At 51.5% G+C, this 60,948-nt stretch overlaps 1 protein-coding gene across 6 annotated transcripts; it reads right to left on the bottom strand.

The window, feature by feature from the left end:
- Positions 1 to 1,445: 1,445 nt before the first annotated feature.
- TTC39A (tetratricopeptide repeat domain 39A) lies at positions 1,446 to 60,261 on the bottom strand. 6 transcript variants are annotated; one of them, XM_003891872.3, is made up of 18 exons: positions 60,150 to 60,261; positions 36,353 to 36,457; positions 27,661 to 27,792; positions 26,969 to 27,045; positions 26,090 to 26,157; positions 23,786 to 23,850; positions 20,212 to 20,311; positions 19,407 to 19,472; positions 17,396 to 17,504; positions 16,809 to 16,876; positions 16,659 to 16,718; positions 15,882 to 16,043; positions 10,441 to 10,532; positions 8,767 to 8,887; positions 4,610 to 4,721; positions 4,101 to 4,215; positions 2,966 to 3,082; positions 1,446 to 2,408 (listed from the first exon to the last, which is right to left on the bottom strand). In XM_003891872.3, exons 1-18 carry the CDS (start codon positions 60,200 to 60,202, stop codon positions 2,285 to 2,287), a joined length of 1,746 nt encoding a protein of 581 aa, XP_003891921.1. In that variant the 5' UTR covers positions 60,203 to 60,261; the 3' UTR covers positions 1,446 to 2,284. The 6 variants fall into 6 exon arrangements, with proteins under 6 accessions (XP_003891921.1, XP_017816946.2, XP_031524385.1 ...); XM_017961457.3 differs by lacking the exon at positions 60,150 to 60,261 and adding an exon at positions 45,699 to 45,941; XM_031668525.1 differs by lacking the exon at positions 60,150 to 60,261 and adding an exon at positions 44,988 to 45,107.
- Between the last annotated feature and the right edge of the window lie 687 nt (positions 60,262 to 60,948).

Here is a 60,948-nt window from a genome sequence, read left to right on the forward strand (position 1 = left end):
GCAGAGGTTGCAGTGAGCTGAGGTCGTGCCACTGCACTCCAGCCTGGTGACATAGTGAGACTCTGTCTCTAAAAAAAAAAAAAAAAAACGCACCTGAAATTAACGTTGAGATAAAGTTTTTTTTGTAAACTGCAATTTTCCAAAGTATATGTTTGGTGTCCTGTGAGTAGTGCTGCTTTGATACAGCACCAGGCAGCATTCCAACATGTGGGGAAGCCATGGAGGCCTGTCCTCCTGCAGCCTGTCTCTACCACCCTACCCTGTCCTGTCCAGGAGCCTAGAAACAGGTTGGTGTCCCAGCATCCAGGCTTTGGAGAAGAGATAGCTTGCAAAGGGATTACTCTCCATGGAGGATATTATTTTGTTTCATTCTAACAAAACTATATATATATATATATATATATGTGTGTGTGTGTGTGTATGTATATATATGATGGATTCTCCCTCTGTTGCCAGGCTGGAGTGCAGTGACGTGATCTTGGCTCACTGCAACCTCTGCCTACCGGGTTCAAGCGATTCTCCTGCCTCAGCCTCCCAAGTAGCTGTGACTACAGGCATGTGCCACCACGCCCAGCTGATTTTTTTTGTAATTTTTAGTAGAGACAGGGTTTCACCATATTGGCCAGGATGGTTTCGATCTCCTGACATCGTGATCTACCCACCTCGGCCTCCCAAAGTGCTGGGATTACAGGAGTGAGCCATCGTGACCAACCAACTGAATCTTCATATATTAACCCAGCCCCTTGGCAGATACTGTGTTTGCTAAATACAGCAATGCTGGAAGATTGGAAAGTTTAACTGGTTTTTCTCTTATAGAAATTGCATTCATGCATTTGGGGAGTAACGTTTTCACAGATGAATATTTTTACTGGGTACATGATTTTCCCTAAAGGGAAATGGTTAGGTTGAAGTGTGCTGACATTAGAAAGTGAAGGGTAAAACCTGGTGTTGGTCATTGAACCTGAGTTCTCACTTTAACAATCCCAGAGGTTGCAAATTCAGATGCTTTTAGGGGCCAGAAAGGTAACAGAAGTGTTTAAAGTAGCCGCGACTTAGCTCTAGCTGATTGTTGCCTCATGGGAATGCGGCTCAATGTTGCCAGATCTTTTTTTTTTTTTTTTTTAAATTACAGGCCAGGAACCAGATTCATTTGTGAAATCTCCCCATTTGTGAATGCTGGTAACTTATTCAAAAAGTTTAAAACATTGTGTAGTCTAAATAAAACATACATAGGCCGTGTGGCTTCTGATTAAGACTTTCTGCCCGGCCTAAGGATGCATGCAACACATATTTTATTGAAATATATGATGCACGATCCCTTAAGGGCATAAATTTTATCACTTAAATGTCTCTTGTCGCTTAACTGAAGAATCTAACACATACACAACAGGTCAAGAATAACAGTTCTAAGAAAAATGCTATCAGTAAGTAAATGTACCTTGGAGTGAAGTACAGAAGATTTTTATCTTTCATAAATTATTCCCAGTGGTTTCAGTTTGGCATACAGCAAAGATACAGACTTGATTCTGAGAACCTCCTCCTGCCCCCCAAAATTCCTGGCTTTCGCATAGAAAGGGCCACACGGCTCTTCCATCAAGCCGTGGCATTTCCTACTGGTGGAGATGGATTTTTCTACACAAGAGCTCAGATTTTCTCTCACTAAAAAGACGTGCTTGATTTTTAAATTGGAAATTTACAAAAGGAGTGAAATGAAGTGTGAGTAGTAAGGTAGTGGATGTCTGTGTGCATCCTCGTGCCCAACCCCAGAAGCATTGAAGCCTGAGGCTCAGCCTCTCCCAGGCACTCCTCAGGTCCTCTGAAGGCCCTTCAGTCACACAAGCTGAGAACTTGCTGAATTTGAAAAGCAATTTGCCCTTTGGCATCATCATATAAAGAGATTTACCTCCAGATGATAATAGGTGAAGACAAAGACTTACAGGTGGTTGGTGGTTGTTGGTTTTTAAAGCCAACTGTGATCCCATCAATGTATTTCTAAGGAAAATGTAAACTGTTCATACATTCTCTTAAACATCACAGTGAAAAGCAAGTACCCGTATGTGTGATAGGCAGGCAGAGGGCTCCACCTGCTCTGCCCTTGGCAAAGGCCCTTGGCCACACTGGTGAAAAGCTTGGCTTCTGCACAGATACCCATGTCGTGCCATCCAACTGGAGCGCCGGTGGACCCCAAAGGCAGGGCAGGGCAGGGGGAGGGGATATTTGAAATGTTTCCAGGAGCTCTGTCCAGCTGTCTGTTTGTCTTCCAGCCCAGAACTGCTGCACAAAGCTACAAGGACACTGATGAGACCATGGATCTGCTGCTGTTCTCTAGGGAAGACTTGGCTTGGAGTGTGGCTGCCTGGATTCGAAAGTGTGTCCTTGACTCCATGGAGTAATTCTTGTAGTTTTGCCTGGAATTGAGCAGAGAATCAGACACAAGAGCCTGCTTGCTCCCAGAGATGCTTTTCCTCCTGTTGGAGCTGTGTGAGCCCCACCAGCCAAGGAAGGACTGTAGAGAAATTCCTGGGTCCTGAGAGCGTTGAGCCCTGCCCAGTGGGAGAGTTAACCAGGAGGGTTGTGGCCCCTCACCCCTGGTATCATGCCCACTGGAACCACTCCTGGTCCTCCTGGGTTCCTAAGCTTGAAGGGGTGGTTGTAGGGAATAGACCTCTAGCCTGGAAGGCAGGAGTCATGGGTCCTCACACAGCCGTGCAGCTGGCTTCTGATGTGACCTTGGGAACTTACTTCCTGCCTCTGGGGGTCTAACTGCCCATTCATACATTAAGAAAGAAGTCTTCCTATGACAGGTGACAGCTGGATTCCGAGGGACACAGGTCCGCCCTCTAGACTGCCAGACTGGCCTTGCTAGCAACTCCACTCACTGCTGTCTGGGCAACTCTGTCCCCAGCCAGCTCCTGAGCTGAGTTCAGAGGGAGCAAAGGACAGATTGAGGTTACGCAAGGCTTACTTGGCAGATTCCAAGAGTTTGATGGCCTCTTCATTTCTGCCTTGCTCCATAAACAGCAGGGCCAGTTCCAGCAGGGCATTCGGGATCAAGTAGTGGTCATATTTAATCTTCTTTTCACTGCAGAACAGAAGACATGGCTCAGGTTCCTCCTCCTGAGCCTTTCCCAAACTGCACGTGAGGATTTCCTAACCTGAACTGCAATTTTGGGAGGTTCCCACTACCAAGCCATAGAAAGGCTGGGATCCACAGCAAAGCCTTCCCATCCTGTGTGTAATCTTGGGCTCCAGCTCCCTGACAACTTATGGCTCCTGTCATGTCCTTAATCTACCGCCACCTAAGTCCCAACCTCCCTTTCTCCAGGTTGAATGATTTATTGAACTGTAAAGTCTCCTGTCTCTGACCTGTCCCCTCTGACCCGACCTCCATGCTGCCCTGGAGATATCTTCCTTGCCCGGTACCCTTTCTGGCTCTCTTCTTTGGAATACAAAACATCCAGGCCCTTCTCATTCTATCCCTCCTTATTTAATCTTCAATCTTTTCTCTCTATGACTTCACCCAGGCAGGCAAAGACCCCATCGCCGTCACCCCGCCTCAGGTGTCTTTCCTGTGTCCATGCACTGGTGCATGCTGTCCCTACTCCACCTCAAACCTGTCCTCCCTTGCTTTCTCCGCCTGATGAACTTCCCACTTTCAACGTCAGCCTTGGAAAGCCTTTCCTAGTACCTCCCATGAAGTTCAGGTCCCTCCTCGGGCACCTGCTGTCCTCTCTGCTTTCCTCTAGCATGGTCCTGATGAGCCTTGGTTGGGCTGCCTACAGTTTGCCATCTGTCACATTGCCCTCCCCGAGGGCAAGGACAGAGTTGCTGAATTACAAACTCCAGGGCACACTGTTCACTCGAAAAAACATGGATGTGCTCCTGTAGTCATGCAATTTGGTGGCACTGGGAGGCTAGGTCTGAATTATCTGTACAGGTCCCGGCACAAGTCCTGGCAAGAGTGGACACTAGTTTAGTACCTGTGTGGTGAGCGGGGGTTGGCTAGGGTCAGCCACTGCAGTGGGCATGAGGATGGAGAAGCCCTGAATATTCTACCCAGGAGACTCAGACGCAGCAGGAGCAGCTGCAGAGGCACTTACTTGGCAGAGATGCTCCTAAAATTCTCCTCAGCCTCCCGGGCACGGCCCAGGTATTTCAGACACAGGCCTTTCAACAATTTCACCAAGCACTCGTCATCCACTGAGTACTCGTTCTCTGAAAATAGGGATGTGAAGGAAAAAGACAGACTTGTTCATTTCTGCAGCAGTTACTTATAGAGCCCCCTACTCTGTGCTAGGTCAAAGGGACACAGGTAAATCAGACATGGTCGCTGTCCTCAGGGGGGGTCACATCTAAGAAGGAAAGGCAAATACTGAGACAATGACAATACAGTGAGGTCAGGACTGAAGGAAGCCCCATGGCTGTGGGAGCCCAGAGGCTTTGACCCTACCAAGGGGACAAGGAACAGCTGCTTGGAGGAGCTCAGTCTAGAGAGGGAAAGGAGAATTGCCAGGGTAGGGAACGGGGGAAGGACATTTTTGGCAAAGGGAACCTTCAGCTGTAAAGACCTGACCTAGCCTGGCAGGCTCAAGGGCCTGAGGGAAGTCACCTGGGCCTTTCTCCAGCATCTCTTCCGCCTTGGTGATGATCTCAAGCATCCCATCTGTGAGTGTCGGCTGCTTCCCAATCACAGCGTAGCCATTCCAGATGTACATCATTTCCTGAAGGCAGGAGGGCAAGTCAGTCCCAGGCTTCTTTCCTAATGGGGCCTCAGTTTTCCCATCTACAAAATGGGCAGTTCAGATCAGAGGTTCCCTAAAGGCCCTTCTAGCTCTAATCATCCATAACAGGTCTCAGTCAGCCTGTGAAGCTGTGGGCCTGAGGGGATTATGGGAGCCTTATCATTGATTTGGTACTGAGCTCTCACCTTACCCCAGTGCAGATGTAAGATGGACCAATGTCCGTACTGTGCTGCTCATAGCTGCCGAAGTTTTCCAGCTATTTTTCTGCTCATGCCCTCCCTGAGTGCTATTACGTCCTTTCTCCCAACCTCTCTGGGGCCACTTTCTGTCCTTTGAGGACCAGGCCATGCTCCATACACACATTTCAGGACAACAGAATTTAAGGCTATGTCACCTTCTTTCCTACTCCTATTCTCCCAAAGCAACGGGCTAAATAATGACACTCACATTCCATTTCCTTTAGAATGAAGTTACCATCATTGAGACTCTTAAAACACATCTGATTCCTTTTTTTCTTTTTCTTAGATTTTTTTTTTTTAATTAAAAAAATTTTGGGGGGCCGGGCACAGTGGCTCACGCCTGTAATCCCAGCACTTTGGGAGGCCAAGGTGAGTGGATCACCTGAGGTCAGGAGTTCGAGACCAGCCTGGCCAACATGGTGAAACCCCATCTCTACTAAAAATACAAAAACTAGCCAGGTGTGGTGGCACGTGCCTGTAATCCCAGCTACTCAGGAGGCTGAGACAGGAGAACTGCTTGAATCCAGGGGGCGGAGGTTGCAGTGAGCCAAGATGGCACCATTGCACTCCAGCCTGGGTGACAGAGACACCGTCAATAAAAAAAAAATCTTGGGGCCAGATATGGTGGCTCACACCTGTAATCCCAGCACTTTGGGAGGCTTAGGCAGGTGGATCACGATCACTTGAGCTCAGGAGTTCAAGACCAGCCTGGACAACACGGCAAAATCCCACAAAAAAAAAAAAAATTAGCCAGGCATGGTGGTGCAAGCCTGGGGTCCCAGCTACTTGGGAGGCTTAGGTGGGAGGATTGCTGGAGCCCAAGAAATCTAAGCTGAAGTGAGCTATGATCACCCCACTGCATTCTAGCCTGGGTGACAGAGTGAGACTCTGTCTCAAAAAAAAAAAAAAAAAAAAAAATTTATTTCCACCTTGTCTTTGTTAGGTTACTGGTTCCTTTTCTTTGTTTGTTTTTGCCTTGACTGCCAGGAAGCTCAGAATACTAAATTAGGCTGAACATGGTTGCTCATGCCTGTAATCCCAGCACTTTGGGAGGCTGAGGTGAGAGGATCTCTTGAGCCCTGGAGTTCACCACCACCTTGGGCAACACAGTAAGATATTGTCTCTACAAAAAAATAAAAATAGTAGCTAAGCATGGGTGCTCGCCTGTAGTTAGGAGGCTGACATGAGAAGATCCTTTGAGCCCAGGAGTTTGAGGCTGCAGTGAGCTATGATATCACCACTACACTCCAGCCTGTATGACACAGTGAGACCCCCACCTCTAAAATAAATATTTAAAAATAAATAAAATAAAATAATAATACTAAATTAAACTTTCATTCATAGTAACTGTGTTTGCTTAAATGTGCATTTCCTAAACTGTCAAACCAGGTAATGGATGTGAAAACACTTTGTAGCCATAAAGTTCTAGAAAGACATTATTGTTGTGGTTCTTGTTATTATGTTCTAGGAAGGGAATTTCAGTTTAGACCAGTATTTCTCAAATTGTTCTCTGGTTCCAAGTTAGCAAATGTTTAATTTTATTTTATTTTAGAGACAGGGTCTCACTCTGTCACCCAGGCTGGAGTGCAGTGGCACTATCAGAGCTCACAGCAGCCTTGACTTCCTGGGCTCAAGCTATCCTCCCACCTCAGCCTCCTGAGAAACAGGGACTACAGATGCATGACACCATGCCCCACTAATTTTTGAATTTTTTGTAAAGATGGGACTTCACCATGTTGGCCAGGCTGGTCTTGAACTCCTGCTCTCAAATGATCCACGTACCTTGGCCTCCCAAAGTTCTGGGATTACAGGCATGAACCACCACACCCGGCCAGCAAATGTTTCATTTTTTAAAAAAGGATTCTTCCCTTCCCCACAAATAAAAATTAAAATTAAAAATGATTCTGTGGCCAAATAAGTTAGAGAAAAAACATATCTTTAAGCTTCTTCTTAGATTAATATATAAGACTCCAAGAAAGTCTATAGTATATAAACTGTGTTTAGGCCAGTCTTTCCCAAATGAAATCATTTAATGCATAAATAGTATTTTGCAGATTACAGTTTGGGAAATTCTCCCCTAAGTTTTTGGTATAGTTGCTTCCCTTGCCCTTCCTACAATATCCTCCTGTTCCACTTGATAACAATAGCTTTACTGGATTTTGGTGTTTTTTTTTTTTTTTTTGAGACGGAGTTTCACTCTTGTTGCCCAGGCTGGAGTGCAATGGCACAATCTCGGCAACCTCCACCTCTTGGGTTCAAGAGATTCTCCTGCCTCAGCCTCCCGAGTAGCTGGGATTACAGGCATGCACCACCACACCCGGCTAATTTTGTACTTGTAGTAGAGACGGGGTTTCTCCATGTTGGTCAGGTTGGTCTCAAACTCCCGATCTCAGGTGATCCGCCCGCCTCTGCCTCCCAAAGTGCTGGGATTACAGGCGTGAGCCACCATGACTGGCCTATTGTATATTTTAAACCATAAAATATTTTAAAACTTTAGAAATACTCAAGTTGTAAATGCTGAATCAAACTATAGAAATATTGACCTTTTTTTTGAGACAGAGTCTTACTCTGTCGCCCAGGCTGGAGTGCAGTGGCGTGATCTCGGCTCACTGCAAGCTCCGCATCCTGGGTTCACACCATTCTCCTGCCTCAGCCTCCCAAGAAGCTGGGACTACAGGCGCCTGCCATCACACCTGGCTAATTTTTTGTGTTTTTAGTAGAGACAGGGTTTCACCAAGTTAGCCAGGATGATCTCGATCTCCTGACCTCAGGATCCGCCCGCCTCGGCCTCCCAAAGTGCTTGGATTACAGGCATGAGCCACCGCGCCCTGCCAAATATTGACCTTTTCAACTGATAAAGTATTTAACACATTTTTCTCGTTCATGCTCATAACTGCTCTGTGAAATGGGAAAGGAATCTATTATTATAGCCATTTTACATAAGGGGAAGAGGGAACCGACCTAAGGCTATTCAGTTAATGAACAGTACAGCCAGGACCAAAAAAAGGTCTCTCAAGCAGGCTGCCTTCTACTTTTCCGGCTCCCTTACTACTTGAATAACAAGGACTCTTAGCAAGCTGGAACTTTATCAGATGCCTACTCAAATCGTGCATAGAATTAGCATCACAACCATGGCTCAGAATATGGGCTGTGGGCTGAGACTGCTGAGTTCAAATTCTGACTCCAACTCACCAGCTGTGTGACCTGGGCAAGTTATTTGATCTTTCTACTGATCTGTTAGGTCTTGTTACCCCCATCTGTAAAATGGAGATACCAGCAGCGCCTACTCACAGGGTTGATGTGAGGCTCAAATGAGGCCACAGGCAATGGGCGTGGGCAGCCTTGAACAGAGCAAGTGCTCAATAACAATGTTGGCTATTATGTGAGTTCAGAGTTGAATATAACGTGAAGACGCTGGTCCAGTGAGGGGGACCGTGAAAACAATGAAAATCATTGTGACAAGACTGGAGCAGTCAGGCTGGGATCACAGGCAGCCGGGTGATGCCTCTGCCTGGGCACAGCGACATGGGGCTATCTGTCCAGGAGGGCGACCCTCTCTGCCTCTTATCTGCAGCCTGCCTGTCTCTCCACTCCCAGCCCCAGTGGACCATCTCTTTCTAAGGGGTAGAGGCTGGGTCAGACTCGCAGGTGAATTGCGAAACCCTCCCCAGGTCCCTGAGGCATGAAGGTCTTTCTCCTCATCCACTTCCCCCTGGCTGTGGCTCTCAGTGAATCCTCACAATCCTAAACCCGGAGGGCAGTGCCAGTCCAGACCTCCTACCCACCAGAGCAGGCACTGGCAGCGAGATAGGGTTGGAGGAGAGGTAGCGTCGGGACTTCCGGATGGCAAACTTCTCTGTGGGTAGAGATTTCCCAGCAATCTTGAGCTTCAGGCCTGGCACAGCTCTGCAAAAGAGATGGGGAGGGTGGGAGAGGATGAAAAAGAGTAGGAGAGGGCGGAGGGTCCCCAGCCTACCTAGCCATGCTTGGCCCCTCTCTGGGCCTCAGTTTCCCCATCCGTACAATGACAGTGTTGGACTCTAAAGAGCCTTCTAGGTCTGAAATAGCCTGCGGCTATGGTCTTATTTTAGAGACCCTGCCCCAAGACCTGGCCACTTCCTATGGCTGGGCAAGGGGTTCCTCCCCGCCAGCTGGCAGAGGTGCCAGTGTGCCAAACACCCCTGGGCCAGTCCTGCCTCCTAGTTATCGCCTCCACTCCCAGGCCCCATTTCCGGGGAGGACTCAAGAGAAGTTTAATCCCAATTTCACAGGAGAGACCAACACTCAGAGAAAGGGTGCGACCTACCCAACACCAAACAGCTCAAACCCTTAATTAACTCTTGACTCGAGAGTTCTCACCTTCTCAGCTCTTTCCAGGGACAGAGCAAAATGCAGTATGCCACCAGGCACGCCTCCACATCTGGGGCCTCACCCACCCAGCTTCATCCCACCCTCCTCCTATTTCTGCCACAGTCACTGGGTGTGGCTGTGACCTCAGGCCTGAGCCATTTAGGCACAGGAAACAGCTGGATGTGGGTGTGAGGTCCCCCCAAACTCTTCGTTTGCTTATTCACTGTAGAACCTCTCTTGGCCTTAATTTCCTCATCTCTAAAATGGAGGTAATGACACCTGGCCTCCTAGGCTTTCTGGAAGAGTCATCTGAGAGGGGACATGGAACCTGCTGTAGCAGCAGACACTCTGGAAGTGATGAACGCCCTATTATTGTGACAGCAGTAGCCTAGGAGGCCCATATTATACCCACTTCCAGGTCTGCAAATTGGGGTCAACCTCACCAAGACTGGAGGAAGGCTCCAAGCTCCATCCTCCACCTGCCACAGCTGAGCTCTGCTCTAAAGATGCTTCACAGAAAGCAAATACGGTGGTACAGGAAGAATGAAAACAGCCACCACTTAGCGGGCAGCTTCTAGGCTCCTAGTTCTATGCCAGGCTCTTTACATTTATTATCTAGTTGATTTGCAAAACAGTGCTGCGAGGTGGAGGTTGTTATTCCCATTTTACAGATGCCGAAGTTGTCCCAGGTGACACAGCTAAGAACAAGCAGGGGCTCGGTTTACTCCTGTTTGTTCGATTTCGACTCTCAGTTCTCCACTGTGCTTCTCTGAGTGTCTCAGGTTAACTCAGCAGAGTGAAAGACCTTCCCTCCCCGGACCTTGGTGGCCATATCTGTCCTACTGCCCACATGAAAGAGACTTGGAGGGAGATGATATTGACAAAACCATTTCTGTGAAAGAAAGCCTCTGAAGAAATTCAAAGGGCTCCAACCACCAGTAGCAGCAGCATGGGGTGGCAATGGGAGGGGAGGACACGCAGGTGGGTCAGTCCTGGGGTGGGGGCAGGGAGTCACCCCACTCCTCCCTCCGCAGTGCCCACAGCTCAGGATAGCCTGGTTGGTCTGTCCATAGCGGCCTACACAGTGGGAGCACGATGGTGAGACCCACCTAAATAATTCCACTTCGTCGTCCCCGAATGGCTTGTACTCCTCCTTACCAAACATGCTGAGGTAGGCGGCCTTCATGTAAATGTAGGTGGCCTGTGTGAGACAGAGCAACAGCCAGGTGTGAGCAGCCCTCCTCCAGCCCCAGCCCGGCTGGAATCTGCAGACGGACCTCACGTGGCCCAGCATAGGAGCTCGCGTTGTCTCCAAGCCCCAGGGGAAAAACGAAGGTAAGAAGTTGAAGCAACTTGAAGACCGGAATCCAGGACAACCCATGTCAAAGCAGCCACCTTCTTCTCCACTTGAAGCAGTGGCAAGAAGAACCCATGCAACTAGTAATGGGTAGGACAGGCTGAGGCTGCGGCAGACACACAAGGACAGCGGCTCAATCGGGGTTTCCGGGAAGCAACACCTTCAGAGTGGGCCCCTGAAGGGCAATGGGGAAATTCCCTGAGGCCCCAGACAGGGCCTTCCAGCCAAGGGGAAGGGGCTGAGCAACGCCAGGAGGCGACAGGATATGTGTGGATTATCAATAGACGATGAAGCACGGGCTGTAAAAAAAAGAGGCTTGAGCCAGAAACGTGAGCAGGGCCTGGGTCGGCTCAGCTCGGGCCACTCTGGTAGAACTATCTGCCTTGCTGTGTGCCAGGCACATCAAATCCGGCACCTCGCTTGATCCCAAAGCCAATGCCAGAAAGGAGTCCGTACCCTACCTCTGCTTCCTGGGACCCCAGAGCTACTGGGGCAGAGCCGGGAGTCAACCCCACGTTCTTGCCCACTAGATGCACAGCCAGCCCTGACAGTGAAACCGTGGCCCTGCGGGAGAACCCCCTACCCCATCCAGTTCTCCCTGCACGCCACGCCCCTTCCTCAGAAGTCCCGAGACAGGAGCCTGGCTCTGTGCTGCCCTCAGGTGGCCAAGTTCCGAACCATAGCTCTTGCCTCTTGGCTAAGAAAGGGTGGAGAGGAAAGGGCGCCGGACATCCGGGAGTCCTGCCTAGAGCAGGCGGAAAGCGGCCTCCACCTGACAGCCCCACCCATGCCCGGGCCTCAGCCCGCCCTTTACAGCATGAGGAAAAGCTGGTCTTTGTGGGAAGAGTCTCCCTCCCTGAAACCTGTTCCCGGTGCCACCTTTTTTTTTTTTTTTGAGATGGTCTTGCTCTGTCGCCCAGACTGAGGCTGGAGTGCAATGGCGCGATCTCGGCTCACTGCAACCTCCGCCTCCCGGCTTGTAGCTGGGACTACAAGCATGCACCACCATGCCTGGCAGTTTTTGTATTTTTTAGTAGAGACGGGGTTTCAGCATGTTGGCCAGGCTGGTTTCAAACTCCTGACCTCAAGCTATCCGCCCGCCTCAGCCTCCCAAAGTGCTGGGATTACAGGCATGAGCCACTGCGCCTGGCCCCGGTCCCATCTTTAACCTCCCGGGTTGCCCTTGTCCTCTCCCTTTCCCCTGCCCCTGACGTGGAGGCACCAAGTCCCAGTGACTTTACCTCCTGTCTCACTCTAGGATCCTGCTGGCCTTGCCCTACGGCTCTCATTATCGCACTGCCACCATCTCCACACCATCTCCCTGTTCCAGGCTACCCGGGATGTCTTTTTGCTGTCCTGGTACACATTGTCTCCTGTCTCCCTGCGCCCACTCCTGTCCCCTGCAAGCCATTTCGCACGCTGACCTTTTTAAGTCAGCTCACGTCAGTCCCTTCTGGAAATCTGGTTGTATCCCATCACACTCAGGAGACATCTACTGTTTCCCCGACACCTGCCACACTCTAGCCATACGACGGCCTCCGGGCTGCTCCCAGGACACATCAAACACACTCCTGCCCTGCCCTACACAGCTCCCTCTGCCCAAATGGCCTGCTTTGTGACTGCCATGCGCTGCTCCTGCGCTCCATTCTGGTGTCCTCTGAGACGGGCCTCCCCTGACCTCCCCTTACAAAGGCGCCCCTCCCGTCACTCCCTGGGCCCGGCCTCGCTTGTTCTTCACTTCTCTTACGGGAACCAGACATCATGTTATATTGCACATCTGTTTCTTGTCTCTCTCCCCACTAGGATGTGAGCCTTCAGAGGGGGTCTTTTCCTGCTCACTCTTGTATTTCCTGGCCTAGAACAGGACCTGGCAAGTGGGGATGGCCCAGCAACTGCTGGTGGGCTTCCTAAAGCACCTATCTAAGCCACAAGCCTGCCACGGCTCCCCTACTGCTAGATAAAGCTCAAACAGCCACTCACGTCCTCCACGGCCTGCCCTAACCTTTCTTTTTCTGGCTCATCTTCTGCCATTTCCTCCCCTACACTCCTTAAACTCTCCTCGGGCCTCTGCCTGTGCTGTTCCTTGGCCTGGAATGCCATTATCCCTTCTCCACCAGGCTCACCTCCAAGAGCCTTCCCTCCTGCCCACAGACAGCTCACCCTCACAGCACCAGCAGGGTTAGGATGGAGGCTGTGACTGAGAGTTGTGGATGCCCCAGCTCTCCAGAGAAGTACGGCGGCCACACTGGGGGAAAAGAGCAGCTGTCTCCCCTGATACAGGCCCCCTGCTCTTCTGCTGTGCAAACTCTTCACCCCATGGCACAGAGCCCCTCCGCAACGCTCTGGCGTCTGAGCCTTTGGTCCTGCCGCCCTCTCGGCTTGGGGTGTCCTCTCACTTCCTCCACTCTGCCTCCCTAAATCCTTCCTCTCCAAGACCCACCTCAGAGGTCTCTCCTCAGAAGCCTTCCTGTCCTCTTGGGTTGCCCGAGGATGCCTTTAGCTCCTTGGGTTTCCCAAGCCCTGAGCAGGCCACTGTCACCGCCTTGTTTCTGGCCATCTAAGCCTCCAGGCTGCCAGCACTGGGGGAAACACAAAGGCCTCCACAGGGCTGACTGTAGGAGATAGGTCAGGGTGGGAAAAATTATATAAAGCAGCAAACCTTCTTGGAAGGCTGGGAGGTTTTGCAAAAGCTTCGGGAAAGGATGTGGCTGAAGACAGCTGAGTTCTCTCAGAGTAGATAACAAGAAGGGAATTGATCTAGATAAGTTAGTTTACTTAGGCCTCAGAACCTGGCCTTTAATCATCGGAGCAGAGGACTGCTCTCTCCGGGGGTGGGGCGGGGGGCACAATGTTAATTACCCAGAAATGGAGTTTGCTTTAGGCCTTTGTCATTACATCTGTACTAAATAAATGCAAGCATGGCCGGCTTATGAGGGCTGCTGCTAACTCTGGCAAGGGTCCCCTATCTGCTGACAGGCAAGCCTGTGTCTGCGTACTCTGTTCATCCATCACTCAGTCAGGGTCTGCGGGTCAGACCCAGCAGCTGACCTCGGAGGATCCTGGCAGAGAGAGGCATTGCCTGTGCAGAGCGGGTGGTGCCTATGGCAATGGCCAGAGGCCCAGGCCCCAGGACTGTAAGTTGGTGGAGTCTGCGATGGCCAAGTTCTAGAGATTAGAAATGGGTGGGGCCCCAGAACTCAAGAGTGTTACAACCCCCGTTGTTCACAGGAAGTCCTCATGAGGAGAGTGTTGCAGAGAGAGCGGGACTGGCCACCCCAGCGGGCTGGGAACTAGGCCAGACTTGCTGACAGTTGGGAGGCCTGGCCCACCTTCCGTTCCTCTATATAGCAGCTGTGTGCCCCCACCAGGTCTCCCTTTCCCCATGTGGTTAGCCCCAGCCACCCACCTCACTCTACAGGAAGGCTTCAAGAGTCACTTTCAGTTCAAAAAGGTTCCCTAAGGCCCAGAGTCCCAGCACTTTAGGAGGCAGGGATGGGAAGATTGCTTGGGCCCAGGAGTTCAAGACCAGCCTGACCAACATAGCAAGACCCTATCTCTCAAAAAAGAAAAAAGGTTCCCTGAGGCTTTGTCCTTGTTGGGAGTAGGAGGGGGTGTGGGGGCCATGGGAGCTGGGCCTGAGGAAGCATCTTCAGTAGCAGGGTGGGCTCAGGGCAAGCCCTGACTCCTCGGGAGGACTCTAGGAGCAAGAGAGAAGCAGAGGCCTCTGAGTCATACAGGACTGTCCTCAAATCCAGTGTCTGTCACCAACAGCCATGTGGGTGGGAAAGTCACAGTCCTCGCTTAGTGTCAGTGGCCCTCATGTGCCCAATGGAGATAATAACTTCTCCTCACTGGGTGTGGTGTGGAGGACAGGACAGGTGCCAGACACGTTGAGAGCTCAGTAGAAGCCTGTTCCCTTCCCTAGCCCCACCTGCCCCAGACCCAGAAAATTCCCCTTCAGCTTGGTCCCCAGGCAGGGCTACTGAAAAGAGACCTCCATGTGGAGGAGGGGGAGGGACCAGATGCAGATGACAGGTCTCCTAACAGGTGCCAATGCGGGTCAGTTCTAACAGCTGCCTGGAGCTTTGCAGGGAAAGCATCTAAGGTCACAGCCAGGCTCATGGCAGAGGATTGATTAGCAATGTCTGCTATGGGCAGGGGATGAAGCCATGAAGACACATGTCCTGCGTATTTACAAATAACAGATTAGACGTTTGCTGAGCTAGGTGGTTCTAAGACTCTTGATTCCAATTTCTGCACTATCATTACTATGATGGCACAAGCTAACACTTATTTCAATACTTACCGTGATAAATTTCATCTTTGGTAGGCAAGCATCTGTTTGGCTTTGTTTTGCCTATGTGGCATCTTGTTAATCCCTCCACTATTTCTGGGAGCATCATTTTCTTCTGTGGAACCACTCCTCTCCTACCCTCAGCCCATGAAGAATCTTCCCACCCCTCTGTTCCAGGCATTGGCATGTGACAAGTCAGACCAGTGAGGCTGAATTGTGGGACTCTGGTTGAAACCAAGGGGAGGATGTGAGTAGAAGCAGCCCGTGGCCACCTTGCCTGTCACATGGAGAGAAGCTTCCTGCAAAGATGTCGCAGAAACAAAGATGTCACAGGATAGAGCACAGTCACAGATAGAAAGACCAAGCCAGACATTTCATTAGAATTCCTGGATCCAGCCCTACCTGAAGTCAGATGTGCCAAGAATGTTCAGTTATATGAGCCTTTTGTGTTTTGGAATTGCATAGTCCAATCTAGTGGCCACTAGCCCTACATGGCTATTTAAATTTAACATTTAGTTAATTGAATTAAGTAAAACTGAAAACAATCAGTTTCCCAGCTGCACTAGGCACATTTCATGTGCTCACTGTGTACATGTGACTGGTGACTACCATATGTGGGCAGTGCATAAGTAGAACATTTCTACCATAGAGACAGTTCTGTTGGACAGAGGGAGCCATGTTTCTGTCCTTTGTGACTAGAAGTCTCTTTGTGACACACTGTGGTTCAGAAGTTTCTCTTGTGGTCTTTAGTTCCTTCCAAGCCTGAGTCCTATTAGAATTTACGGTTATGTTAGATTTCAGCTGAGACATCTGTGTTTAGTTAGGGATTTGGCCCCTGGTCTGGAGGCACACAGTCAGCCCTGTTCACCCAATGCTCCTAACACGTGGCATCAGCCCACCTTGGACCAGCAGTTCTCCTTGCTGAGCAGGTCGGCGTAGAAGTAGGACATCTTCCACTGGCCCTTGTAGGTGAAGCACCACATCAGCTCCCAGTAGCACATGTGGTGGAACTGCTTCCAGTGCTGCTGGGCCTCACAGCACTCCTCGAAACGCCGGATGGCCTGCAGGCACCTTCTGGTCAGCCTGATGAGTGCCCACCCAGTCCCAACCCCTCTGCATCCTCCGCACCTCCCAACACCACAGCAGACCTGGCCTCTCCAGGTCATGGTGGTCCAACCCTGTGCTAGGCTCAGGTGGGGCCCCAGGAGCCAGGAGATCTGGCCTCCAGTTCTGGTTTTACCTCCTAAGTCTTACATGACCTTGGGCCCAAATACAGTCCCCGCCTGGGACTCTGGTTTTTTGTAACAAATTGAAAGAACAGGACAGAGCTATAATGGAGGGGAGGTACCAGACTCCAGCCTAATGGCCATGCCCTAAACAGATGGGCTTTCCTAACCTCTGCCTCCCTCAAGCACCTCCCCGCACCTCCTTCCACTGCAATGCTGCAGTCCTATATCTCCCAGTCAAAATCCCAGGCACCACAAATGCCTCCTCCTCCGTCTTCCCAGGCTGCTCTGTCCAAAGGGCCTCTCTGTCTCCTGCTCTCTGGTTGGTTCTCTCTTGGGGACCCCCTCCCAGTCTGTCCTGTCCCTGAGTATGTCACATGTGCCTGACTTACTGCTGGCCTGGGAGAGCCCGAGGGATCCCCAGCCCCGGCCCAGACCCCCATCACTCACTGCATCAATGTTGCCTTTAATGACTTCAATCCGCCCTGCGAAGAACAGGAAGATGGCACCCTGCAATGACACATATGCAAGTCCGTGTGGGTCCGTGGGGGTCTGTGGGTGTCTGTGGGCTGGAGGTACTGGGCAGCGCATGGGGCTCACCTTAGGGTACCGGTTCAGGTAGGGCTTCAAGAGCTTCTCGGCCTCCTCGATGTTGACGTTCCCAGTACCTGGAGGAGGTGGTGGGGGAGACACAGAACATGTCAGCACTCCTGGCTCCTGTGATCCTGCCAGCAACCCAGTAGGGGCTTCCCGGGGTCTCCCCTTCCCCCTCTGTGAAATGGGGATGATAATTCTCCCTGTCCCTAGGGTTACATGAGGATTATATAAGGCAGTGCAGATATCGCCCCAAGCACTTCACAGGGCTCGATAACCAGGAGCCTGTGTCCACCAAGGCTGTGCCCAGAACCATAAGGTGCTGTACACAGTGTCTTCACACCCTCCACAGGGTAGGCACCACCCCCCCATTTCACAGATGAGAAAACTGAGGCTGGAACCTAGTCACACTGTGAGGCAGTGGGTGTCAGCAGGCCAGTCCCCGGGACAGTGGATGTGGCTCTGTTTCTGGTTTCAGTACCCCTATCCCTAGCCGCAGGGGCATGAGCAGGGTCTGTAGTCCCTCATTCTCCTGCCCCCTTGGAGACGACCAAACCCCAGGGCCCCAGGTCCCCCTGTACAGGGGCACCTACCGAGCACGAAGGTGAGGAAGGTGTGGTAGCACAGCAGGAGCATGACACACAGCACAGCGCGGAAGCTGTGTCCTGACGCGCCCTCCTCCAGCTGCAGCAGCCCGTAGTCCTGAGGGGACGGGAGGGTGGGTGAGGCTCCCAGAGAGGGCAGGGGCCTGGAAGGCAGCTGGACAGCTGTGTGGGCAGTGCTGCCAGCAAAGGGGCGGAAGAGCGCTGGAACCCTGGAGGCCGGGTCAGCTGCGTGGCCCTGAGCAAGGGGCTGCCCCTCAGTGCCCCAGCGCATTCCTGGGGGAAGGGGACATGGCTGCCAAGGCCAGGACAAAGGCCTGGCAGGTCTCAGGTGTCCCCCACCTTCTCCACAGCCCCTTCCCCACCCTCCCTATAGTCACCGGCTCAGCTGCCCTGCAATGGGTATTGAGGGCTCTAGCAACCCAGGTCTGGCTGGGAGCACGAGAGACACGGAGGTGGATGATCCCAGCCACGGGCTCAGGGCACAGGTGGGGACTGGGAAGGCTTCCTGGGGGAGAAGCCTCCATTGCCTGGCTGGGGAGGGGCTGGGGGCAGACCCCCCACCTTGTTTCCCTGCCTGCAGTCTCTGCCTGGTCTGTCCTCCAGAGCATTCTCGTTCTTTCTAAAACACAAATCTGACCTGCCTCACTCCTGCCTCAAACCTTCCATGGCTCCCCTGCCTTCGAGATAAAGAGGAAGCCCAGGCTGGCACAGTAGGTCCTGCAACCCGCCTGGCCCGGCCACACTGCCTCACCTCTGGGCCCTCCCTTCATCATCCTGAAGTCCTACTCATGACCCATGTGCTTTCTTAAGGAAACAAAACTGAAAGAGACCTTCACAGCCTCTAGCCAATGTTTTCCAAAGCTCAGACAGCAGAGGGCAGCCAAGATTTCAGGGGTCCGTGGGCAGGCGCCAGGAAACACTGAGTCACCGTGAGCGTTTTCCCTTCTCAGTTATCTTTCTATCCTTTGGTGGTGCCCAGGAGAAATCCCCAGTCCTTTGCTCGCGGGGTTTGAACTCTCTCACCCTGAGCCCCCTTTCTCAGAAAGAGGCAGCCCTGGCGGAACCCGGGCCCACCACATAGTCTAGCTGGGCTTTCCAAAAGATGGCTGGGCCCTTGTGGTATTTATTTTTATGATTATGTTCTTATCATGCCAAATAATATGGAGGTTTGTGTAGACATGTTTCCTTTGAATCAATTTCAGTAAAAGTCATGAGTCACTTTTGAGAAAAGTAATATATACATTATAAAAGAGAGGTCCGTGCTTGTGGCAAATATCAGTAAGGGTCAGTGCACATTTGAGAAACACTTATCTGGTCCATAACAAGGTCCTTATTTTACTAAAAAGAGGCTCAGAGAAGGTAGGGACTTGCTCAGAGTCACAGAGAAAAGGGGATGAGGCTGGACTGACCCAGAGATCCTAACTTCCAGGCCAATGCTCCTTCTACCACACGAAGCCTCCTTCACCAGGAAGCCCTCCCTGATCTGCTGCCTTCAACCTGGGGCTGGTACTCAGGTTCTTGCCCTCAGTAAAGTCTCTGGGTGCTTGAGTTCTCTGGTTCTCAAGGTCTGATGCCCAGTACGGCCTCCCTCGGGCATCTACTGGATGAAGTGGTAGCACCAGAAAATGGTCTTTTGGGGAAGGACTTGCTCAAAGTCTTGAAGTGAGGCAGTATCTATAGAAAGAGGGACCAGCTCCTGACACCTGTCAGGCTCAGAGAATGTGTGATCCTGGGCCACTGATGGAGCTGCCCTTCATAGCCATCCCCACCCACCCAGAGCCTCTGCACACTGGGAGGGCCAGGCAGGAATCACTAGCCCCATTCGCCTGGAGAGAAGACTGAGGCCCAGGGAGGTCTGGGCATTGTCCGGGGTCATACAATGAGAGGGGCTGAGCCAGGACGGGCACCTAGGCCCTGCGGCCTATCAGCCCCACCCTGTCCAGCCCAGCCCCAGTTTTGGGGCTGAGCAGGTCAGGGGTGCTAGGAAGCAGGTGGTTACCTTGTTTCCTGAAAAGCCCACGAACTCCAGCAGCCTCAGGATCCTAGTAGGAAGCATGGACAATGTCTGCAAGAAAGGAGGTAATCAAGCATGTGAAGGTACCCAGAGGGGGCAGGGGCCACCCCCACTGTCCCAAGGCCTGCTCTTTAACAGGCTTTACCTGGAGAGGAGAGGGCCACCCCTCTAACTTTGGAAAGGCCCCTGGCCACCTAGGTTCCCGAGGCTAAAATCTTCCCTGGGAAGCTCCTCCTCCCTTGATCAGGCAGTTTTCCCAGACTTCCTGATCCCTCTGCCTGAAAGCCCCTCCTCAGCTGGGAAACTCCTAGGAATCCTTCAGGAGCCAGCACAGATGCTCACTCCCTCCCATAGGAAACCTTCCCCCACTCCATGCAGGAGGAAGACTTAGTTCTCTGTCCCCTCTAAGTCATCAGCTGGTTTCAGGACTGTCTCCTTCCCTGCCACTGGTAAATGTGTAACCAGCAGCTCTCTAGGGCAGAGAAAGCCCTGATTTATTATGTGTGCCATGGTCAGGTGCTGTGAAGGCTCTACCACAGTGGATTTCAAGCTACTGGCCGGACTTGGGAAGAAATGCACTGATGGACTCTGGAGCTGGCTCCAGCGCCCACTCCACCCCCACCCCAGCTGTGAGTCCCTGAAGGCTGGCCACACATCTGATCATCTCTGGATCCCGGTGCCCAGCACACAGTCAGGTGCAGGGGCACTTGGCAGTGACCACACGAGTCAGGGACAGAAGGCGAGACTGAGCTCGAGCCAGGCACTGTGGAAATGGGGGAGGAGCACTCACCAGGTTGAAGGCCCCCACACCGAGCTTCACTCCTCCTTCAAAGTGCGGGTGGTTCTCACCCTTGCAGTACTGTGAGGACTGGACAAGGCTGTCCAGCTCCCTGCAGAGAGATGCCAAGTCCTGTTTCAGCCACTGCTGGGGGTGGGGGTTGGGGCGGGGACCCCTTCCAGCTGGGCCTCAGGTAAACTCCCTGGTGGTGGATTCATACAGTTCTGGTGATCCTGAGAACTGATATTTCAGGAATTTCGAATCCCATCTCCCACCATGATAACACACTCCTCACCCCTGAATTTCAGCCGTATGGGCCCTGGCACACTCTGCCATGGGCAGCTTCTGGACATTTGTTGGTACTCCACATCCTGTCTAAAAGAGGTTTTCTCAGCCTCCGCACTGCTGACATTTGGGGATAGATAATTCTTTGTTGTTGGGGGTGGCAGGGGAGCTGTTCTGGGCATCTGAGGATGTTTAGCAGCATCCATGGCCCCTGAGCACCAGATGCCAGTAGCATCCTCTCCCCAGCTGGACACCCAGAATGTCTCCAGACACTGCAAAATGTCTCAGAGGGGGACGTCACCCCTAGCTGAAAACCACTGGGCTAGCCCAAACACCTCCTCCTTCAGGAAGTCTTCCTGGAGTCTCCTGGTTGGAATTCAACTCTATTTCTCCTGGTTACCAACTGCACAGAGCCACAGAGCCCCTAGCCCAGCCACCTGAGGCAGGACAGAGGCTTTAACGATGTGTCTGCCTCCTTCCTGGGCTGACAGCATTTTGAAGGCTTTCAATTAGCAAGCTTGAGGCTTCTCTGTGCCAAGCACTGGAAGACAGCAGGGACCAAAGTCACCAAGCCATTGCCCCCACAGCATTCTCACTTTAAGGGACAGACCCTCCCTCCCCCCATTAAATCACTATGAGGGTGATGGCAGGCTCCAAGGAGAAGAATCCTTGGACCTGACCTAGTCTGGGGATAGGAAAGGCTTCTCTGAGGAGGTGACATTTGAGCTGAAATCTGGTGCAGAAAGCTCAGTGCAGAAAGTGTTTCTGACAGAGAGAACAGCACGTCCAAAGGCCCTAAGGTAGGAACCACCTTGGCATATTTGAAGAACTGGGGGAAGGCTCAAGGACCTAAGGCAGAGTGAAGTGGGAGATGTGGCAAGCAGGGCAGGGGTGAACTCCCAGGAAGGACTCAGCAATAACTCAGGACTTCTTTTAAGAGCAAGAGGAGCCTTGGGAGTTGGCAAGGGCTGGCCTGACAAGGTGTGTGCTTTGGCGACATCATTCTGGCAGCTGGTAGGGAGGCTGGGGCCAGAGCACTTGTCTGGTTTTCCTAGAAAACTTCTAGCATAGGCCCCCACGGTAACGTGATGTCCACATGCTATATGGTACATTATACCCTAGCAATACCTTGTAACAAGTTCACAATATCCCTGCAGGGAAGCAGCTACATTAAATGGGGGAGATAAAGATGATAAATAGGGCAGGCGCGGTGGCTCACACCTGTAATCCCAGCACTTTGGGAGGCCGAGGCAGGCGGATCACCTGAGGTCAGGAGTTCGAGACCAGCCTGGCCAATGTGGTGAAAGTCCATCTCTACTAAAAATACAAAAAATTAGCCAGGCGGGGTGGTGCACTTCTGTAGTCCCAGCTATTCGGGAGGCTGAGGCAGAAGAATTGCTTGAACCCGGGAGGCAGAGGTTGCCGTGAGCTGAGACTGTGCCACTGCACTCCAGTCTGGGCGACAGAGCAAGACTCCATCTCCAAAAAAAAAAAAAAAAAAGACTTTTTTACTTTTCCTCTTTTTTTCAATTTTTTTTTTTACTGTGATAAATATACATATCATGAAATTTAATATCTTAACCAATTTTAAGTGTACAATTCAGTGGTATTAACTACATTTCCATTATTATGCAACTATCCCCAATATCCACCGCCATGAATTATTTTCCTCCTGTAAAAGTAAAACTTTATTCCCCTGTCTTTTGGTCTATAGCTTCATGTCTATCCTTAGACCCCTTTGCAATATTATTTTTCTGTCTCTCTTGCCTGATGGAAAAAGCGTGAAGTAAATTATCTGCCATCTCTGTGGTGCATGTGGACTACTGAGCAGGTGTAGTAAGATTGGTGTCACCGTAAATTTTTTTTTTTTTTTTTTTTTTGAGACGGAGTCTCGCTCTGTCGCCCAGGCTGGAGTGCAGTGGCCGGATCTCAGCTCACTGCAAGCTCCGCCTCCTGGGTTCACACCATTCTCCCGCCTCAGCCTCCCGAGTAGCTGGGACCACAGGCGCCCGCCACCTCGCCCGGCTAATTTTTTGTATTTTTTAGTAGAGACGGGGTTTCACCGTGTTAGCCAGCATGGTCTCGATCTCCTGACCTCGTGATCCGCCCATCTCGGCCTCCCAAAGTGCTGGGATTACAGGCTTGAGCCACCGCGCCCGGCCAGTGTCACCGTAAATTTATCATCACCAGCTTCAGCTGGGCTTCTCCGTACTGCCAGTCACTCTTGTGCTGTTTCCATAGTGATTTCTGCATAATCCTCTGCATATTTCAAAGCTTATCTACTCTCTTTAAAACTCTTGCCCCCACCCCCCTTGTTTTTGTTTTTGAGACGATATCTTGCTCTGTCACCCAGGCTGGAGTGCAGTGGCATGATATCAGTTCACTGCAACCTCCACGTCCCGGGTTCAAGTGATTCTCCTGCCTCAGCCTCCCGAGTAGCTGGGATTACAGGCACCTGCCACCATGCCCACCTAATTTTTGTATTTTTAGAAGAGACAGGGTTTCACCAGGTTGGACAGGCTGGTCTCGAACTCCTGACCTCAGGTGATCCGCCTGCCTCAGCCTCCCAAAGTGCTGGGATTACAGGCTTGAGCCACCGCGTCCGGCCTCAAATCAACTTTTAATGGAAATAAGTTTTAATGCAACACTTGGTGAGTGGGGGACTGGATTTTCAGAGCTTTTGTTGCTGTGGGAACCATAGATAAGGGATTATGGAGCCATGTTGGGTAAAAAACGCTCCGGACTGAATCTTCATTCATAAACATGGCCTGAGCCTGGGCTAGTTTGAATATCAGGGATCCAGAGATAGCACGGAAGTGATTTTGGCCTGCAGAGAGCATGTCCACACGTGTGTGTGTGTGTGTGTGTATGCATGTGTGTGTGTGTATACCTTTCCTGTGTACTAGAGTTAAAGAAGCCTTCATGGGGAAGGTGGCATTTGGACTGGGCCTTAACAGATCTGTGGGAGTTCTGCTGCTGTTCACAAAATGGCTGTTCGTGTGGCTATCTCCCTGCCCCCACCAGACCAGCCTGTGCAGAATCTGTGTCTTATTTTCCCCAGCAGAGGGTCAGGCAGGGAGTAAGCACTCAAGGGACCAAAGGGAAGAGACACAGCCAGAAAGCCAGGGGAATATGATTTCAGGAGACTGAAGTCCTGAGGGCATGGAAATTGGCTTGCATCAACAGTCTAGGTTCTGGCCTTGTTTAGTACTCTTCTCCTCCCACAAAGCCGCCTGAGGGGAACAGCACAGCAGAGGCTATGACCCAGAGTCTCCACAAGCGGATGGCCAGCCCCACTCACTTGTAAGTCTGGTAGCTGTTTCGAACTTTGATGCCACCTTTGATGAAGCTCACCATGTTCTCGTCCTGCAGGAGGAAAAGATGCTGACCGCCTGGCCCAGGTGGGCAGCCGTAGGCTGAGAGGGATCATGCAAGGCTCTGGGCCTGACTGCCCCTCCCTGTGAGGAACCCTAGGGGGATGAGGTCAGAGATCAGCCAAACCAGACCTCCCTGCTCTTTGGCTCAGCAAAACCTCTAAAATGCCCAGCGTTGGACCAGCCTCACAGGTACACTACTCTGTGCTTGGAGAGACGCCTGGAGGGGCCACGCCCAATGGTTAACAGTATCTCCCTCTAGGTGGAGGGACTGCGTGAAAGGAGAGGGGATGCTTGTTTTTGGATTGTTTGTGGTTTTTACAACAAGCAGGTATTTATCACATTTTTAAATGTAAAACTTCCTTTGCCTATAGCCGCCAGCAGCTCTATTCACTGTTTACACCCAATGGAAAACGGATGGACAAGGGTTATGGAAGTTCATGATAGCCAAGAAACAGAAACAGCCCAAATGGCCACCAGCAGAAGGACAGATAAACAAACTGCGGTGTGTTCAGGCAAGAGAATAACACACAGTCACATAAGGCCGAAGGAAGAAAGCAAGACCCACACCACTTAGGAAGCTCAAAAGCAAATGAAACATCACCATATGCTGTTCAGGCATGAGTACAAAGCTGAGAAAGCGATTTTTTAAAAAAAATAGGGTAGGGCCGAGGTGGGCGCATCACTTGAGGTCAGGAGTTCGAGACCAGCCTGGCCAACGTGGTGAAACTCCATCTCTACTAAAAATACAAAAATACAAAAATTAGCCAGAGGCTGAGGCGGGAGAATCGCTTGAACCCAGGAGGCAGAGCTTGCAGTGAGCTGAGATCACACCACTGCACTCCAGCCTGGGCGACAGAGTGAGACTCCGTCTCAAAAAAAAAAAAAAAAAAAGGAAAGGGTAGGGGACAATAAACATAACACTCTAGTAGTGATTCCCCTGCTGGGTGCATGGACAGGGCGAGGAGGAGTCCCAGGGTGGGGAGAGTTATTGCCCGTGTTCTGTCCTCCAGTTGGCTGTGGTGTTGATGGGTGTTCATTATTTGTAAAAATGTAATAAACAAACAAAACAAAATGTCGTTTATGGTGCAATCATTACAGTGAATCCTAAAGCAAGGATTAGGATTAATCCAATTCTAATCTCCCCAGGTCAAAAAGATAGAAAAAAAAAGCTATGAAATTAACCAGCACCCCAACACTAAAATGTCCCTCTTTTTTTTTTTTTTTTTTTTTGAGGCCGAGTCTCGCTCTGTCACCCAGGCTGGAGTGCAGTGGCCGGATCTCAGCTCACTGCAAGCTCCGCCTCCCGGGTTTACGCCATTCTCTTGCCTCAGCCTCCCGAGTAGCTGGGACTACAGGCGCCCGCCACCTCACCTGGCTAGTTTTTTGTATTTTTTAGTAGAGACGGGGTTTCATTGTGTTAGCCAGAATGGTCTCGATCTCCTGACCTCGTGATCCGCCCGTCTCGGCCTCCCAAAGTGCTGGGATTACAGGCTTGAGCCACCGCGCCCGGCCTAATGTCCCTCTTTTGCTAAATACACATATATAATGATGCTGATATGTTCTCATTATAACCCAGGCTTTCAGGCAAAAGCATGCAGTGATCATTCTCATCATTCCCACTGTGTGGTGAGGAGACCCGGGCTCCAACTTCATCAGACCTAGGTTCAAATCCCTGCTCATCATTTGCTAATCATGTGACCTTGGGAAAGTGACCCCTCTCCTCTAAGTCTCCCCTTCACAGGCCTCTGTGGTGAAGATTAAATAACAAATGTAAATATTAGCAAAAACAAACTGTAATGTGTGTAAGGTATGTAGAAACTACATACCTGTACCGTGTGCAAAAAGTCTGGTACATCACAGGTGCTACAGAGCTTGTTGAATGAATCACATGGAAAGCAGGCTTTGAGACAATGCCTATCACCCCCACAGGACCCTTAACAGGAAATGCAGCAGCCACACAGTGGAAACAGCATCCCGGTAACGGTGGGAGCGCATGTGCTAGGGGTGTGAGGGCGTGATGCCCATCACTTCCCTTTGAGCTCTGCCAGGGGCAGGAGTGTGAAGGATGGGTCACGACTGCTACAGGGGATGGGTCACGATTGCTACAGGGGATGGGTCGTGGTTGCTATGGGGGATGGGTCACAGTTGCTCTAGGGGAAGGGTTGTGGTTGGATGTGGAAATTGATCTTCTGAAATCCCAGCCTCCTTGTACAAGTGGGGGTCCCTACCTGCAGGAAGGTCAGGGCTGCTCGCTGCAGCAGGCACTCTGCATAGCAGACCTCAGCGTGGATTTCCTCTGTGGGGAAAAAACCAAAGCCCTGTGGCCTCCTGGGACTCTAATCAGGAGGCCTGGGATGAATCCTCACACCTCCACTTTCCCAAAAGCAAAGGGAACCTGTGCCAGCACCTCTCCTGTCCCCTACCTCGTCACCCAGTGCTTCAGAGTGTTCGTCACTGTCCCTAGAAGCTAGCTCACACCCTCCCCAAGAAGGTCGCCTAGTCTTGTTCTCCAAGCACCACTGTAGGTGCTGTGCACCCAGCAACATCAGATGCATTGTGGGGCGCTAGAACCTTCCAGGGCTCTTGAGGAGGGTAAGGCCACTTTCTCCTATGCTGCAGAGCCCCTCACTGCTTGTGGTCAGCCACTGCTGCCTCCAGGACAGCTGCATGTGGTCATGGCACAAAGACCTGGATGGACCATGACAGCCCACACCATCTCTTCTCATGTTGTCCCAGTGACTCAGCTGCTGACACCACATTCTCCTCTGGAGCCCATGTGATCACCAGGATAATTAAATCAGTAAACTCAACTGCACATACAACTGTGGGCCTGAGAAGCAGAGCCCTGGCCTTGGACAGCTTTCCCTTTTCTTGACTTGCAGGTTCTCAGCCAGTAGTGCTATCACATAAGTGGGTCTCACCTGCCCCCCACACCCTCACTAGAGAGCCAGGCCTCAAAAGGCCCCAGGTCTGACCCATGTGTGTCCTGGCATGGACCCCAGGGCCTGGCCCCCTAGGCGATGACAGGGAGGATAACTGCCCCTTCCTGGGCCTGGAGCTGGCCGCCTGGGCTTAGCATGGTTGAGAGGACGTCCTGGATGCCACACCTTCAGTGAATTGGCCCAGCGTGGGGCGGTTCACCAGGCTGCTGAAGGAATCTGTTACAGAAGACTTCCTCCGGTGCCTGAGAAGGAAAAAGAGGGGCCTCAGGTGAGGATTAGAGAGAGGCCACACTTGTCTCTGTCCCTCTCTGCTACACTCTAGAACATTCCTAGAGAGACAGAGCTAACAGAAAGAACACAGACTTTGGGGTGAGGCAGAAGAGGTTTGATATTCTGGCAAAAACAGTCACTTAACTTCTCTGAGGCTCAGTGTCTTCACTGACAAAATGGGACAGTTACCACCTGATCAGTCCTGGGGCTGAGGCTAAACAGCAGCCCCTGGTCAACCCGTGTCCAGGCCAGGTGACGCTGCTCCTGGCAGCTCCCAACCTGTGCCACATTTGGGTTCCTCTCCTTAATGTCTCTTCGTGCCCAGCCTGGCCTACCCTCCTGCCCACTCAAGTCGTGGTGCCTCCTCCTCTACTCTGTCACCCTGGTCCCTGAAAGCTGCCCAGTGACTGGCTCAGACAACATAGCTCCTGAGGCAGGGCCAACAGGGATGGCTCTTAGCACCTGCAGACACAACGTCTTAGCCAAAAGCAGCAGCGCGAATAGTGGCATGTTAGGCACTGGGATGGGCCAAGGTGAGAGAAGGGTGGGCCTCCCAACCTCTGATCCCTGCCCCCAACGCCCCCAACCTCTGACACAGCATCTGTGCCTCCTTCATCATGTTGCCGGCGAGCAGGATGTCCTGAGGGTCAAAGGTCATCATGGCCTGCATCTCCAGGATGGTGGCATACGTCAGCGAGTGGTACATGCTTTCCTTGGTTCTGCCAAAGAGAAGGGACATTGAGAGCACCACCTCACAGAGCCCCAGAGGCAGCTGGCCCTGGGCAGCTCATCTCCGTCCTCCTCCATTCTGCAGTGAGGCAAGGGGACCGGGGGTCCAGGCACGGGGAGGTCCTTGGCCAGGTCTGATCTGCTCACTGCTACTCAAAAGACCTCAGATTCGGTTTCCAGCTTGCCTTCTTCCTGCTGAGTGGCCCTAAGTGATCTACCAGATTTGAGCCTCAGTTCCTCATCGGCTCAGTAGGGGTGGCAGCAGCATAGCTGCCATGAGCACTGAGAAAGGCTTTAGTGCATGTCGGCCCGAGGCTGCCCTTCCCTGCCCCCAGTGCCACCCTCTTGCCTTCTGCCCCCACCTCCTGTAGGCTGAGCCCAAGTCCTGTCTGTGAGATCCTGTTTAGCCCAAACCCCACCCCTGGGCTGCCCTCAACCCCACTTCCCTGGACCTCCTCGCTAGTCACCTGCTGCCTCTTCCCACTCCCTCCCCTCATCTGATCATGGTGCCCAATAGTTATACCTTCCCATGGCTCCCACATCCTAGGAGATCCTGCCGGGGCTGAAGCTCCACAAGATGTCAGCCCTGCCCACCTCTCCAGCTCTCTTGATGCTTCTGTTCCCCACCCACCCCTATCTGGTCACATTCAAGACTGCACCCCCAGCCACACTGAACCACAAAGACCTTCCGTTAGAAAATCCCACATTTCCCTCCTCCAGGCCTTTGCCCAGGCTGTTCCCTCAGATTGCAATGCCCTTCCTCGGCCAGGTGTGGTGGCACATGCCTGTAATCCCAGGACTCTAGGAGGGCAAGGCGGGAGGATTGTTTGAGCCCAGGAGTTTGAGACCAGGCTGAGTAACATAGTGAGACCCTGTCTCTAAAAAGTAATAATAATTTTTTTTTAAAAGAAAGAAATACCCTTCCTCTACATCTCCTGACATATCTGTCAAGGCCCTCAAATGCCTCCCAGAGCCCTGGGAATCCAGGCCTCCTCCTCAGGGACTCCATCTGTAACTGAGGTACGGGTCATGCTGAACTGACCAGCATAGGCTCAGCTCTCTGCAGACTGTGGGCACCTCGAGGACAGAGTTTGTGTGTGACTCATCTCTGTCCTCAGCACTGATGTCAGGGCTGAGCCAAGGTGGCCTCAGGAGTCTCCAGGCTCCCTGCTCCTCCACCGCCCCAGGCTCCTCAGCTGAAGGGTGCGTTGGGGGCAGGGGGTAGCATTTAGTCCATCACATGGAGAGGGCAACAGGCAAGGAGGGATGCGAACAACGCCAGGTCCTCTCTGTATGTGGAGGGAGCCACTTAACATGTCTGGGCCTAGATTTCTGCTTCTGCAAAATGGGGACGATAATGCTAGCCTGCCCAGGTCCCTGTAAGCCTGTGGGACTGACTGGGAGCGCCTTTACTCCCTTCCCCAGGTCTCCTTGTGAATTATTTATAAAGCTCCTCAGTGCCAGGTTTATGCTGGGAACTTCAGAGGAAAGAGAGATGACTAAGGTTTACAGGCTGTTTGGTTGTGAAATCATGTGACTTTACCCCTTTTCCTGTTCATAAAACACTCGTAAATTAAGCTACTTCTGGGTGACACTCCTGTGATCCCTGAGGGTCAAAGGCAGGAAACCAAGGCTGCTCCACCGCTTGCCAGCCAGGGGCACTCTCTGGATGCTCCCAGGCCTTTGCCAGGACTGCTTCATCTGCAGGCAGTGGCTTGTGGAGAGGAGCAGGCTGCCCAGAGCTGGGGCCAGAACCAGGCTTCAGAGCCCCTCAGACACAGGTTGGAGTCTCAGCTTTGCCAGCTACCAGCTGTGTGACCTGGCATGTCTCATGTCTCACAGCCTCCCTCAGCCTCAGGTTTTTCCCTGCAGAAGGAAAACTGTAACTCTTCTCCCCCACGGGCTTTTGCATGGCTTAAATAGAATAATACCCAGGCCAGGGGCCACTGCACCAAAGCTCAGTAAATATGAGTCCCTCCATGTCCTGTGCCACTTCCCTGCATAAAAACCTTCTCCTTGAGGAGGGGCTTCCCTGGCAGCACACAGACCCATCCCCCAGATAACACCCCAGCCCCCAGGCCTCTCCATCTCTCAAGCCCTTGTCTCTCTCTTCCTCTCCCACTGCCGGTCAGAGGCCTGGGACTCAGCACCACCTGCCCAGCCCCACCTGTGGAACCTTGTCTGGTACTGGGCCCAGAAGGAGGGACAGCTCCCCCCGGGCAGCTGGCAGACAAAGTGGAATTTCTAGTCTGAGGCCCAAGGCCCCAACAGGCGTCTGTGGCTAAGAATACTAGCCCCTCCCCAGCCTACCTCCTGGAAGTCCCCAACTCTAGTCTGAACTGGGAAATGAGGTACAGAGGTATGACAACCCTCGAACCTCAGGCACTCCAAGTTTAGCTTGTACCCAAGTTCTTATTTGCATATATATCATCCAGGCCATTAGTCGGCTCATTCCTGAGCTGTCCCCTCACTCTGGGACATGTCTACTGGGGTCCCACCTTCTTGGTCCCAGACCAGCTGTCAGGATAGGGAGGGCACTGGGAGGCAGAGGCAGCCCCTTGACCTCTCCAAGTCTCTGCCCCTTCATGCTCACTGAAGCTCCCCCTACTCCACTTTCTGGTCTTTTCAGACTCTACTTCCTCTCCAGCCCAAGTTGCTTCTATGGACTCCCCATCCCCAGTCCGATGTCCATCACCCTGCCCTCTTCCTTCTGGGATCTGCCTCAGTTCCTCCCACTCCAGGGTGAGTGTCTCCATCTCTCACATACACCAGACCCTCATTCACCGCCCAGTCTTTGCAAAGGCAGTTCCTTACGCCTAGAAATGCCCCCTCTATCTGGCTGACTCCTTCTCATCCAGTCCATCTCGGCGTAAATGTCACTTTTTCCAGGAAGCCTTCCAGGGCAGCTTCATGGGTGTGTGGTCTATGCCGTTGCACAGGGCCAGTGCCTAAAAAGGGCCCATGTTTGGTTTAATTCTCTGCTGTCACTGTCTTTAAATTTTAATAATATTTGAACAAATGACCCTGAATTTCTATTTGGCAATGAGCCCCAGGGAATGATGCAGTCCTCCCGACCAGCTCCTTTCCCACATGAAGTGGGGTCCCTGGGTAGTTCTCGGCACCCCTTATTGCTTGTTTCGCCATTTCCCTGCTGGACCCTGAGAACAGCCCACATCTTGCTCAGTAATGGAGCACCAGCACCCAGCTCACTGCCGGGCCCAGGAGGGCGCTCAAAGGCTGTTGCTGAATGAACCAGTGACAGTTGCCCAACCATCTCCATCCTTTGAGTCACAGTGTGACCTTGTTTTCATCACACAGAATGGCTCTACTTCTGGAGTCTTAAAGGATGCCGCCACCCTCCCAGCTCTAAGCCTCCTGACCTGCCTGTACTGGCCCATCACTTCCACTGCCCATCCTCCCTCCTCCAGTCTGTCCCCTCTTCCTGACTGCTTAGCCTAGTGTCCTCATACCAGTCTCTCTCTCTTGTCAACATACTCAACGCCAAGTCTGCCAACCTGCTGAACCCAGCTAGGAGCCCAGCTCAGGAGCCACGCAACTGCCCACTTTCTCCACACTGCCACTGAGCAATGCTGGAGAAAGCTGCCCCCTACACAGACAGCCTCAGCCAGGCCCGGCATCCTGTCCAGAAACACCTTTTCCCCTCTCCTCGTTATCCCTGCACCACCACCTGGCCCCTGGCTTTTGGCAGGTGACCTTACCTCTTCCCTCAGAGAAACTCCAGAACGCTCAAGGGCATACCCTGAACTTGTTGCACCTCCACACACGCCCCCGATGCACCCTTTCCACCTCCTTCACTCCTCGTGGTTTGGGGGAGGCAGATGTGAGGCCCTGCCCAAGGTAAATGCCGCCAACCCAAGGGGGAGGGCAAACCACACACACAGCAGTCGGTGTGTGGTTTGTGCAGCTGGAGGACCTGGATCCGAATCCCACTCTGCCGTTTATTAACCACGATCATATAATTCAAGAAAGCCAAGAGCAGTAGCCTCCACGTCCCAAAGACAGTGCGTCAGGTCACACTCAGTGCTAAGTGAAATATGCTAGAAGCAGAGACAACGCTACTCAAAGCATGACTTATGGAAAGCAGAGGCGAGGCGGGGAAGGGAGCTAGGAAAGCCCAGATGCCCCACTCGGAGCGAAAGAGGAGCACCGTCCCCCACTGCACGGGACCACGACAATTAAACGAGACAATGTGTGTTCAGTGAAGAACAGCAAAGGACACTGGGCCCAATATCTTCTGAAGCTTCGGTGGCCATCAGTGAGGAAGGGAGGCTGTTTTCCAGCAAGAATTATTTTCTCTAGACCCGTGGTTCTCACTGGAAGTGCCAGGGTATCCGCACTCCCAACGTGAGGACATGTGGCAATTTCTGGAGATATTTTGGGTTGTCACAGGTGGTATGGGGGTAGTGTGCTACTGACACTACTATCTGGAGGAAAACTGTTAAACTCAAAAAGAAAGAAAGGGCCTGGTGTGGTGGCTGACGCCTGTAATCCCAGCACTGTGGGAGGCCAAGGCGGGGGGATCACCTGAGGTTGGGAGTTCAAGGCCAGCCTGGCCAAAATTGTGAAACCCCATCTCTACTAAAAATATAAAAAATTAGCCGGGCATGGTGGCATGCACCTGCAATCCCAGCTACTAGGGAGGCTGAGGCAGGAGAATCGCTTGAACCCAGGAGGTGGAGGTTGCAGTGAGCTGAGATCATACCACTGCACTCCAAAAGGAAGAAAGAGAGAAAGAAAGAAAGAAAGAGAGAAAGAAAGAAAGAAAGAGAAAGAAAGAAAGAGAGAGAAGGAAGGAAGGAAAGAAAAGAAAGAAAAAAGAAAGAAAGGATCCTTTTCTGGAATAAGGCAGGGGCTAAGAAACAGATGCTGCACTGCTTCCCACGTGAGGTAACAGGTGGCTCCATGGGAAGACTGGATTCCTGGAGTGTCTCTGTTAGGACGAGGGTTTCCTCTGGGGGTCCTGAGAGCTACAGGACTCCTGTTAGAATGCCCTCCTGAGGTGAGGGGGCCATAGAGGGAAAAGCCCTTTCAGGGACCTTGTGGCAGGGACAGCTTGAGGACCCAGGCGCAGCCACAGCCTTTGGTTTTAATATTTTCTCCAGTGTTTTGACTCCCTTCTGTTGGCCCCAAGTCTACAGGACAGTTTAGAGTAGGCTGAGGCATGACCTTATCGGGGGTTCAGTGGGTGAGGAGAAGGGCCAGTGTCTGTGCTTGGGGTATGGGACAGGCTGAGCAGCTGTGTCCTGGGCAGCTGGTTTCCAGTGCAGGAGGGTGGCTATGGTCTGGGGTCCAGGCTTGAGTGAGCAACAGGAAATGACTAGGGGAGAAGCAGGAGCTGGGGAGCCTTCCAAGAAAACTGAGAGGGGAACCTGGACATTCTAAGACAGAGCAAGTTGCAGCTGGGCCTGCCTCAGGCCATGGCCACACTCTTGCTGCAGGCCCTGACCCACCCAGCCTGACCCCCTCAAGCCAGGTTCCCTCAGAGGGTGGGAGTGAGGTGTGGACACTGCCCCATGCCCTGGAACACTCACCCCACCCCAAAAGCTGGGCCACTGACCCTAGAGGGAGAAAGATGGGTCCATCATGTCTATAGAAACTGAACAGGTCAGGCCTGGGGACTTGTGGAAACCAGTCCCCTGGCCTCAGCATTCACTTTTCCTTGGGGCTTGGGTGCAGGGGACAAGTTGGAGCTGAAAAGAGGCGGACTAGGGGGAGTAGGTGGCAGAGATGATTAGACCTCAGCCCCTAGTCTCCCAATTTAGGCGGCTAAGGCTCTCTGTCCAGGCTGAGAAATGGAGGATTCCTCACTGGAGAAGCCAAGTCATCCCGGGTGCTGACATCTGGTGGCCAGGTCTTCCAAAGCCAACTCCACCAACTACAAGGCAGCTTGGCACAGACCTCCCGGCTGGCCTTCGCATGAGCTCATTCTTAAACAGGACTAGACAGACAGCCAGGGATGGCTGGGTTTTTGAAGAAAGCACCCCATGAGAAGAGAATTCCCCCATTAAACAGACTCCAGGAACACGGAGAAAGCCAAGTTATACAGGAAAAGAATGAAATATTTTAAACAGAAATAATATTCTGTGACAATAACAATAAATACTTTATTAGATACTTAATACATGCCAGGCACTGTCCTAAGGGCCTCATATTCCAAATATAGATATAAAGAAGTTAGTACACCATAAACCAAGAAGAAGATGTTTTAGGGAAAAAAGAACATTCAGAGAATAAAGAATGCCAGGAAATTAATCATATGATTACAGAGATAAAGAAGTCAACAGCAGGAATTAATGAGAAGGGTGAGGAAATCTTCCAAAAATCAGACGGAAAAAAAAGATAAAGCAGTGGGAAAAACAAGAGGGAGAGGGAAGAGGCTCAGAAGAGGACTGACCTAGGAGGTCCAAAAGGCACGTTAAAGAAAGCCCAGGAAAGGGAAATAAGATGGAACTATCGTACAAGAGCATTGCCCAGAACTGAGAGCCCGCATAACAATCCAGAATAAAAAAGACTTCATTGCCACACATCGCGGTAAAATTCCAGATTTTCAGAAATACAAGAGCCAATCCTAAACCTTTCTGGAGAAGGAGTAAGTAAGAAGAATTAGGGTTCTCACAGCTACAGTAAATGCTAGAACACTGAAGCAAGGTATTCAAAATTCTTAGGGAAAAAAATATATTTATACAAGTCTTTCTTAGGAAATTTCTTTTTTTTTTTTCCCCCCAGACAGAGTCTCACTCTGTCACCTAGGCTGGAGTACAATGGAGCAATCTCTGCTCACTGCAACCTCCACCTCCTGAATTCAAGTGATCCTCCTGCCTCAGCCTCCCAACTAGCTGGCATTACAGGCACTCACCGCCATGCCCAGCTAATCTTTGTATTTTTAGTAGCGACGAGGTTTCACCACGTTGGCCAGGCTGGTCTTGAACTTCTGACTTCAAATGATCCACCCACCTCAGCCTCCCAAAGTGCTGGGATTACAGGCATGAGCCACTGCACCCAGCCTTTCTTAGGAAATTTCTTTTTTTTTTTTTTTTCCCAGACAGAGTCTCACTCTGTCACCTAGGCTGGAGTACAATGGAGCAATCTCTGCTCACTGCAACCTCCACCTCCTGAATTCAAGCGATCCTCCTGCCTCAGCCTCCCAACTAGCTGGCATTACAGGCACTCACCGCCATGCCCAGCTAATCTTTGTATTTTTAGTAGCGACGAGGTTTCACCACGTTGGCCAGGCTGATCCACCCACCTCAGCCTCCCAAAGTGCTGGGATTACAGGCATGAGCCACTGCGCCCAGGCTTTCTTAGGAAATTTCTATGGGACATTCCCTGGCAAACGAGGGGGACACAAGAGAAAAGACCTGGAATCAAAGAAGCAGGAGAAATGCAAAGGAGCTCTAGGAAACAGCCAGGAGGAGCCAGAAGACATGTCTGTCCTCCCAAGGATAGGTTTCCAGGAAAATGAGGGGGGTACTGAGTGCTTACTTGATAGATTTCAGCATTTTGGGAAAAACTCACGATAGGATGATCTGATGGGAGTGGTTACAAAGACTTAAGGATAAATGTTTAGCAAATTAGGAAAATGGGAAAAGCAAGAAAATTATTAACTCTAGAAGGAAACAGTCTCACACATGATTTTCTTTGCAATGAGCATTAATCAAAAAGGTATAGTAAAGTAAACATTGCTTATTTCTTTCTTTTCTTTTTTTTTGAGACAGAGTCTGGCTCTGTCGTCCAGGCTGGAGTGCAGTGGCGCGATCTCGGCTCACTGCAAGCTCCGCCTCCTGGGTTCATGCCATTCTCCTGCCTCAGCCTCCTGAGTAGCTGGGACTACAGACACACACCACCACACCCAGCTAATTTTTTATATTTTTGGTAGAGATGGGGTTTCACCATGTTAGCCAGGCTGGTCTTCAACTCCTGACCTCAAGTGATTTGCCCGCCTTGGCCTCCCAAACTGCTGGGATTATAGGCATGAGCCACCACGCCCAGCCCAATAAATGTTTTAAAGTGGTAAGAAAGGGTGAGTTTTATGGTATCTGAATTATATCTCAATTTTTAAAACTGAGAAAAAGTGATAAGTAAAGAAAAAGGAGTATATGCACATTATTGATTTGTATTTACAGAAACATGGCCGTGAGCATTCAAGGAAATGGTCAAGGGAGCAGCCCTCTTTATTGCCCTAAAACACCCAGGAAAGCAGGCAACCTAGTCTTTAGTGCTTTGAGGAAAAATAAACAAAGGGTCGTGTGAGAGCTGGCGAGGAAGAAACTCCTTATGCAGGAACACATAAGGAAGTGTGAAGAACCCTCAAGAGCCTGAGGAGAAGCAAGTCACAGTGACCTTGGAGAGGGCCTGGATACACGCAGGCTGTGGAATGGAGCCTGAGCCATCTTTATGGGACTTGTCAGAGGTCCTGGTGACCCAGAAAGCCGAAGGCATTTAGTTACACAGAGTTCCTCTCATACAAGACCTCTGGTTCTCCCTGACCGTCAAGCACACCCCCTACCCCAGCCGGGGCTTGAGCCTCACCTGGGTTTGAGGTAGCTGAGTGCTTCTGAGAACTGGTTGGTGAGGAAAAGGTCCAGGGCGGTCATGCACTGGTCCAGGGCCTCGTGGAGGCTGCTCTCAGGAGTCCTGGGGGAAGAGATGTGGGGCATGACACAGGGGCCCTCCAGCCCTCCAGCCTCTCCTGACTGGGACAGAGCCTCACAGGGCCTACTCGGTCTCCCTGGCCAGCCTTGGGTGCCTGTCACGAGCTCCTCCAGGCTGCCACTCTGTAGTGAGACGCAGGAACAATTCGGACCCACCTCTTGGTGTTCCCAAGGGTGGGAGGGGGAGCAGAAGGGAATGTCATCTGAGATCTGATGGAGGTGGGGGAGGGGCCAAGGGCAAGGAGCAAAGACGCCTCAGGAATAAATGATCTTACCCTCCACAAGGGTAAAGGGAGTCTTTGTGGCCCTTCTGACCCATTGGGCTCTGCTGCCCCCCGGGGGGGTGCAGCCCACCCACTAAATCCCACAGCCCCTTTTTCCCTCCTCCTTCTCCAGGCCTCCTCCCTCCCCCAGGCCTGGACTCTAGAATCCCAGACGTTGTCACAATGGGCTTCGAGGGTCAGCAGCCCCATACGAGAGGCCCAGGGACTTTCAAATTCACTTTGCCAGTGGCTCCTCCAGAATACCTGAACCCTTTCCAGTCCTTACGTTTCTCTGTAGCTTTTACCACCCTCTGACATGATATGTTTTTCTTATTTTTGTGTTTATTGTCTGTCTCCCTCCACTAAACTATAAACTTCCAGGAAGCAAGAATCTTTAACTGCTGTATCCCCAGCACCTAGTATCCGGGACAAAATGGCTTTTAATAAATATCTGTTAAGTGAATGAATGAATGAATGAATGAAGAGTCTAAGGCTAGGAAAGCAAACCCCTGACTTTTCTGGGTCTCAGCTTTCCCATACAAAAATGAGAGATGGAACTAAGAGATCCCAGAACCCTGTCTATTTGATGTTTTGATAATGCCTTTTCTCAAGGGGCCTCCTTTGAGTGAAAGAATGTTCCAGAAAGGGGCCTGATGCTCTCCCTGAAGGGAAGTCCTATTTCCCAAAAGTTAGTTAAAAGAAATTCCCTTTCCACCAGGTAACTCCTACATATACCTTAAGGCCCAGCTCTAAAGTCTCCTGCTCTGAGACGCATCAGCAGATCTTCCCAGGCAAACTGAAACATGCCTTTTTCCAAACTGAACTCCTGTTCATTCTCCCAAATCTGTTCTCTCCCAGTCTTTGCCTTTCTTTCTTTTTTTTTTTTTTGGTAGATATGGGATCTCACCATGTTGCCCAGGCTGGTCTCAATGAACTCCTGGGTTCAAGTGATCCTCTTGCCTCAGCCTCCCAAAGTGTTAGCATTACATGTGTGAGACACCATGCCTGTCTGCCATTTTAATAAGCAACACTCCTCTACCCAATTCCTCAAGCCAAAAATCTGATAATCATCTTTGCCACATCCCTTCTCTGGCCTCTGCATCCCCTCCATCACTAAACCCCATCAATTCTACTTCTTAACTTTTTTTTTTTCTTTTAAGAATTTTTACAGAGATGGGGTCTCCTATGTTGCCCAGGCTGGTCTCGAACTCCTGGGTTCAAGTGATCCTCCCACCTCATCCTTCCAAAGTGCTGGGATTACAGGTATAAGCCACAGACTACTTCCTAACATCTCTCAATCAACCCCTTCTATGCCCAATACCTTCTGGTCCAGGCCAGCACCATCTTTACCCAAGTCTGTCGGAACACTCTCCATTCCACTCTTTCCACCTTCTTCTCTCTTCTCTGTTAGACCTTTATATTCCATATTTCACGTCTCTTAACTAACTTCCATACTATCTCTTGGACCCTCTGTTAGATCCTGAGTAATTTCTTTCATTTCACCAGCTCTCTCAATCATTAGGTGTGTCTGCCCTGCTACTTATCCTGTCTACTGAATTTTTCATTTCAATGATTGTATTTTTCATTTTGTGAAATTCCACTTGGTTCTTTTTCAAATCCTAGTTATTTGGGGTAGTATTATGTTCCCTGCCTCAAGTCCATCTTCAATTCGTTTATACATTTTAAACATAATTATTTATTCTATATCTCATAATTCCAGCATTTTAGACTACCAGGGAAACTAATTCTGCTCTTTTTTGTTTCTGGAGCCTGCTGCTCACACTGGCTTATTTCCCTGTGTGTTTTGCAATCATATTACAAATTCACGTTTGAGAGATCCAAAGGGACAGTGGGATTGCTCCAGGAAGGATTTTTCATTTACTTTGGCCAGGTTCCTGGGGGAACTACCACCCTGAGACCATTTAAGTTACTTTTTTAAGTTTATGGTTTCCAGGACCACAAAGGTAGTGGTGTGCCATCAAACCCAAAGTTTGTGTGATAGCAGACCAGTATTTATAATTCTTTAGGGAGTCTTTTTTTCCCACCGGAAATGCTGTCTCCCTTTGCTGGTGGGGGCGGACCTTTCTTCTAGCCAATCTTCCTGTTCACTGAGGCTGCAGCCCTCGGAGGGTCCCAGATTTATGTGTTGAGTCGGGGGATGCCAAGTTCCAACTCCTCAAACTGTAACTGTGTAGGCCCAAGACCTTCTTTCCCATCTGTTGAGTGGCCATTGAAACTCCTGGCTTTAGATTTCTGAAATGTGTAAACAGCCTAAGGTTGCCGTGGCTTCATCTTGTTTGCCAGCCTGACTTCAGTTCTCTCTTCACTCTTGGCTGGAGGGTGTTTCTGTTACTTCTGTGAGAGCTCAAGAATGTACTTAATTATTATTTTTACTTATTTATTTTTTGAGGACAGGGTGTCGCTCTGTTGCCCAGACTGGAGAGCAGTGGTGTGATCTCAGCTCACAGCAATCTCCTCCTCCCAGGTTCAAGCTATTCTCCTGCCTCAGCCTCCCAAGTAGCTGGGATGACAGGCACCCACGACCACGCCCAACTAATTTTTTGTATTTTCAGTAGAGACAAGGTTTCACCATGTTGGCCAGGCTGGTATCAAACTCCTGACCTCGGGTAATCCACCTGCCTTGGCCTCCCAAAGTGCTGGGATCACAGGCGTGAGCCACTGCACCTGGCCAGGAATGTACTTTAAAGGATGTTTGTTGTAACTCATCCCAGCCTCTAGGTAGTTTCTTTGAGAGAGAACATTGGAAGCATTATTTCCCCTAACCTGTCTCTCCCATAATCACCAAAGATACGTCTTTAAAACCAAAATCTGGCTGGGTGCGGTGGTTCACGCCTGTAATCCCAGCACTTTTGGAGGTCGAGGCAGGTGGATCACCTGAGGTCGGGAGTTCGAGACCAGCCTGACCAACACGGAGAAACCCCGTCTCTACTAAAAATACAATATTAGCCGGGCGTAGTGGCACATGCCTGTAATCCCAGCTACTCAGGAGGCTGAGGCAGGAGAATCGATTGAACCTGGGAGGTGGAGGTTGCGGTGAGCAGAGATCGCGCCATTGCACTCTAGCCCCGGCAAGAGCAAAATTCCATCTAAAAAAAAAAAACAAAAAACAAATCTAACCATGTCACTTCTGGACTTAAAATGCTTCCCTGGCTTCCCATTGCTCTTAGGGTAAAGGCCAAGTTCCTTTCCATGGCCTAAAAGGCCCCACCTGATGCTGCCCCTGCCCCTCTCTTCAGAGGCTGGGACGGGGTCTGTCTGTGTGCCCAGGGCATAGCCTAGTGACTGGTGTTCAAGCCATTCATCTCTGTTGGATGAATCAACGAAGCAGCAGTGAGCATCTACTGCCTAGGTGTTTAACTGGCATTCTCTCTAATTGCTCTCAAAATGCCCTGTGAAATGGATTATTACCCCCCACACCTACATACCATTGCAGATGGGGAAACTGAGGCACAGAGGACAGGTAACTTGGCTAAGGTCACACATCCAAGCATGCGTTCTAACCCAAGTTTCTGCCTGAGCCAGTGCCCATCAGCTCAGCCCCAGGGAGTCAAGCCCATTGTTGTGGTTTATGGCAACCGCTAAACAATTTCAGAGCCAAGAGCCTGCCTCCCATTTCTGCACACACACGCACCCCTTATCACCTCCATCCCCCACCGAGGGAGAGGTCCCATCTGCTTGGTCTACCTGGAGAGAAAGATCCAGGCCGGATGGACAGTCAGTGCAGAGGGGCACAGTCCTTCCCTCGGCAGCCCCGGCACCTCTTCTGCTTAACTGGGATGAGGCTGTCTGCGGTGACCTCCCCCAGACTAGGGGTAAGCTGAGCCCTGGGCTGATTTCCTCCCTCCTTCCCTATCACAAGCACCCACGAATCTCATGCTCTAGGCTATGCATAGGACTGGGCTCTGGGGACACAGAGTGGACACAGATCTAGGGCTGCCTCTTCAGGAGCTCACAGCCTACAGGAGACAGATGCAGACAGGGCAGCGACCGCCACAGTGCTCAGGGCTGTGATAATAGGAATCACTGGGGGCCAAAGGGGCCCAGAAGACACCTCTAACTCAGCCTGGGGCACTGAGGAGGCTGAGTGGAAGGAGGACGGCATCATGGAAGGAGGATGGCATCAAGGAAAATGCCATCAAACTGAGAACAAGATGGAGAAAGAAGTCTAAGAAGGGGAAACAGCACACACACAGGGTTGGAGGCATGACATCAGTTAGGAGGTACAAGCATTCTGGAAGGGCTTAGAAGACAGAGGCTCTGGAAGGCCAGCTAAATGGAGGGGTGAGGCTGAGGAGGCTAGAGAGCTCAGGAAGGCTGGAGACACACGCCCCATTTGACTTAATAATAGCATTAACAACCACCATTGCCACAAAGAGATTACCACTTCAAGTTATCTAAATTGATGACTGCATTATTTCACTCAGTCCTGTCAGCAGGCACCCTTATCTGCCTCTGACAGATAAGGCAGGGACAGGCAGTGAAGACAGGTACGCAGTCAGGCTCCTCTCAGGAGCCTGGGAGAAGACAAAAATGCATTCTGTGGAAGCAACAGCGCCAAACCTTTCCCCTCACCTGACTGAGACTGAGGCCCCCATTTCTCCACAGGCTGCCCCTTCGTCTCCAAGACCTTTCTTTCCCCAGGACACCTTGCCTGGCCCAGGTAACATCTACCTATTCCTGCGCTGATGGTGGCCTCTCCACTGTGTGTTGGGGAACCAAGGAGAGGGATGGGGAGAAGAGGTGCTGGGCTGGATGGAGCAGAACTGGTGACCAATGCCAAGAGCTCTGGCACAGTGGTGGCAGCTCTCTCATTCAGATCCCACCCACAGTTGAGGCCCGAATGAGAAGGGAGCTAGGGGGTGGGAGGGGGTGTCAGGTAGCCCAGAGCCACCCCCACTCTCCCCTCCCCTCCCACTTCTCTACTATAGTTGGCTTGTACTACTTCTTCTGTGCCAATGGGCAGATCTGGGTAGAGCTGGGAGACCCTCAGTTCCCACTGAGAACAGAAAATCCTCCTACCTCCATCCCAGTCAGGGTGAGGTAGGTGTGGGGTGGGTGAGGCGGCGCAGCGGTCGCTCAGGAACCAACTGCAGTCAGAGCTGGATTTTAATCCCTGCTCCAGCACCGAGGGGAACTTTGGCTCAATGAGTAAAATAATCTGTCCATGGGGATCTGTTGCTTCCGAAGTGATCTTTCCAAATGGCAAAAATGATTGTGACTCTCCTTCCAAAAAGTCTCCCTTAGCTGCACATAAATGTGTCACGGAGTGATGTAGCATGACCTAATGCAGTGTGGCCTGCAAGAGTTCTGAAAGCAGACAACCCTAGACCCAAGCTGCAGCTATTACTTGCTGGATAACCTTGGGAATGTTCCATGCCCTCTATGAGCCTCTGTTTCCTCATCAAGGAAATGGGAATGACAGTACTTACCTCCCATGGTTTTTGTGAAGAACGACTAAGACTATGGAAAGCACAAGAGTACTCAGAAAATGTGAGTAATTATTATTTTTTCTAAAATTATGTATTGCCATCTTTTTTTTTTTTTTGAGAGAGGCTCACTGCAACCTCTGCCTCCCGGGTTCAAGAGATTTTCTTGCCTCAGCCTCCCGAGTAGCTGGGATTACAGGTGTGTGCCACCATGCCCAGCTAATTTTTGTATTTTTAGTAGAGACGGGGTTTCACCATGTTGGCCAGGCTGTCTCAAACTCCTGACCTCAGGTGATCCGCCTGCCTGGGCCTCCCACAGTGCTGGGATTATAGGCGTGAGCCACTGCACGCAGCCTTACCATCATTTCTTGATCAAGTAGCACTGACTTTATAAAGAAACTAAATAACTTTAAAAGATTGAGTGGGCCAGGCACGGTGGCTCACACCTGTAATCCCAGCACTTCAGGAGGCCAAGGCAGGAGGATCGCTTTAACCCAGTAGTTTGAGACCAGCCTGGGCAACAAAGTGAGATTCTGTCTCTATTTCATTTCATTTCATTTCATTTCATTTCATTTCAGATCGAGTGCACATATCCAACAACCCAGTAATTCCACTACTAGGGGCCACCCTCGTGAAACACATGTGCAAAGGACAATCGTACAAGAATATTCACTGTCAAGACACTAGGAACATCTCGACATCCATCAAGAAGGATAAATAAACAAACGGAGGTGTCTACATAAGGTGCTGTATCACACGTTAGGGCAAGTGGGACAACAGCTGCAGGATCAAGGCTAAATCTGAGACCTGAAGTTGAGTATGAAAACACAAGCTGCAGCATGACACATGCTATAGGACTCCATTCACAGAAAACTTTGAAGTAAGAACAAACTACATATTTTTAAGATTTACACACATTGAGCAAAAGAATAAAAACAGGGAAATGATAAAACCTAAATTCAGGATGGCAATCAATTCTGGAGAGGGAAGGAGCGAAGAGGTTTCCACAAGACTTTCAAGGGTCTCTACTATGGTTTATATTCTTTAAAAGAATATAAAATAAATGGGGCACAATGTTAATATCTGACAAAGTTGGGTGGCAAGGGTATGTGAGTTCATCTTACTATTTGCTATATTTTTCTGAAGACTTAAAATATTTCATAATTTTTAAAGAGGTAGGGATTTAAGGCTTGATTTGTTCACCAATGACCATCTGGCCCCAGAGCAGGCCTTGCTGAGTGTCTGTTGAGTGAGCGTCTCTGTAGTGAAGGTGAGAATGGTCCTGCTGCGTGCGGCCCTCCTCTGCTCAGACCCCACTAGGATGACCCTAACCAGGGGTGGTGACAGATGGACAGGTGGCTTCAAAGAAGAGTGGGCAGGCATGCTGAGAGGCAGGTACGGTTGCGCATAAGGAAGACCCACCCCCGTGAGAAGAGCAAGCTTGCTGTCCTGAGGCCTGCAGCAGGGCCAGAGGAGCCCAGGGTTGTAGAGGGCACTTAGGCAGGGATGTAAGCATATAAGGAAGTGGGATGAATGTGGTTTTCAGCCCTGGAGTCTAGACTTCTTTGATAGATACCTTGCTCCATGCCCTCCTTCTCTCCTGGAAACCACTCTTCTGGACCCAGCAGGGTGGTGGTGCTCAGTCAGGGCTGCGCAGAAGGAACCTACCCAACCTCCAGCTTTACAAAGACTTGGGCCCAGAGCAGGAAAGGAGCAGCCAGTCCCACTTCTCTGTGTTTTCCAAAGGAGGGACCAGAAGTCTAGGAAGTGTAAAGGACTGGCCAAAGTCATACAACAAAGATGATCAAGCTGAAACTCGCCACGCAACCCTCTCCCAGGCCAGGGTGTCCCCCAGCAACCCAGCTTCCAAGCCCTGATACAGCCACACACACGCAAGCCCTGTGGAGGCTTCTAGCTGCCAGCTGGCACCAGCCTCGTCACCTCCCTGTTCACGTGTCACGCCTCCGGCCCTTAGCAAATATTGTCACTGGTGGTGAGGCTCCAGGCAGGGTGAGCCCTCCTCCCAGCTCACCTGGGCCGGCTCTCTGCCCAGCAACCTCCCAGCAGTCAGGGCTCCTAGCAGCTGCCCCGTTCCCTGCCCACTGGGGCCCAGGAAAAGCAGAGAGTTGCTGAAGGTCTCCCGACAGTAGTGTCTGTCACTGGCGGGGGTGATCTAGGTAGGGGTCCCATAGGGGTTTCTCAGTGGGATGTGGGTAGGGTTGGGCAGGAGAGCCACGCTGAAGGTGACAACACTCACTTTTTACTATCCAGGTTCCTGCTGCACCCAATGGGCCCGGCTGGCCCATACCTTAGCCGTTTAAATTCCCCTAATGTCCCTGAAGATGATGGGGTAGGGGGATCTGACAACAGACAGAACTGAGTTCAAATCCCACCCCCAACTCTTACCTCCTGGGTGACCGATGACAAGTCACTTAAGTGCTGTGCCTCAGTTTCCTCATCTGTAACGGGGATGAGAGTAACAGGGCCCACCCCACAGGAGTGAACGCCACAAGGCAGGTGGGGAAGGCTGCTCTGAACGTGTCTGTGACTATAGCTCCGTGAGAAAGTTGGGACCCAGAAGGGGAGTGACCTACCCGGGGTCTCCGCGCCTCCGCCTCCTCGCAGCCCCCCGCCCCCACTCCTGGCGGCGGCGGCGGCTCCCAGGGGCCTGGCGGGGTGGGGGCTGGAAGCCGCAGTGCGGCCCCAGGCTGGTGCGCGGGGGAGGCCTGGCGTGGCGCCCGCCACCCGCCCCGGCCCCAGCCGGCGCCGCCCGCGCCCCCGGGCCTCCCAGCCGCGCACTTACCCCGCGGGCAGGGCTCCCGGGGCGCCAGCCGAGGTCATCGCCGAGGGGCGCGGGCTGCGCTGCCCCAGCCGGACGCCAGCAGCGGCCCAGGTGCTGCCGCCGGAACCCCGAGCCGGGCGCTGTGCGGTCGCGGACGCGGCGGCCGGGGAGGGGCGCGGCGGGGGCGGGGAAGGCGGCGGGGCCGGGCCGGGCCTCGGTCTCCCCACCTGCACCGTGGGGCCATGGCCGCCCGCGGCGACCCGCGCTCCTGCACCGCCAGGGGGTTCGGGCGGCCCCCACCCCCGCTCCGACAGGTGAGAGCCCGGCGCCCTCTGCGCAGACACCGCCCGGGCCGGGAGCTGGCGCCCTCCTCACACGTCCCCACCTATTTGGTGCTAGAAGTTCTCCGGGTCCCGAGGTCCACTTTACTGTCACTTCCCCTCCCCACAGCTCCCGCTCCGAAGCGGCCCCCACCTGAGCCGTCACCATGCTCCCGCATTAATTAGGGCATTCGTGCAGACAAAGACAGCCCCCAGAGCCAGGCCTGGATTTTAATCCCACCATCTTGCCCACTGAGTGACTGCAGGAGACCAGAAGGCGGGAAAAACGTGGTTTAGCAGTCACCGCTAGCTGGCAGTTCACACTGCCTTCTCAAATGATCCCCATAATTGCTATTTTATAGATGGGAAAACTGAGGCATGCGGTTCATTTGATTCACGCATGGTCACTCACCTAGTAAATGGCAAGCTAGGACTGGAATCCATCCCTCCTGAATCCAAAGCCAACACTCTGGCCACTTCCCCTCTTGGCCCCCTCTCCCCGGCATTCCCAGCGCTTGTGTGGGGGTCACCCACAACACTCCCCAAATGTCCACTGTGCACCGAGCCCTGAGGCGAGTGTCTCCACCTGACCTGATCTTCTGGCAGAGAGAGCCACTGGCCCATGAAGAGTTAACCAGCCACCACCTCCTGGCCCCAGATGCTGCTCTTAACCATGACTCATCAGAGCATGTGGCTGCCATTAGAGCTGTCCCTTCACAAAGGAAGAGACAGAAGTAAGGAAGGACTGTAGCTCCCCTGGAGCAACCATGACCTCCAGGACGCCAGAAGAAGAAGCAGAAGGGGACACAGCCTGCAGCAGCAACCACGGTGGGGACAGGACTTGCACCAGATCCCAGGGGAGCCAGGCAGTTTGGGCTTGGTGGTAGCTGCTTAAATCTAAGCAGGCTGCCTGGAAAGGCAGTGAAGTCCCATCCTGCCCATTTGTGAGCAGCGGCCAGGTGCTCATTTGCCAGAATCATCCCATCTCTGGGAGTCTCATATACAGGCACGAAAAAGATAATTAACTACTAGAAGCAAGCTATGATGACACCCACCAGCAACTATAAAGAATTCAGACAAGGGGAGAGCCTGGGGAGCTTCCTGGAAGAGGTGGTGACAGAACTGAGCCTTGAAGTTTATATTATTGAAACAAACTGAAGTCGTGGAGAGGGTGTACCAGATCTGGGAGCAGCATGGATGAAGGCATGGAGGTGGGAAAGGGTGAGGATGGTGAGGCCACCAGCAGTACATGTAAAGAGGGTGATGAGGCTGGGGCCCCTATCGCATGCCATGCGCTTTCAAATCTCTAGGCATTCAAACATGCTGTTCCCTCTGTGTGGAACACACCTTCCTCCCTTGTCACTTGTTAGTCGTTCGTGTAACCAGGAGTGGATCCAGAAGCTTACAATGGGGAGGCCACTGTTCAAAAAAAAAAATACAAATTTACCAATACAGGTTGAGCATTCCTAATTTGAAAAACTGAAATCCAGAATGCTCCAAAATTTGAAGCTTTTTTTTTTCTCTCTTTTTTTTGAGACAGTGTCTCACTCTGTTGCCCAGGCTGGAGTGCAGTGGCACGATCTCGTGATCTCAGCTCACCACAACCTCCATCTCCAGGGTTCAAGTGATTCTTATCCCACAGCCTCCCGAGTAGCTGAGATTACAGGGATGTGCCACCATGCCCAGCTGATTTTTGTATTTTTAGTAGAGACAGACAGGGTTTTGCCATGTTGGCCAGGCTGGTCTCAAACTCTGGACCTCAAGTGATCCGCCTACCTTGGCCTCCCACAGTGGAATTACAGGCGTAAACCACCGCGCCCAGGCTGAAACTTGAAGCTTTTTCAGCACTGTAGTTGGAGACTGCAGGCCTGCCATGTTTGCTGTGCTGTTGTTACAGCGGCCACAGCCATTCTACTGATGCTCATGTGCTGCTGAGTTACCCTGAACACTTTATTTTTTCACTGCATTAATGGCATGTTATATTTTTATTGTTAAGTACTTATGTCTGAATAAGGGTAAAAAAATGCTTATTGGGAGCACATAAATTCAGAGTCAAAAATGATGGTGATGCCAAATAATCACAGGTTGTCCACATGGGTGGCTGAGAGAGTGACACTTCTGCTTTCTGATGGTTCAGTGTACACAAACTTTGTTTCATGCACAAAATTACTAAAAATATTGTATAAAATTACCTTTAGGCGGCCGGACACGGTGGCTCACGCCTGTAATCCCAGCACTTTGGGAGGCTGAGACGGGCGGATCGCCTGAGGTCAGGAGTTTGAGACCAGCCTGACCAACATGGAGAAACCCATCTCTACTAAAAATACAAAATTAGCCAGGTGTGGTGGCACATGCCTCTGATCCCAGCTACTCGGGAAGCTGAGGCAGGAGAATCGCTTGAACCCAGAATGCGAAGGTTACAGTGAGCCGAGATCACGCCATTGTACTCCTGCCTGGGCAACAAAAGCAAAACTCTGTCCCCCCCGCCCCGCCAAAAAAAAAATTACCATTAGGTTATATGTGTAAGGTGTATATGAAACAAATGAATTTCATGTTTAGGCTTGGATCTCATCCCCAAGATAATTCATTATGCATGTGCAAATATTCCACAATCTTCAGGCCGGGCACGGTGGCTCAAGCCTGTAATCCCAGCACTTTGGGAGGCCGAGACGGGTGGATCACGAGGTCAGGAGATCGAGACCATCCTGCCTAACACGGTGAAACCCCGTCTCTACTAAAAAAATACAAAAAAGTAGCCAGGCGAGGTGGCGGGCACCTGTAGTCCCAGCTACTCGGGAGGCTGAGGCAGGAGAATGGCGTAAACCCGGGAGGCAGAGCTTGCAGTGAGCTGAGATCCGGCCACTGCACTCCATCCTGGGCGACAGAGCGGACTCCGTCCCAAAAAAAAAAAAAAAAAAAAAAAATTCCAAAATCCATAAAAATCCAAAAATTGAAACACTTCTGGTCCAGAGCATTTTGGGTTAGGGATAGTCAGCCTGTATAAAATTGCCAGGGTTCCCCCAGAGCCTTGGAAGGGGCCAGGTAAATGAGGAATCCTGAAGCTATAAGCTGTATTAGCTCTAAGGTAAACCTTTACTGTATTTGACCAACATTTGTTGACATTTTGCCATATGCCAAAACTCCTCCTTATCCTGCAGGTTTCAGTTCAGATGTCACCTCTTCCAGGAAGCCCTCCCTCCATAGACGGGTCAGGGACTGCCTGTGCACCCACCGCCCTAACCCCCTCTGACCTACCTTAATCACCCTGGGCTGTCACTGTCTGTGTGTGGTATGTGTGTTTGGGGTGGTGGGGAGCAAGGAGTGAGGTTTGTATGTGACTGTCTGCTTCTGGAGGGTAGGGCCTGGTCTGATTCATCTCTGTGTCTCAGGGCCTGACATCAGGTACCTGACTAGTCACCAGACACTAATGCGGGGCCTAGCACTTTACAATTTTCCTCTGAGGTTATTATAACAATGGCTGACACACATCAAAGGCTTTTTACATGCTACATATGGTGTTCAGTGTATAACATGGATCATCTTATTTAATTTTCACTTTACCACCTCTCTGAGCCTCAGTTTCCTCATCAGTAAAATGGAAATAATATTGCCGACTTCCAAGGTTGCTCTGAGTATTAAGAATTCATATATAAGCTGAGCACGGTGGCTCACACCTGTAATCCCAGCACTTTAGGAGGCCAAACAGGTGGACTGCATGAGCCCAGGAGTTTGAGAACAGCCTGGGCAACATGGTGAGACCGTGTCTCTACAAAAAAAAAAAAAAAGCCAGGCCAGGTGTGGTGGCTCATGCCTGTAATCCCAGCAGTTTGGGAGGCTGAGGTGGGTGGATCACCTGAGGTCAGGAGTTTGAGACCAGCCTGACCAACATGGAGAAACCCTGTCTCTAATAAAAATACAAAATTAGCCAGGTGTGGTGGTGCATGCCTGTGATCCCAGCTACTTGGGAGGCTGAGGTAGAATAATCGCTTGAACCCAGGAGGTGGAGGTTGCAGTGAGTCAAGATCGTACTATTGCACTCCAGCCTGGGCAACAAGAGCGAAATTCCGTCTCAGAAAAAAAAAAAAAAAAAAAGCCCAGCATGGGGTACGTAGTCCCGGCTACTCCAGAGTCTGAGGCAGGAGGATCAATTGAGCACAGGAGGTTGAGGCTGCAGTGAGCCATGATGGTGCCACCGCACTCCAGCCTGCGTAACAGAGCAAGACTCTGTCTCAAAAAAAAAATAAAGAAAATAGCAGAGTGCTATATAAATGCCCTGGTGATGGTTGTGGTGTACCACTAGACACTACTTTCCTCCCCATTTCACAGATGAAAAATGAGCTCAGTAAGGGAAGCAGAAGAGCTGCCTTTAGAGCTGGAACTCTCCCCGTACCACCACAGGGACAGTGATGCTGGAGCCACTCACCTAGTGAGTCAGCATATCAGAGTGGCCCACCCCTCAGGAGGGCCCCACCCAGGCCATTCCCGGCCCCCAGGAGCTCTGGCTCAGCCCCAGCGCAGGGTGGGGTCTGTGAGTCACCATCATCATTTCTGCCTCCCCAACTCAGGTGACCTTACTTGCATCACCTGTGTGTCCCCACCTTGAGGCGATGGGAGAGAATCCTGAGTCCTGGGTGCCTTCCTCCTGTCAGGAGACCTGTTTCCTGGTGTGTTACACCTGGGAGATACCAGGCCTGCTTTTCTCCCTCCTTTCCTCCCCAACATGCAAGAACAAATCACCAGCGTCACCACACCTCTCAATGGCCCTGAGAACCTTCACAGACTGCTTTCACCTGTGCCACTGTCAACTAAAGAAGGCCCTTAATATGGCCAGGTGCAGTGGCTCACGCCTGTAATCCCAGCACTTTGGGAGGCTGAGGCGGGCAGATCACTTGAGGTCAAGAGTTCAAGAACAGCCTGGCCAACATGGTGAAACCCTGTCTCTACTAAAAATACAAAAAAAATTAGCCAGTGGTGGTGGTGGACACCTGTAATCCCAGCTACTCGGGAGGCTGAGGCTTGAACCCAGGAGGTGGAGCTTGCAGTGAGCCAAGATCACACCATTGCACTCCAGCCTGGGTGACAGAGAGAAACTCTTGTCTAAAAAAGAAAAAGAAGAAGGCCCTTAATAAATACCTATTAAATGAGACCTCAGAATGCCCTAGAAAGTTTGTAATAGCATCACCTCCCATCCTACAGATGAGAAAATAGAGGCTTGGACAAACATCTAGCCATAGCTTGAACCCAGGTCTTGATTTCTTATTCTCTAGGGAAAAGGGGAAGAAGAGAAGAAAAGGGGGGTGTTTTAAGTGAGAGAGGTCATAGAAATGAGGGATGCAAGTGGTGACACATGATGCCATTGTTGCAGAAAGAGCTTAAGCCATGAAGTCAGCTCTGCCTGTACCTCTCAGAACCTCAGTTTTCCCATCTGTAAATCTGGGATAATAATCCCAAACTCTCAGGGATGCTGTGCGGATTACTGGGCATTATTTGGGTGACTCCTTCCCCCTTCTCAGCATCCAACCCAGCCCCTTCCTCCAGGCCTTTCCCTGGCATGAAGTGCCCCTCCCCAACACCTGCAGCCTCTGCCAGCCCGGATCCCCCCTCTTCAGACTCTAGAACCCTTCCTCTCCCACTGAACTAGTGACTATAAAGTAGATTTTCTTAAAGCTAGTGAGCCCCACCCTCGCAGGTTACAGGCTTGGGCTCGATAGCAATTCTCAAGTGAACAGGCCCATCAACAAAGGGCCTTCGGAGGGCTGTGACAGGGACAGATCTTAAATATTTTCCGGCAAGGGCCTTTAAGGAAGGATCTATTCCTGCTCCTTGGGCAGGCATGGGCTCTGTCCCCCACTAGCTATGTGACCTTTTGCAAATCACTGCCTCATTCTGGGGCAGTTCCTCTTCCCACCAGATATAAAGGGGAGAGAAATTTGGGCCAAGAATTCAAGGGCTCTCCCTGCTCTGAGGGTCTGTGTTCTAGGATCTGGGCTCTTCTACCCAAGTCTGGTCTCGAGGAGCTGCTGAGGGTAGGTCTAAGGAAGGAGCCTGGGTTAGCACAAGGGACCAAGAACAGCTCTAACTGAAAAAAGGTCAGAGCTCTAATGAGGGGTTTCCAGCATTGAGTGGCATCCTTTCAGGGGTCAGAACTTGGGATGCAGAGCCAAGGAGATCTGGATGGACTCCTGGCCCCCTATGTCCTAGCTGAGCAGTCCCAAGGAACTCATCCAATTAGACAGTAGTTCAGAGAGCAGGTTTGAAAGCCAGGGCTTGCACCTGGCACCCTGGGCCAGCAACCTCATTTCTGAAATGGGGATGATGATGGCATCAACCTCATTAGGTTGTTGCAGGGATTAAATGAGCTACATATCTATAGGGCAGATGAGCTACCTGACACACTGCAGGTGGGAATAGAAATTGGCTCCATCTGCCTGTAATCCCAGGACTTTGAGAGGCCAAGGCAGGAGGATTGCTTGAGGCCAGAAGTTGGAGACCAGCCTTGGCAACATAGTGAAACCCCTGTCTCTACAAAAAATAAAAACTTAGCTGGGCATGGTGGCACACAACTGTAGTCTGCTACTGTCTATTATCCACACAGCACCAGGCCCATTTGACACTTAGGCTAGATCACATCACAACTCTGCTCAAAGCCCTGTAAAGGCTCCCCATGTTCCTCAGTGCAAAAACTGTCTGTCTATGGCTCATGAGGTCCTGCACAATCTGTATGCTCCCATCATCTCCCGACATCATTTCCCTTTATTCCCTCTCTTATTTCAGCCACACTGGCCTCCTTGCTCACCTGCAAATATGCCAGGCACATTCCTACTTCAGGCCCTTTGGACTCGCTATTCCCTCTGCCTGGAATGCTCTTCTCACACGATTCACACTTCACCTTCTTCAGGTCTCAGCTCAGATATCATCGTCTCTGTGAGGCCTTCCCTGACCATTCTGTTTAATACATTTTTGTTTTGAGACGGAGTCTCACTCTGTCACCCAGGCTGGAGTGCAGTGGCGCCGTCATAGCTCATTGTAACCTCCGCCTCCCGGGTTCAAGTGATTCTCCTGCCTCAGCCTCCCGAGTAGCTGAAACTACAGGTGCCCCCCACCATGCCCGGCTAATTTTTGTATTTTTAATAGAGACTGGATTTCACCATGTCGGCCAGGCTGGTCCCAAACTCCTGACCTCAAATGATCTGCCCGCCTCAGCCTCCCAAAGTGCTGAGATTACAGGTGTGAGCCACGGCGCCCGACCCCATTCTATTTAAAGTTGAACCCCTGCCCCCATCCTCCCAGTTCTTCTGCCCTGCATTATTTTTCCACAGTGCTTGTTGTCATGTGACAGCTTTTTATTTTGCTTATTCGTTTATTCTCCCTCTCCCCATTAAACTAAGTTCCACAGGTAGGGTTTTTGTTTGTTTGTTTTGAGTGGGGTCTCACTTTATCGCCCAGGCTGGTCTTGAACTCCTGGGTTCAAGTGATCCTCCCACCTCAGCCTCCTGAGTAGCTGAGACTCTAGGGACATGTGGTTGTGCCCAGCTTCAGGAATTTTTTTGTTTTTGCATTACTATTTTGTTCTCTAATATATTTCCAGTGCCTAGAACAGTGCCTGACTCAATAAAAAGGCTTGCTGCATAAAGGAATTTGCTAGAATATGGAAAAATATTAAGAAAGCAGAATACAAAATTATCCACCTAATATTAAAAGGAAAATCCTGACATCTATGCATTTTAGGAAGCATGAAGAGGTACTGAAGCCATTTCTGGGGGAGGTAGTACAATATAGTGCAGGGAATAGGATATTTGAATCTGAGTTTTGGCTTCTTCACTATAATCCAGGGCAACACTCTTCACCTCCTTGTGCCTAACTTTCCTCATCTATTAAAGTGGAGAAAACAAGGCTTCCCTGGTCAGAGTTGTGTGGATTACAGATGATGCTGCATGTCACATGCTGGCTGTTGGGGCACAGTCAAAGGCAGGTCTCTTTCTTTACAGATCACAGAGAAAGGGGAAGAGAACATTCTGGAGGCAGCAGGCAAGTTCTGAAGGTGTCCAGGGGAGAGGAGCTGGGGTTTGGAGGGAGCAGTGGCAAGCAAAGGAGGAGAGAAGGGGAGAAGGGTGCCCACCCGAGTGCAGCACTGTCAAGTGGAGATTTATCTTCCTTTTTTTTTTTTTTTTTTTTTTTTTGAGACAGAGTCTTACTCTGTTGTCCAAGCTGTAGTGTAGTGGTGCGATCTTGGCTCACTGCAACCTCCAACTCCCGGTTTCAAGTGATCCTCCCACCTCAGCCTCCCAAGTAGCTGAGATTATGGGCATGCACCACCACGCCTGGCTAATTTTTGTATTTTTAGTAGAGACAAGGTTTCACCATGTTGGCCAGGCTAGTCTTGAACTGCTGACCTCAAGTGATCCACCCACCTTGGCCTCCCAAACTGCTGGGATTACAGGTGTGAGCCACCACGCCCGACCTGATTTATCCTCCTTTGAGTGGCCTGTCCTGTGCTCAGGGACAGCCCTTTGGTATGCCTTTCAACCACCCAGATGTAAAGCAATTGCTCACATACTCATTTACTTAGCAGTTTCTTTCAATCTGAGATTTAGCTACTGTACGTATCTGAGGAAGGATGTTTCTTAGCTTGAAATTAATTGAGTGGCGGCAGTGCTGCTTCTTGCAGGGTGTGGGTGCTGGTCAGAGCAGACCCTGTAAGAGGGAAGCTAAGGAGTAACACCTGAGGCTGCAGGAGGCAAAACAAATTTCACTCCCATGGGAGGAAAAGGAGCAAAAAGGAATGGAGTGTCTTAGCCCAGTTCCACGTGGATGGAGTCTCTGATGTCCTACCTAGTCCTAATATAATTGTCCTTTTGGCAGGGGTGTCATGGTGCAAAGGACCAGCCATTTATAGGGCAGGAAAGGATTTTACTTGAAAGTGGTAGATTTCTGCACTGCTGTTCACCTGGGAAAGACTGATCTATTATTTTATAGCCGATCTTAGCATAAGAAAGGAAGGCTTGGGAATCTTGGGCTAAGAGAAAAATTCCTCTTTTCTCCTGGGAAAGAAGATGTTGGAAGACACATTGGGCCCTCCCAGATGTGGATGTTCTACAGGAAGGCTCCTTCCAGGATGGCTGAGGGGAGAGGGCCATAACATCGTAAAATCATCTGTCCCTCACTCCTTGCTTCCTAAGGTGTTTTTAAAAATTAAAGCCTGAACAGGCATGGTGGCTCATGCCTATAATCCCAGCACTTTGGGAGGCTGAGGTGGGAGGATCACTTGAGGCCGGGAGTTCACGACCAGACTGGGCAACATGGTGAAACCCCATCTCTACCAAAATAAATTAATAAATAAATAGATAAGGTATAGCCTGGCCGCAGTCGAGCTGCTGGGGAATTAAGGGAAGGGTCTGTCCCACCAGTGGCATGGGGTGATTGCTGTAGAGTGACAGTTTACATCCCCTCAACATTCATATGTGGAAATCCTAACGCCTAAGATGATGGTATTAGGAGGTGGGCCCTTTGGGAGGTGATTAGCCCATGGGTGCAGAGCCCTCATGAACAGGATTGGTGCCCTTATAAAAGAAGTTCAAGAGAGACTCCTCGCCCCTTCTTCCATGTGAAGACGCAGCAAGAAAGCACCATCTACGAGCCAGAAAGCAGGCCCTCATCAGATACTGAATCTGCCTTGATCTTGGACTTCCCATCCTCCGGAACTGTGAGAAATACATTTCTGCTGTTTATGAGCTACCCAGTTTATGTTGTTTCATTATAGCAGCCTGAATGGGAACGAATTAAGAAAGGTGATCTAGCAAAGTGCCTCAGCGACCATTCCCCCACTAGGACAGGGTGGTGGTGGCAGTCAGGGAAAGAATGGCTGTGTTTGGCAAGGCTACAACACAGAAGAGTGGTGGGTGGCACAGGCCCCCAGAGGGGCCACGAGGGACCTTTCGGTTTTCAGATCTCAGAGCATCAAAAACAGCAGAGGGACTCAGAGGAATGGGCAGGGTGCTCCGAATATATCATAATTTGGGTATGTCATGAAACTACAGCTTTAAGGTCTGCTCTGTGGTCACATTTGCTAAATGCTGCCCTCCTCCCGCATCACGCCCCCTTTCTCCTCCCCTCTCCTACAGCCCATTGGCTGAGTGAGGAGCCTCCTCCTACTTGACCCCACCTCTCAGGGAACAGTGATTGGTTGAAGGAAGCACCAGTCAGAGTAGTCTCCTGAGCTTTTTCAGACTAAAACTGGTGAAGCCCTTCTTCTTCTTTTTTTTTTTGAAACGGAGTCTTGCTGTCTCCCAGGCTGGAGTGCAGTAGCTCGAGGATCACTGCAAGCTCCGCCTCCCGGGTTCACGCCATTCTCCTGCCTCAGCCTCCCGAGTAGCTGGGACTACAGGCGCCCGCCACCACGCCCGGCTAATTTTTTGTATTTTTAGTACAGACAGGGTTTCACCGTGTTAGCCAGGATGGTCTCAATCTGCTGACCTCGTCATCTGCCCACCTCGGCCTCCCAAAGTGCTGGGATTACAGGCGTGAGCCACCGCACCCGGCCTAGCCCTTCCTCTTATAATCGTCACGTGCGCTGATATAGCAGTGTGCCAGGCAGTGCTTTACATAAACTAACTCATCCGATCCTCAAAACAATCCTGGGAGGCGAGTCCTAACATTACCCACATTTTACAGATGAGGAAACTGAGGCACGAGAAGCTAAACAGCCTGTCAAAAGTCATACTGCTAGAAAGTCTCAGAGTCAGGCTTCAAAACCAGCCTAAGGCCAGGCACAGTGGCTCACGCCTGTAATCCCAACACTTTGGGAGGCTGAGGCGGGCGGATCACTTGAGGTCAGGAGTTTGAGACCAGCCTGGCCAACATGGTGAAACCCTATCTCTACTAAAAATACAAAATTAGCTGGGCGAGGTGGCGCATGACTGTAATCCCAGCTACTCCGGAGGCTGAGGCAGGAGAACCCGGAAGGTGGAGGTTGCAGTGAGCCGAGATCGCACCATTGCATTCCAGCCTGGGCGACAAGAGTGAAACTCTGTCTCACAAAAAATAACACCCCCCAACCCCCCAATACACACACACCGAAAAAACAAAACCAGCTTATGTGGCTCCAGAGTACTTCTCACTGCTTTGATTTACCATCCCAGGACTTGAGCCTGGAAGTTGCTGGCAGCCATGCCTCCTACTGAGTGGAGAAGCAGGTGAGTGTTAGGAGAGAATGGAGCTGGCCACAAAGAGAAACTGCGTTGAGAGGCAGAAATCTTCAGGAAAGGACAAAGCAAATCAAGCACCTCAGATCACAGATTTGAAGAGGTTACAGGAAATGTGGCATGCTGGCAGAACTGAAGTTGCAACCCAAATCTGTTTCTCAATGACACCCAAAAGGACCTAAATGTTCCAAGTTTAAACCCCTCCATAACTGATAGTGGGACAAAGGTTGCTTGAATGTCTTTCAAGGTCTTGTCATCAGGGATTGAGGATCTGATGGACCACAATGTGCTTCTCACACTAGAGCCCTCTCCTACCCCTTACAGTCATCCTCAGCAACAGGGGGCAGAGCAGAGTCCTGGGATTAAAAGCTTCAACACTGTAAAACTTGGAATTTTAAATCACAAGTCTGGGAATCACAAATGCTTCAACTTGCAGGATCTGAGAATCACAGAGGTCAAAACTCAGCACTGGCCTCAAGTCCAAATTAATTCCCAAGAAAGAGACCCCAAAGCCACCCAAGGATTCCAGCCACCAAATTAGAAACTCCCAACCTAGAAGCATCTGAGAGCTCCTCCAGCCCAAGCTCAGGAGAATTCAGGCTCAAGAGCAGGAATTCTGACTAAAGCAGTCCTAGCAGGCCTCCAGCCTCCTAGGCTGGGCCCCTCCATTCTTGAGGAGGCCCCTCCCTCCCACAGCAGATCTGCCACTCAATTACTCTCTCCAAAGCAATCTGCCTGTCTGTACACTCCCTTTTATTTTTGGTGCTGTCTCCTACCACGAGTGGGCGCTTCTACCACAACTTAGCTATGGTATGGCTAAGAAGGGCCTGGTTTGTAGGCTGAGTAGGGGGGTGGTCCCCACTGTAACATGCATGGGCGTTAGGAATGGTCCCCTTTCCTTTTCCCAGCAGTTCCCAGCTACCCAATCCTGGTGCCTGGAATCCCACAATTGACTCCCAAACCTTTCAGAATCCTCTCTGCTCAATGGAAATACCCTGGAAGGAAGATTACCTCATACCAGTACTGAGAAGGAAGTGAACACCGAATATGCCCCAGTGACTGTTAGGTCCTTTACAAATGACTTCAATAGATCTTTCCACAGCTCAGAGAGTGGCTATTATTTTACAGCTGAGGAAACTGAGGCTCACACAGATCAGACAATGAATCAATGTCAAAGAGCCAGTAAGTAAGCGGCAGAGCAGTGGTTGAGCACCCCTCCACATCCCCATCCCCCTGCCAAGTTCTTTGCCCTTGGCTATGCTGTGGGACACAGGGTGGTGTGGTGGGCGAGGGGTGAGGGTGGAGAGGTCACAGGTCCTGAGCTGGGAGAATGGAGTCCCAGGTTTGAGCCTCAGGTGTGAGACCTTGTGTGGGCCACCGGGAGTTGCCCACACAAATTCTCTGGGTATTTGTGCCCAGCAAGTTCCAGCTGAAGTACAAAGGCGCATGTGCGCAGGCTCACAGTGCACTTCCTCACACAGGCCCATTGGGGGATGTGGAGGCCTCTGCTTGACCAGAGACCACCCCCACACCTTCTCCTCAGCCTGTCCATTCACTGCTTCTCAATTCTTCCTTCTTAAATTCTGTCTCCCATTCCCTCCATTCTCCTAACCCACACCTCAGCATCTCTCTCCTGGACCATCACGCCAGCCTCCCCTCTGCTCTCCCTGCACACTGAGAGGTGAGTAACATACACACACGGGAGACCCTGAAAGCTCCCAGGTGCCCACAGGACAATGCACAGCTGGATTCTCCCAGGCAGGGCAGGTCCTGGAAGGCAAGAAAGCCATGTGGCCCAGGGATCTCGTGCTCCTCAGAAATCATCCCCTCATGTCCTCATCAAAACCGAAATGCACTCTGAGCCCCATTATGTGCTGTGCTCTGGGAACATGGGGACAAATGAGCCCTGTCCCCTTTCCATAAGTAGTGGAGAAACAGAAAAGGAAGAGGTGACAGTGATCCAGCATTAAAATGGCCTGTCCACAAAAATCCTTTCTCCATAGGACAGCATGGTCATCTTTAAATAAGTAAATGCCCTGCTAAAGCTCTCTAGTGGTTTCCCACCACACAGTGAAACCTAAATTCCTGGTCCTGTTTGTTCTGGCTAGCCTGCTTCCTGGGTCTCAGTGATCTTCCATCACTCGCCCTCCTTTCTTCTCAGACACAGCTCAGGCTTTGATGTGAGCTAACCTGCCTGCAATGCTTCAGCACTGCCAATTTTACTGTGCATCACATTATCTTATTGTACGCCTCGCCCAGCACCCATTTCTGATGTTTGTTTGTTTGTCTACTTGTTTATGTCTCTCTCCCACTAGAACCTGGTCGCTCAGAGCAGGACCTGTATGTCTGAAGTAACACCATACCTGCAGTGCCTAGTGCAGTGCTGGCCCAGCACACCAGTGCTCAACAATGTGCGCTGAAAGGCTGAATGAGAGCCGCCAAAGGGTGGTGAAGAGCCACGGAAGGGTTTTATTTTCTTTAATGTTTTTTCCTTTATTTATATAGAGATAGGGTCTTGCTATGTGTCCTAGGCTGCTCTCAAATTCCTGGGCTCAAGCGATCCTCCCGCTTGGCCTCCCAAATTGTTGGGATTACAGGCATGAGCCACTATGCCTGGCCCATGGAAGGGTTTTAAAGTAGAAAATGGCTTGGTCTGGTTTGTGCTTTAGAAAGGATGTGTAGAAAGGGAGAGCCTGGAGGAGCTGGGGAAGGAGGCCTGATGCAATAGTCCAAGGAGAATAAACAGCTTTGAGAGACACTGGGAGGTAAAATCAACAGGACTTGTAGACGGGGGTGGGAGTAAGGTAGGGAGGTGTCAGGGATGACTCCCTGGTTTCGGGCTTGGGCAACCATTCACTGACATGGGGACACCGGAGGAGGAACACGTTTGGGGCTTGCCAAGTTTGAGGTGTTCACAGGACAGTCAGATGGAGGTGTTGGGAGGACAGTTGCATTCCCCTCTCCCTGGCACAGCAGGGTGAACTTTAAAGATGTAGGTATGAAGGGGAGGGCTGAACCTCAGAAGAGAGGTCAGGCCTGTCGTCTCCTCTCACAGGAACACAACTGGGGCCCACTAACTTATCCCGGAGGCAGGGCCAGCTAGGGAGGTGGCTGACACACGCTGCAGGGCTCGTCTTGGAGGAGCTGGGGTGCACATAACTCACCCTGGACTGGGACTGGAACCCAGGAGTTGCCCCACCTGCTCCTCGGATGTGGACAACCCCTCAGGGACACAGCGCCCTGGCTTCATCTGTCCGGGCACACAGCGTGCCCACACTTGGCTCATGCAGACCTGGGGAGAACCAGGTGAGAGGATGGAGGGCTGAGCGCAGACACCGCTGCCCAAACCTGACCTCCAGCCCCGCCTGAGGTCCCGCTCACCGAGTGGCCTTCGCAGGTGGCCCGCGTTTTGCGACACTGAGCGGCGCTCAGGTGGGACCGCGTCTACCCTCCCCAGTCCCCGCCCTGCTGGGGGCGAGGACAGAGAGCAGGGGGCGCACGGCGCTGCCCCTCCCGGGCCTCCGGCTGACCCCCACGCCCAGCAGCCGCAAACCCTTTCCCCAGCTGTGCCCCTCAGCTATTTCCCCGACCTCGGTTGGGTCCTCCGGCGGCCCCTTGGTCCCGTCCGCGCCTTCCGCCGAGTCCCCGCCCCCGCCCGGTACCTGCGGTCGCTTTTCCGGGAGGCCGCCTCCTTCCAGGTGGTCAGAAAGGCCATGGGCTCGGACGCGGGCGCGGGCGGCCCCCCGCGGCTGCGGCGGCGGCGGCAGTGGCGGCTACGGTGGCAGCACCTGGACGGGGCGGGCAGGGCGGGACCCGTGGCTCCTCCCCGCCCTGGACCGGCGCCTCCCTGCCCCAAAGTGGAAGGGCGTAGGTGTCCCTGGAGCGGGCCTGAGGTCCCTAGGAAAGCCCACTCCCACCCAGGACTAGAAAGGACTCCGAACACTCCGAAACCCCTCACTGGGCACCAGGAGAAACGGAGCTCCAGGCTTTGTCCAAGGTCACAAGGGGGCCAGCCGCCGGTCTCCCACTCTGTCCAGATCCCAGCCTCCAAACTGAAGGGGCCGCACGATGGCCTTACCAGGGTCCCTGCGGGACATAGCAGCACCACTGACCCTGTTCCCTCCTCCCTACATGCAGAGCCAGTTTTTCTAGGGCCTCACCTGAATGGGGTCAGAGGCTCAGGACTGAGTCAAATGCTGGGCACAGAGCACCAGCCGCAGGGGACTGATAGGCAGGGAAGTGGAGAGCAGCTGTCTGGGCCTGAGGGTGGAGGCTGCAGGCCAGGCCAGGCCCTGGAGTGACCCACTTCACCGACTTCTGAGTCCAGTCCCCCGTGACAGGATGGGGGACAGAGGAGAATGAGCCACAGCTCCATCTCCATATTTTATCTTAGGCCGTGTACATTTTTGGTTTTTATTTTAAATTACCACCACCAAGCAGAATCAGCTCTGGAGCAAGGGG

The sequence above is a fragment of the Papio anubis genome, chromosome 1 (genome assembly GCF_008728515.1).
Source record: "Papio anubis isolate 15944 chromosome 1, Panubis1.0, whole genome shotgun sequence".
Classification (NCBI taxonomy): Eukaryota; Metazoa; Chordata; class Mammalia; order Primates; family Cercopithecidae; genus Papio; species Papio anubis.

Bases quoted from the DNA above. Each gene is read 5' to 3' on its own strand.
- TTC39A (XM_017961457.3), bottom strand. From the start codon at position 45,910: ATGGGCCAGTGGCTCTCTCTGCCAGAAGATCAGGTCAGGTGGAGACAC. The intron at 20,312-23,785 runs GTGAGTGGGGCT...ATCTCTCTGCAG, and splicing joins AACAGCTACCAGACTTACAA to GGAGCTGGACAGCCTTGTCC. The intron at 4,722-8,766 runs GTGGGTAGGAGG...TCCTGCCTTCAG, and splicing joins CGCTGCCAGTGCCTGCTCTG to GAAATGATGTACATCTGGAA.